At 45.1% G+C, this 72089-nt stretch overlaps 1 protein-coding gene across 1 annotated transcript; it reads right to left on the reverse strand.

Moving 5' to 3' along the window:
• Nucleotides 1-764: 764 nt before the first annotated feature.
• Nucleotides 765-58230, reverse strand: Serpine2 (serpin family E member 2). The gene is made up of 9 exons (XM_041650127.1): nucleotides 58090-58230; nucleotides 27914-28194; nucleotides 23655-23882; nucleotides 18028-18225; nucleotides 9860-10058; nucleotides 8086-8186; nucleotides 6565-6651; nucleotides 3493-3576; nucleotides 765-1521 (listed from the first exon to the last, which is right to left on the reverse strand). Exons 2-9 carry the CDS (start codon nucleotides 28170-28172, stop codon nucleotides 1484-1486), a joined length of 1194 nt encoding a protein of 397 aa, XP_041506061.1. The 5' UTR covers nucleotides 28173-28194; nucleotides 58090-58230; the 3' UTR covers nucleotides 765-1483.
• Nucleotides 58231-72089: the final 13859 nt, after the last annotated feature.

Here is a 72089-nt window from a genome sequence, read left to right on the forward strand (position 1 = left end):
AAATTCTTAAGTTTTGATAAGAAGTGTTTTTAAATGGTCTTAAATTTTTAAAATTTCACTTGTTATTTGGGATGTGCGTATGCAAGCTACAGTGTGCATGCAGCGATCAGAACAACCTATGGGAGTCAGTTCTTCCACCACGTGGGTACTGGGAATTGAACTTTGGTCCCTCAGGCTTGGCTGCAAACACCTTTACCTGCTGACCCATCTTGCTGTTTCAATGTTTTCAACTTTTCTGATGACAGGCAGGCTATATCTTTCTAGAAACTTACTTTAAAATGCCCAGTAAACTTTAACACAAGTGTGATGTTTAAATTCAGCAGGAAAAATTATTCCTCTACATGAAACAAAAACTGTCAATTTGAACAGCATCCCCTCCAGCCAGTCCCACCAAAACCAAAACATTTACGGTTGCTTAGATTTTTCAAAATAGAGAAATCTCCAGAAATTTCTTTTCTGTACTTGATGGGGCACTTGTCTTCAGAGAATCCTTAGCTACTGCTCAAGGGGACTGCAGCTGAGAACCAGAGCTGGGATTCCCATAACAGTCACTGCTGGAGGAGGTCTGTAAACTGATAGGAACTGAGTCAAGGGATACAATTGCTTGTCAGGCTGCAAGAAAAAGCATAGAAAAAGTCAGGGGCTTTGAAGCTCCCGCAAGCTGCGTCAGTACAGAGGCTTACCGTGAGAGGTCGAGGGAAGGTGTCTGAAAAGGCTGTTTCTTTTGATGTCATTTTTCACACAGAGAAATGGCTTCTTTTAAATTTATACTACTTTTAACACTTTATTTCTTACTTTGTACAAAATACAAAAATGCCAATCCAAAGAGTAAGGACCAGTAGTGACAGGTGCGTGGCTTGACAGCAAATTGTGTCTAGCAAGACGTTAGTTTTCAAACTTTATTTTAGTGGATACATGCGTTATATAAAACAACCATAGCAACAACAACAAAACAACACACGAAGAGGCTACAGCTTTTGCTAGTTCCACCCCTTACCACCTTCAAGCCTTTGGGTGGAAGTGAGGAGGGGGGAAATCAAAAAGGCAAATGAAATGATGTTTTTCCCATAAAAAGAACTATAAAATATCTTTTTTTTCTCCTGTCACACTGATTAAACTTCTCCTGGAAAGTCACACATATAAACAAAAACGAAACGAAAGTCCTGAACTGGATAGACAGCAAATACTCAAAGGGGTTGTTAATCTAGGTAACTGATCAGTAGTTTAAGGAACTCTGTTGGACGTCTTGAAGCCCCCCTGTTCATTCTTCACAGCCGCATCCCAGCCATCCTGCCCTTTCTTCCGACACAGCCCTGACCAGAAACACTTGCATCAATGAACCGTTGCTATGAACCAGTTTTTTTTTTTAAAAAAAAAAAGCGGTGTACAAAAATATTTAACAGAACTATGAAAGATGTGGAGAAGGGAGTCTTCTTCAGAACAAAGTCATCTTCGCTTTGTGTGGGTTTCTTCTGCCTATTCTTCAGGGCTTGTTTATCTGCCCCAGGAACAAGATGGCACCTAGAGGATTCAAAAGAGAGAATGCTGAACTCCTTAGAATGAATGCACGGGGCAAGATGGAAGGTGCTACATGCTGGGTGGGGGGTCTCTCGGCCATCTATGCCACTCCACAGAACTTTCTCCAAGGGCAGAAAGAGTCTCCACTTTCACTGTGTGATATGGAACCCAGTACTCCAATGTGGTGGCTGCAGTGAGGATGGTGTGGTAAGAAGTTGAGATTTTTTTAAAAAATATTTATTTATTATGTATACAATATTCTGTCTGTGTGCATGTCTGCAGGCCAGAAGAGGGCATCAGACCTCTCTACAGATGGTTGTGAGCCACCATGTGGTTGCCGGGAATTGAACTCAGGACCTTTGGAAGAGCAGGCAATGCTCTTAACCACTGAGCCATCTCTTCAGCCCCAGAAGTTGAGATTTTAATTGTCATTTTAAAGGAAGTTTAGGTTAAGTAGCCACGAGTTGTGAGAAGCTCCAGTGTTGGACTGATCGACTCTGACACACAAATGGGGACATGCAAGACAAAAAGGAACTACACCTTCTGATTAAAATAACAGCAAACAATAAAACCTATTAGCAACCATGTATATGAAATGTGAAGCCAACCTTTCCATAAAGGCAGGATTATACCTCATAGAGGGGGAGGGATTGTTACTATCCTTATTATACCTTTAAAAAAATCTATTATTTTCATTTACGTGGCTGTGTGTGCCTTCATGCGATTATGTGCAGCACATATATACAGGGGCTTACAGAGGTCAGAGGGCATTAGACCCCAATGAAGTGCCAGGCAGCTGCAAGCTGTCTGATGTGGGCACTAGGAACAGAACCCAGATCCTCTGCAAGAGCAGAAAGCACTCTGAACTGCTGAGCCATCTCTCCGGCCGTACTATGTTTTTTTTCTAGTTTCTTTTTTAAAACATTATCTTTTCAATTAAGAAAATGTTTCATATAATATATTTTGACCATTTCTTTTTAAAAGATGAACTCAGCGGGCTGGTGAGATGGCTAAATAGGTAAAGGCTTTGCCATGTAAACACGAGGACCAGAGTGCAATACTCAGCACCTACAGGAAAAGCCAATATGGCAGCGCATACTTATAGCTTATAATGTCGCAGGGAGAAGGACTAGCTGGCCAGCCAGCCTAGCCTAATCTTCAAGTCCCAGGTCCCTATCTGAAAACAAACAGACAAAAAACAAAAAAAAAAACCCAGGAGAGATAGCACCTAAGGAATGACAACCAACTTTGGAAATGCATATATGTGCACATGTATCCATATACAGCTGCCCACATACACTACACATACAGGCACACACACACACATAAACATACACACACACCACAAACATGCAGAAGCTAAAGATCAGAGCTCAGTTTAAGGAATAAACTGGGGCTAAGATCTATTGCATGGAAAATTTCCTCACAATGTATCTGAGCGGTCTTACAAAAGGTGAAAGACAGAGTGTGTTGCAAAAATTTAAGGTATTTTTTTCAACTATGAAGGGTATGCCGAACCTTCTTTTTTTTTTTAAAAAAAAAAGATTTATTTATTTATTATGTATACAACATTCCTTCTATGTATGCTTGCATGCCAGAAGAGAGCACCAGATCTCATTATAGATGGCTGTGAGCCACCATGTGGTTGCTGGGAATTGAACTCAGGACCTCTGGAAGAGCAGTCAGTGCTCTTAACCTCTGAGCCACTTCTCCAGCCCCCGAAACCTTCTTATGGTAAAAACCACCATCTTCCTCCAAAAGTATAATCTGGGCAATCTTTGAAAGGTCTCATCAAACTCTGTAACACAGATTTGATTTTCCTTCCTCTTTAAAGTCGGTGGTTACAGTATTCATAGTGCCGTCTACAGTGGACACGAAGAAACAGATTGAGGGCCACACTGATGGCCACTACCGTAGCCGGAGAGCACCTGTCTGGTGATGGAAAGCCAGAGATGAGACTGAAGAACCACTCACCTGTGGGATTATGTCGGATGAAAAACAGGAAAGGCCTGTCTACTATAAACCAGGGAGGTGATGACCTTGCAATTAGGATTGCAGCTATGGAAAGAAGCAGAGGCGTTAGCCAATCAGCAGTAGGCCAGTGACTACACTCCCAGATGCTGGTGTCTGAGGATACACTTGCTTTGGCTCCTGACTTGGCATGCTAGAATGATCTCAATGGTAGTCATTTGTTGAACACTGGGCTGGGCTTTTCACAGTTACTGTCTCCTTTATTCCGTAGAAGGCCCGTCTTCACAATAAATATACTTAGTCCTCATAGACCTATGACGACTGAATGGCATAAAACACATTATTGCTCTCAGGATGGAGACCGCCGCCAAATGGGCATCCAATGCCTATTTGCTGTTATTATAAGCTATTTTTACCCATGCCATCTGCCATGCTAATAAAACCTCTGGACTTCTTTAACCTTCCCACATCCTTTCTGAAGATTGAAGGCCAGCTCGAAATGCTTAACTGTTGGTTCCGTGCCTTCTCCTTTGGTACACTATTTCGGTGCCCTGTGTGATTGCAATGTAGACGGCTCATCCACACACGCTATGCTAGACCACTGCTCAACTCATTACTGCGGGTATCTGCTTTAGAAAGCACTCCTTGCTATTCCTGCAATTCTGGGGATAAACCAGGGACCATGTGATGGCTGAGTAAATCATCTGCCAGTGAACTACACTCTAGCCTGACAGAAAGCTTCATTAGATACATAGATATTAGATCTGTCTGCTCTGCTGACTAGTGGCTGGCCCCATTCAACGAGACCATGAAGGCTGGTATAACCACCAGTGTCTGGTACAATGGCTCAGTGCTTTCCTCAAATTTCTGAATGACAGGAATGACTTGGGCTTGCTCTTAGAAAGTGAACACTCAAAAGTTATGCTGGGAAAACTGCTTCACCCAGAATTACAAACAGACAGCAGGCAGTATAGACGGAACTGTGTCTCCCTAAAATTCCTATGTTGGGGCACTAAGTTCCTAATATGGTTACACTTGGAGATAGACCCTTCACAGAAGCTATAAGGGACCCTGAAGGACCTAGAGGTGAGGCTCTGACCCAACAGAACAGATGTCCTTATTAAGATGGGTAGGGGCACCAGGGATGTGGCAAGACCACATGAGCATACAAGCCAAGGAGAAAGACCTCAAGATAAGCCAAGCCTGCTGCCACTCTGACCCTGGACTTCTGGCCTCAAGAACTGTGGGAAAATAAATATCTGCTAAGTTCTCCAGCCTCCGGCATTGTCACGGAAGCCTGTGGTGACTAATTCAGCAGGGACGCGGTGGCGACTGGAACCCTGGGCTTGGTTTGGTACACTCTGCCGTAGTGGTCTTAGAATCCCTAGTACAATCTACAACAGTGAGTCTATATTTCTAGTCACAAAGGGCTCCTCTACAAATCACATAGCTGGCCCTAACTGGAATAATCGTCGGCAAAACTGAGAAATCACTTTGGTCAAATTTAAGATATAGCAATCATCTAGAAAAGACAAAGGGTATTTTAAAAATTTTAAGCCTTTTATTCTAGGACTTTTATGTTAAATGCCATTTTAAAGTGACAGGGAAAAAAATGTAAGCCTTTGTTTGGGATGTAATAAGAGTCTGACTATACAGACTAAATAACTATTTCATGGCTAGAAATAGCCAACCATCCAGCCACATGTGCAGTGAAGTTACTCTGTGAGCTTACAGGTTGCAGCTCAGTCTCCTCATCCCATTGCACACGGGTCTCTGATGGCAGTGATGGTCCTGGCAAGGGGTAGGTTTTCTCTCCTTTAAGCTACCAAGAGGACATATGCAGATGTTCCACTGATCAAGAACGGATACCCGGAAATCCTGTGCAGTCCTGTGAATGATACCGATTTTTCACATTGTCCTGGGAGAGCAACCTGATGAGCTATGCTCCTGCACTAGCTATTATGTTTCAAACTAAAGATGGGTCTTTCCAGTCTATAAAGCAGGCAGATGTGCTTTATCCACCTGAGAGCAAGGACCAACATGTAACTGTGCTCAGGCTAAGTCTATAGCACCAACCCTTGGTTTGAAAAATAAAGCTTTTTTGGAAGATGAAGTGAGACATACCCACTCAGTTGCAAACCTGCTTCTCGATATATCTGTGGACTTGAGGACTTGTGCTGGAGACAGGGAGGCCCACAAGGATGAACAACATACTATCTGGTTCTTTCCAGTGGAATGCCCACTCCCTTCCTAAATGAAATTCCTACACTAACATAATTTTTTTTTTCCCTCAGTGCTAGTGTTCAAACCCAAGGCCTTGTGTAACTTGGGCGAGTACTCTACCACTAAGCTATACTGCTGACATCAACATTGTCATTGTCTTCATCATTGTCGCCATCATCGTCATCATGAAATACTTCATCTACCCATACTCATCATCAACATCATGATGAAATACTTCATCTACCCATACTCATCATCATCATCATCATCATCATCATGATGAAATACTTCATCTACCCATATTCATCATCATCATCATCATCATCATCAACATCATGATGAAATACTTCATCTACCCATACTCATCATCATCATCATCAACATCATGATGAAATACTTCATCTACCCATACTCATCATCATCATCATGAAATACTTCATCTACCCATACTCATCATCATCATCATCAACATCATGATGAAATACTTCATCTACTCATACTCATCATCATCATCAACACCATGATGAAATACTTCATCTACCCATACTCATCATCACCATCATCATGAAATACTTCATCCTCCCATACTCATCATTATCATCATCATCATGAAATTCTTCATCTACCCATACTCACTGCTGTCTCCCAAGGGTCGTCGTCATCATCATCATCATCACGAAATACTTTGTCTATCCATACTCATTGCGTCTCCCAAGGGTCAGCTCCCCCCTCCTACCTCCCCAGGGCTCAGCTGGAAATGAGGCTTCCTAGAAGTTTGCTAAGCTGACGAGTGAACTGGAACGTGTCTGCTTTCCTACTAGAAGTGGCCTTGCCATGTGACCGAGCACTTACTTGTTGCTGCTGAAGCTTTGGTTCCATCTTCACTGACTTCAATTTTTGCTTTTTGCAAGATGTGGGAGACATGAAGGCTTTCTGACCCTGTTCCCAGAAAAACACAAAATAAGCACTTGTTCCATGAGCATGCCATCTACAGCGTCAGGAGTAACCTCAAAGTTATGGCAACTCTCAGTTTGCATAAAAAAAGGGTCCGAAGTAACCTCTGACCATCCTATAGATTAAGGGTATTAGGTGGCTGTCACTTGCGGTGGACTTCAATTTCTGCTAAATGATTTGTAATTGTACTTCTTGGAGGGATTCCCAGACCCCAAGTGTTTTAGCACCTTTAATCATTTCAACTCAGGCCATTACTAATTTTAAGAATGAAAAGAATAGAGATTTGTGAAATGCCATTTTTTTCTGAAGAAGAAAGACAAGGGCATTATGCAATTACAAATTATCCATTTTAGGAAGGATTGCAGAGGGGGAAACTGAGGCTCAAAGGTAAAGAAATCTGTCCCTAGTCACGTGGTTAGTTAGCCGCAGGAAGTGCTGGCTTTCCTATCCCATTACCATCCACCAGCACAGTAGTACGAGAAAGGGAGTCCCGGGAAGGGCCAGGCACAGAACTGCAGCTGTGTCTTGGGGACCCTCCAGTGAGGGTCCTCATTTCCTTCTCACCAGAGCCCAACAACAAATAATTTCCAGTAGGTGGCACTGTCCAGGAGTGCACGACCTGTCCAGTCAGCACGAACCTGATGGGATATTGGTTTGGATGAAGGGAGCAAAGGGATTTTTTTTTTTTTTGTGTGTGTGTGTGTGTGTAGGTCACCTGGGTTTGCATTGTCTAAACGACACTCAGCTCTAATATGGCTAGTTGTAACTAGATGCATGTTTATGTGACTACAAGGTTCAAAAGAACAGAATAAAGAGATCAGGGCCCCTGGTCCTCCTGCTTAGCATTTCGACTCTAACAGGTGATCCTGAACAAGAAGTGCTTCTCAAGCTTTATTAGGCCAAAGGACCCCATTGAAACAAAGGTTGTGATTCAGGAGGTCTGGATCAGACTGAAAAGATGCATTTTTAACACAGTTCCAGGTGGTGCTAATGTTCTGGGCATTATGAAAGGGAGTGGGAGAGAGAGAGAGAGAGAGAGAGAGAGAGAGAGAGAGAGAGACTGTGTGTGTGTGTGCACTTTCAAGCCCAAGGGAAAAGTTTGCATTAGAAAATAAAGAGCAACTAAGTCCTAATTAAGAGGCAAACTATGAGGTTTGGGATTACAGATATTGTTCAGCAGTCAGGCAATACATGTAGAAGTCCTTAATCTCGTGGTCCCTCGGGCCTCACATGAAACACAGGAGTAAATGATGAATGGTGATTGACAGGTTTACAGTCAACAGCATCCTTTGACAATGCATCAAATTAAAACTTGCACAGGTTTAGGGCAAGACACTCCTGACTTTGATTTTTCTTTTTAAGCAAATAAGGACCTGCAACATTTTCTTGAAGTTTAAGTAAGTTTTAAACTCGACATACTTGTGATTTTTGAGAAATTTGCCTTCAATGGCTCAAACATCTCAGTGATGCCAAGAGCTTTCAGTGGCTCCTTCAGATCTGTTTGTGCCACAGCTGTGAACCTACATGAAAACAGAAAATGTGGGGGAGAATCAAAATGTTCTAAATGATTCAAACATGACATAATCAGCGCCTATTTACAAACAGATGTTCCAAGGAAGACGTAGAACACCATTCCGAACAGCAGTCTGACTAATGTTTAAGTGCCAGGTAAGTACACAACACTTCCTCTACTCATTCACAGTGAGCTTGGCCATCTACTAGGGACAGGTAAGTAGACAACACTTCCTCTACTCATTCACAGTGAGCTTGGCCATCCACTAGGGACAGGTAAGTAGACAACACTTCCTCTACTCATTCACAATGAGCATGGCCGTCCACGTGGTACAGTTAAGTAGATAACACTTCCTCTACTCATTCACAGTGAGCATGGCTGTCCACGAGGGACAGGTAAGTAGACAACACTTCCTCTACTCATTCACAGTGAGCATGGCCGTCCACGAGGGACAGGTAAGTAGACAACACTTCCTCTACTCATTCACAGTGAGCATGGCCGTCCACGTGGGACAGGAAAGCAGACAACACTTCCTCTACTCATTCACAGTGAGCATGGCTGTCCACGAGGGACAGGTAAGTAGACAACACTTCCTCTACTCATTCACAGTGAGCTTGACCATCCACATGGGACAGGCACTCCACAGCAGATATTTGATTAAACGTTATTCAGTGACTTATAAGAGTGGCTAGGATGTATTTAACATTTAAGAAGCATTTATTTTTATCTTATAGATGTATAAGTATTTTGTCTGCATGTATATATGTGCACCACATGTATACACGGTACCAAAGAAGCTGGAAGAGGCCACCAGATCTTCTGGAATTAGAGTTGTGTGCAACCACATGGGTGCCAGAGACCAAATCCAGGTCCTCTGTAAGAGCAATAAGCACTCTTAATTGTGGAGAGCTACCACTCCAGCCCCCTTGGGGGTAAGAGGTCTAGTGCTTGTGTGTATAAGTACTACTCTTGATTACTTAACTCAGTGCCTGGAGAATTAAAGCCATTAGAGTTTTCTACTCCCACGGAGCTGTGGTTAGACCCCCTGGGCAGTGAGAAAGCTGGTAACAATGAAAAGTTCACAAAGGAGACAAATTACATCACTCCCTCCACATACTGGAAAATGGCCTTTGAACTCTCGGGAATTAGGATGCACCAAGAACTGGGGCTGCTTCTGCCCTAGCCTTGAGCCATAACATTAGAAATTCCACCTATAATTTACTTTGGGTGAATAAAAAAAAGCTGCCTTAAATACGGATGCAAAGAACATAACTGATCTCATGGGCCTTGGGCTTTAGTAGCATCTAGCATCTAGCTGATACCTGGACGATCAGTGACGATCTCTCCAAGCTCCTCAGACTATTGTGTGAGCATCCATGAAGGTACGTGTGTGCTTTTCAATTCTCCAAATGGAAAGAGTTATGTTAGAAATTGTGACAGATTCATGGATTTGCACTTATGGGGATGTTCTAAGGCCAAAACTGCTTACTTTCATTTAGTAACCTCTTTATCCCACCACAAACAGGCACAGCATAGGCTCAAAGGAAGCTTTCAGAAAACATAGCCTGGTTTCCCCCCACACTCTCTACAAACAAACCATCTTAGCTCCCTGTTTCTCTTATGTATTATGAGTTGTCCCTTGAACAGTACATCCTTTCTTTTAAGGGAAGGGACACTTACTTGGGCAGAACCAGCTGCATCCTCTTGGGTACCATGGTGTTCATCCAGCTATCTATGGTCTTGGTGCTGATGTGGGGGATGATGGCTGAGAGTGGGGTGGAGCTCTCAGTGGGCAGGGCGATCAGCATGCTGATGCTTTCACCATGGTAGGGCAGCTCAATGAAGTTGTACCATAAGCCATTCGGGGTGCTGGTAGACCCTAAAGAAATCAGAGGCAGATGGCTTGATGACTGCCAGACGGGACACAAGTGGCTGGCGGTCACCAGGGAAGCTGCACAGGAAAGACAGCAATTCAGTCCACAAAGCTCCCTTTGCTACAAATAGCTCCCTCAGAAGGACAAAGATAAGGACAATGACTTCTTTCTTCCCTGGTGCAGAATTCTCGGTCTTCAGTCTAGACAGAATGCCTCTGGGCATCGCTAAACTCACTTTAATTTTGCTGAATAGAATGTAAGTTGATCATTAGGTACTCGCCACACAGTGCTTTGGAAGGGGTTGACCTTTAATGGGTAAAAGAATAAATTAAAGTTACTTTTGATTTTTTTTTACATTTTATTTTGTTTTAGAAAACACCATGCATTATGTTTAAGGAGCACAATATGATGGTATAGGCAAGACCCAGCAAAACCATTTCTATATACAGTAAAGCCAATTACCATCCCCATTACTTTTCATAGTTACCCATTTTAAAGGAAAAAAGGAGCAAGCCAGCTGGGCACCAGGTTTCATTTCTATATCTCAAGAGTGGATACAGGATGACCAGCTGCCTCATACCACTTATGCCATTAATGTCCCCCCGTAATGGATGACACCGTGAGCCGAAATACGTCCTACGTTCCCTTAGCTGCCATCTTTAGGTACTTTCTCACAGCAACAAGCAAATTCACTAATACAGCCACAGACAACAGACGATAACAGCAACTGCATAGTACAGCCAAGCAGTCAGAAGGTCCCTGCTGGCATTTCTAGATCGATGGGGGGATTTCTAAGATCTTTATTAAACATTAAACCTTTAAACATGAACTCTGTGAGCCTGATGAGGTGACATGGCCTCCCTGTCCCAACTCTCTACACAGACAGAAACATCAGATAATTACAGTATGGACCTTACAAGGTGCTGGGATGGTAAAATGAGAAAAGATAACATAAGTACGAGTTAGCAGGGTGCCCATGGGGCCCTCCTTTACATGAAGTGCAACATAAAGAGAAAAGAGGAAGTGAGCTCATGTGACTTTTCACTGAACCTTTCTTGGTGGATGACATTTTGAGGTGAGGAACTTCAGACAGGGTGCACCTCCAGAGAAGGAGGAGAGAAGGGCAAAGAGAGAGGACAGCCAAGAGACGAGCAAGCTTTGTTCTGTCACAGCACTCTTCTGTAAAATATAAGCAGCCGAAGGTGCTAGAATAGCTGACACCATAGGACAACAGAAATGTCCAGGGCCTGGGGGAATCTCTCGTTCTCCCCAACCACAGGCGACACTAGGCTGTAGCAAGCCTTGGAATCCAGTGTGGCCTGATTTAGCCTGGAACTGCTGTAAGCACAAGCCAGCCTGGATTCTGGCTTGGGACTACCCACCAATCAAAGTTAGTATTCTTCCTCTTTACTTCTAGCCGGAGTGATAAAATGGTCTCAGTGGAAACTGAAAAATCAACGAGAAAGCGAGAAAAATACCCAGCTCCTAATGAGCCCTTTTAATCCCTGAGGAAAACATCAAGTCTCAGCTCTAGTGGAGCTAATTTTTAGAAACTGTGAAATGTGGGAAGTAGTTACTAAATTATTGCTCTGGGGTAGAAAACAAAGACCTGGGGAGATTAATTGCTACAGAAGTGTGTGTAATTCGGCTAAGGAGGATTAAAGCTATGAATGATGAGAAGTGTGAAGGAGGGTACATGTGGATGGGGGGAAGTAAGCGGCTCACAGGTTAACCCAACCTTGGTTGGGTACTGATGCCATTACTGACCAGTAAAACCAGCATACATTAACCATTCTATGTAGACACACGTCTGCTGGATGTTTGACCTTTTCTATTGATGCATCTGACCCCAGGACTGGGTGACCAGTGCCAACTGGGTGGGCTGCATCTGTCCATACCCATGCTCTACTCAGCTGGAGAGGTGGGCCGATGGACGGACACCTCTGTTCTCTCTCCCATCCCAGACCCATCGCCTTTTTACAGAGTCCAGATGTGAGACTGAGAACACAGAGAACCTGGATTCAGAGCCAATCTGGACAGCTCGCTCAGGCAATGACGTCTGCAGAATTCATCAAGACGACACACACACATGCGGCACAATCAGGCATGTAGCACAGACTTCCATACTGAAGGGAGTGGAGTCTGACTGGTTTTTGAAATGAGATCTTGGTATTGATTCCAGGCTGACCTCAAGTGAGAGATACTTCTCTGTCAGCCAGTTACAGGGATTACAAAGCGCAGCCATGAAGATGCCCAGCTGCCTTACTTCTGGAATGATCGGTTGCTCCTCAGATTAGACACAATGCTGACCTACCATGGGGACCACACAGTGCCAATGGGTGTGACACATATCCAGGAGGACAAACCATACAGGAAAGCTGGGGTCAGGGCACAGGGCCTCTAGCTGTCCCACAGATCTTCCCTTCAAAGATCTTCCCTAAACTGTATAAAACTCAACATCTGCCGAATACACCACGAGCTCTTCTGTGAGGACGATTTTCTACAGAGTAGAATACACGAAGAGGGTCCCTCACTCCGGAAAGAAACAAGGAAGCCCTTTCTCTGAGATGAATGATGTCATAGTCAAGAGTCAAGTATGAGGAATGTGAAGACTGGAGAGTTTGCTTAGAAGATGCATTTACAGCGAGGGCTTTCATGCTAGAAAGGCCCTTTAGGACTCTGATTCCCATGGCAAGTCCTACAAGGAAAGACACAACTCAACTCATTGAAATGCTACAAATGCTTTATGGTCTGTAAAATCAAGGAGAATACTTGAAATGCTATCAGGCAAGCATGAGAGATGGCTGTCCCTGTAATGACCCTTGGCTACCAGTCAAAGTGAATTTCCTGACCCACTTGAATAGAGACTGAAGAATGTATTTGGAAACAACAAATTGATCCTCTGAGGATGGCCGTCTACATTACAGACTAGAGTTCAGGGCAGGCCCGAGGACAGCTGATGGAGAAGAAACGAGGCATAAGCAACTGGGTGAGTCAGAAAAGGCGCTGTGGGGGGAGCTTGCCAGAGCAAGAATACACCTGGTCTTGGGAACCACAGCTTAGCAGACAGCAAAGGGGAAGTAGTATTGGTGGGTAAGTATGAGCTGCAGACAGAGAAGAAAGGAGACTAGAGATGGGGGACTGGAGGTATCTTAGTTGGTAAAGCACCTGCACACAAGCACGAGGACACAAGTTCAATTCCCAGTGTCCCTGTAAAAACACAGACAGGGTGGCAAACTTGTAATTCTAGCTCTGGGGAAGCAGGGACAGGTTCCATAGCCAGGCAGCCTAGCTGAATCGGTAAGCATCAGGTTCTGTGAGAGACACTGCCTCAAAAAATAAGGTGGAGAGTGATTGTGGAATATACCCAAATAGGGACCTCTGCCTTCAGTTCTATACAAACCTGCATACATATGAGCATTGCACACATGCATATACGAAGAAGTCTTGTTATTTGTTGTGTGTGTGTGTGTGTTTTTCCAGGATAGGGTCTTTACAGTATAAATTCAAGCATTTAAGCTGAGCATTTATAAGAACTTTGATAAACATTCCTACTTAAGCGAATTTCCTCTAGGAATAGCGCTAAAAGCTTTTACACATTTATGCTAAGGAACACTGACTGCCGTGTTATTAGAGGAAAAAAAGCAACCAACTAGCCACAAAATATTATGCAAGTTTATATTATGAAAAAATATGCAGCTAAAAAAACAGTCTTGTAAATCCTAACGAATTGATAAAAAACAGTTCTATGACTATAGTAGCTAAGAAACAAAACAGATTGTGGGATAAACATTGCACTGTGATCCTTTGCATGCAAAAATGCTTCAAATACATTCTTATATATTTATAGAATAGGTTGAAATTATATACCCGGAGCTTAAAAGGGGCTTTATCCTAGGAAGTGGGATTAGAGGACCGCATTTTTTTCCTGCTTTATATATGTGGCAGCTGGCTTCGCAGTGAGAGCCTGTATGTCCTTCCCCTAAACAGTTCTTACAGCTCTTCCTAAGCGGAACTCTATCCTTGAAGGTTTGTTCATTAGGAGGCACAAGTCAGAAGCATCGTCCGCCCCCCCTTCTAGTCTCCACCCTCTCACCCTGATGTTGCCAAGTGGGTCTCCCTAGAGATGCCGAGAAGTAAAGAAGGCAGATCCTCTGAATGGCAGTGTTTCAGCAAGGGGAACCAAGACTTGGCTGAGGCCCCACAGGAGATTCTGCAAGTCATGTGGGTTTGGGTACAGCAACCTCTTGAGTTCTGGCTGGGCGCGTTGGCAGAGGGTGAGGAGACGGACAAACATGGCCAACAGGCTAAGAGGTCTGTAGCCATGGAAACGAATGCTTGCTTGGAGCTACTGTGGCCTGCTGGACCCTCCTCACAGGCCCAGGCATATCAGCCTGTCACACCCGGACAAGCTGCTTTGGTCCCCAAGTGTGAAGCTAGGGAACTCTTACATCACACACTCCAGAAAGAAGCCAGACTCCAAGCTGGGATTCCAGGTAGATGCAATGTCAGGTACAGAAAGGAGGGAAAGAAGAGTTGAGCCCATGCTGCTCGCTGTCCTGACTTGCAGGGAAATGGGGTAGGGGCAAGAACACTTACATACTCGGTTCTGCGCTAGTACAGCATTACAGTGAACAGGAAGCAGACATGCCATCAGGCTGGGGCATCTACGCAGAGCTTAGTGAAGACATTCTATAACACATGGGGAGAACAGAGAAACTGCTATGGATGGTTACAGACACTGGTCACCATTCCCAGCCTTAGGGCACAGGGTGACCTAGAGAGAATGAGCTCCGGATCATGTTCCTCTGGAAGGAGCGGGGACTTTTGGGGGGAAAGAGGCTGAAGCCTTGGTGTCATTGTGGGGAGAGATTGGGAAGTTAATGCCCTCACTCTTCTCCCTTCCCTCACCAGTCACCAGTTAGGTCTACATTGACCACTCTCATAGGAAGCCAGGGAATAGGAGTTCAAAAAGTCAGTCTCACTGCAGACAGGGTGGAAGGAGGTGGAGAAGGAGTGAATCAGCCAAAGCAGGCAGATCTACATTCTCCTAGTCATTCTCCTTCCTCCAGCCCCCATCTCCTCTCTCTCCACTCTAAGTGAATTGATAAAAATGCATTTATATCGAGGATGCAGTGCAGAAATAGAGTGTTTGTCTAGCCTGCCCAAGGCCCTGGGATCCATCCTCAGCACCACAAAAAGATGTATTTGTATATACCCAAAGCAAAGTAAACATGTATGTTCTTGGACAAATCAGTCTGAACTCTGAAGAAGCCCTCAAGCATTTCTCTCTGGTAACAGACTATATACTCAAGAAGAGCAGGCTACATTCCTATAAAAAAATTGAATGTCAGCAGGGTAGTGGTGGTGCACGTCTTTAATCCCAGCACTTGGGAGGCAGAGGCAGGATGCTCTCTGTAAGTTTGAGGCCAACCTGGCCTACAAAGCGAATTCCAGAACATCCAGGGCTGTTACACAGAGGAAAAGAAAAAAGTTGTATGTCTGAATCTCCCAGAGGACTACCTAAAGAATCCTTGCATTTTAACCTTCTGTTTTGTTTTTAACAGAATGAGGACTGTATAAGGATCCATTTAAAATAAAGCATTTCTGTTTGGATATGCGCTGGCGGTGCCGCCAGCATCCCAATGATGAGCTCAAACAGCAAAGTCCAAGAGTTGGAGATCAGTGTGATTGAAACAACGTTCAGGCGAACGGAGCTATTCACTATGTTCGGGTTCTTGGGATGAACGTCCTGTGCTGTTGTAAGTATCTAATATTTTTCAGTGAACGTTTATTGACTAGCAAATCTGGAAAATTCATTCCTAGAAGCCTGACCAGCATCTGACAAGATGGAAAGTGTTCTGACGGTGACACGCAGGAGCCGTGACTTAACTTGTACAGCAGACAGCTGGCGACAGGGCCATCTGTGTGGATGTGATGGTGACTGTGAATGAATAGGGAACATCTGGAGGCTGGAGAGATGGCTCAGTGGTTCAGAGTGTGTCCTGCCTGCATAGAGGACCAGTGTTTACAGTTCCCAGCATGCACCCATGTTAGGTGGCTCATAACTGCCTCTAACTCCAGCTCCGGAGCATCGGATCCCCTTTTCTAGCTTCTCTGTGCACCCGTACACAGGCATACACAGAGAGAACAAAAACAAAAATAAATAAATTCTTTTTTAAAAGGGAGGATAGAAAAGGAATAGAGGAGGTATTTGGCACCCAGGGGGCCCAGTATAGACCGGACACTTGAAGCCTGTCATACAGACAGGGAGAGGAGATGTAAGGTGGATCAAGAATGCTCCAATGAACTGAAATGTAAAAAAAATAATCAGTCGTGGTTATCTGTGCTGCGGAAATGATGGCACACATAGGAGACTTTCCCCTCTACCTATAAGGTTGACAATACATGCTCCTTAAGAAAAAAGTTCAGGGGCTGGAGAGAGGAGGAAGAAAGCTTGGTAGGCAAACATGAGGACCTAAGTTCCAGTCCCCAGCAGCCACATAAACCTGGGAGACAGGAGGGTGGTTGGAGTTTTCCGGCTGTTACTCACAGGCGCAATGAGAGATTCTGTCTCAAAAGAATAAAGCAGAGAATGACGAGATAGGACCCCCCCACCACACACACACACCCTCCACGTCCTCCTCTGGCATCCACAGGTATGAACACACCTACACACCTACACACCCATACACCACACCGACACGCATACATCCATACACAGGAAGTTTCAACTTCAAGTGAGGAAATCGATGTTAAATCCCACCACTGTGAACATTTTCCTGAACATTCTCCAAGATACATCTGTATAGACGAATGTACAGAGAGTATTTATGTGAGCATGGTTCATTACGGCATCTGCTGTTTTTTTTTTTAACCTGCCTTCTGAAATCCGATACACACTGCGCAATCTGATACACACTGCATAATCTTTCTTTTTATGTAGGGCTAAGTCTAATTACCACCTGTGTTCCAGGGCACAGCCATGCTTCAGAATTCACGGGGTTTAGCATGCTGATCTCCCTCATCCTAAATGTGATCTTCTCAAGTACCTATATATATATCCCACTGAATATGCTAAATCGTCTGCGACCTACCAAACTTAAGGCAACATGAATAGTTACTTCATCATATTATTAGGGGCAGTGACAAGAAAACATATCTCTGTGTGTTTGATATGCAGTTAACTGTTCTTTTTAAATATTTTCCATCTGAGGTAGGTTAAATCCAGAGATACAGAACCGGGGTCTCTGAATGCAGCTTTGAACCAGGTTTCTATTTGCCAGTGTGGGATTATCTTCAGGTAGTAAGTTCTCTGGAGGGGAGCTGCTGGGCTAATGACATAGAGAAAGTCCTCTGGTTTATAGGTCCCCACTACCAGTAATGCTCAAGGGACCTACCCACCCCAAGCAGTAGCCATAAGTGGACTTTATAAGCCTTCCTAATTTTTGATAATGCGAGGAGCGAAAAAGAAACATAATTTTTATTTAGTAATATGTTTGCTAAGGGTGATTTGGTAGATTGCTTCATATGCTTAATGTTCATTTATATTGGTTTTGTTAGTTATCTTTCATCCTACATTTTCAATCCAGAAGCCCACACATGTGACATGTTGATACATAATTGTTTTGCATGGTACAAAGACTTAGGCGCTTAACAAAATCTTGCCTCGCCTGGAGGGGGGGGGGCGCACCTTTAATACTAGCACTCGGGAGGCAGTGGTAAGGCGAATTTCTATGAGATTATCCTGGTCTACAGAATGATTTCTAGGACAGGCAGGGCTACACAGAGAAACCCTGTCTCGAAAAACCAATGAGGGGGGCGGGAATCTGTGGAGTATTGGCATTTCAGCTGTGAGCCGCCCCCCAGCTTTTCCCCCTAATAAAGCTCTGCTCTTGAATAGAGAGCACTAGAGAGCCTTGCCGTTCTGCTTCCAGCACATTCTAGAATAGACCTCACCCAACACGCACTCACCAGAACGGAACACGGAGAGCTGGGCCAGCATGGGCACCTGGTAGGGTTTTCCATCACCTGCCACGAAGGTCCGTTTCTTTGTGCTCTCGGGTTGAAACCTGGATTTCCACAAACCCTTGAAATACACTGCATTGACAAGGACCAGTCTGGTGAGGGCGCCATCGATCAGATTTGGGGAAAGCAGGTTGTCAATCATGCCTGTAAAGTCCAAGAACAAGGGAAAATATCAGCACGGGAAACCACACTGAGGGCAAATGGCAGCTAGCGGCAGAGACAAGAGTGAAAAAAAAAATCTTTTTTTTTTTTTTTTAAAGACTTAAATCAGATATTCTGGTCTCCTGTGGCCTAAACTCTCTATGCAGCTGAGAATAACTGCACGTCTGACTCTCCTGCCTCCACCTCCCAAGTGGTGGTAGGATTTTTGTGTGGGGCATCATGCCCAGCATATGTGGCATGGGAAACAGAACTGAGCAATCATTCTACCAGCTGAACTACATCAATAGCTCCTTAACTGGTTTCTTTTTTGTTTGTTTGTTTGTTTTTTGTTTTCTAAGACAGGGTTTCTCCATGTAACAGCTCCGGCTGTCCTGAAACTCGCTTTGTAGCTCACGTTGGCCTTGAACTCAGAGATCTGCCTCACCCGCCTCTGCCTCCTTCAAAGTTCTGGGATTAAAGGCATACGCCACCACTGCCTCGCTCTCAATTGGATTTCAAAAGCACACTTTTTTTTTTTTTTACTAATTTTTCTCGTTCAAATTAAAAAATTTCAAGTAAAACTAAAAACATTAAAATGACTAGAAAAGGCTGTTACTAGTTAGTTAAGAGTTTACCAAGCCTCAGCGCAAGAAATCATAACTAGTTCTCTAAGCCCCTTGTTTTGGAACATTTTTATGCATCTAGAATAAGCTATGTTTAATTACGAATTGTTTTAGATGTTTCACTGACAGCTGTCATGCGGCCGCCGACAAGCATCCTTGGTGTTCGTGAGAGAACCAGTTTTGCTTGTCTTTGTTTGAAGCAAAGGTTCATGCAGTTCCCATCAAGGTAAACAACCCAGCCTGTGAAATGTCAAAGCTAAACTTCATTTCTTCTAAGACTTCAGAGACACCTGGAACCAATCCTTGCTCATCACAAGTCTCCTGATGACTCCAAGAACTGAAACTGAATACCATGTCCCCATTTAAGGGCTGGGCATTGAGCTACTCCAAGGGTACAGAGACGAGAAGAAATGGGGTTAGCCTGCAGGAAATGACTTCAAAGGCAAGTGTTCTTGTGCCAGGATGAGCGTATGCCAGGATCTCACGTTAGAAGTGGAGGAACAAACAAGTTCTTCTCAGTTCAGAGGGTTGGAGGAGTCCTTCAAATGCTGCCCAAACTTAAAGTCCGGGTTCCTTTTTGCTTGGTTTTAGAAGGTTTAAAAGTAGGGGTGTAGGCTGGGCTGCAGTGGTGCACACCTTTAATCCCAGCACTCGGGAAGCAGAGGCAGGCGGATCTCTGTGAGTTTGAGGCCAGTCTGGTCTACAGAGCAAGTTCCAGGATAGTCAGAGCTACACAGAGAAACCCTGTCTTAAAAAGCACCCCCCTAAAAAAAAGGAGAGGGGTATAAGGTGTATGTGTATATTAAATAGGAGTTCCTTATACCCAACACTATTAAAATTTAATTTGCTTGATTTTAATCCATACATATAGCAACACATAGTATGATATCTGAAATGGTGACAGTAAAACCAACAGCTTCCACGGAGGCCAGATGGCTAATTTAAGCAGAGACTTTCATGACTCTTAGAATGACACTCAAGAAAGAGGAGTCCTACTAGGCTAGGAAAGCCTTGGAAACTGGTAAATAGCACAGGGGACCTTTCTGGTACTCGACATGTGGTCTCTTCAGTCAGTACTCTTCCTTCCACAAGGGGGCACCAACACCACCCAAGCCTGGTCCTGGAAGAAAACTAGAGACTATAAAAGCCAATCATTCAGTTCAGGGCAAGCTGGCCTTGCAAACAGGCTCCTCCAACAGCACTGCTTGGAGCTAATGCCTGGTGCTCTGGATGCTGCTTCTGCCCCTTGTAGAGAACATTACTCAACTGAATCCATCCTTCTGTTGTATCCCATACCTCCTGTCCCTCCTCCCCACCTTGTCCCTCATTTTCCAGAGTCTGAGGGTTAGTGCCAGCAGCCACCATGATGGTTTTTATTCTAGCCAAGTTGAATGAGTCTGACACCCCCAAATTCACCATGCATTACATCACTGCAAGGATTTTACCATCCCTTTCTCAGAAACGTAGTCAGGGCTCAATAAGCACAAGAAACCTCAGATTATTTTGCAGTGATATATTATGACTGTTATCCTGAAACCCAGGAAATGGAAGCAGAAGAATCAAGAGTTCAAGGCAAGCCTCTGCTAGACAATGAGTTCAACGCCAACCTGGGATACATGATACTTCATCTTAACTGAGCTAGCTATTGTGAAAACAGCTCCCACTTCCTGAAGGGCCAGGCCCTGTACTCAGTGCTTCCTGGGTTATCACTCACATCCTTAAAAAGCTTTCATGGAACTGTAGTTCAGGCAGTTATCACTAATATACCAACATTCTGCAAATCAGGAGCTGGGCCTGGGGGAGGGGGAGGTCAAGACATTTTTTCAAAGTCGTCACACAGCTGATTCATAAGTAGCAGAACAGAACTTGTAAGTGGCAGACTGAGAAATAACGGAGCCTGCAGGTTCTGGGTCATGTATGTGGTGGCACCAAAGTGAGCAGGGGCTACATAGCTAGTAACAGGCTGGGAAGCATCCCAGGCTACTGCATGGGTGGGGTGTGTGTGATGGGAGGGTGAGAGAAGCCTTTGGGGCAGGGAGAATCTGCGGCTGCAGAGGCCTCCAAGTCAGACCTATCCCAGGGTGAGCAAAGCACCATGGCGATAGCTCTCTCTGCAGGAGATGCTTCTCCTCGGATGAGCTGAGCAGTCTGCAGACAGAGGCTGCTTGTCTGCAGAGCTGTGGGTGTGTTTTGGTTGAGCTGGCAGTAGCCAGGCATGCCACGTGTTCTGTGGTGCTCAAAATAGTCCCACACAATGCAGAATGGCTCTCTTAAAAAAGTAATAAAAGATTTACATGTACTATTTTTAACTATGTCTATATGTGAATGTCTCTGTTTGGGTATGCGCATGAGTGTAGGTAACCGTGGTAGCTGACGGTTGTTGAATTCCCCTGGACCTGAAGTCAGAGGCAGCTGTGAGCCATCCAACATGTTGCTGGGCACTGAACTCTGGTCCTCTGCAAGAGCAGCAAGTGCTCTTAAGTGCCAAGCCATCTTTTCAGCTCCTGCTTTTAAGTATTTCCATTTTGTTTGCTTTGAGACAAGTTTGGAAATTTACCAGGGATTTTGCACCATTATTTTGAAAAATTGCACCAGGTAATGATGACAGCAGTGACTAAGCTGGGAGGCTCTCTTCCCTAAGCCCCATGTGGTTCACTGAATTTCAATTACGTCATGATAATTGCTAATGACAAGAAGTGAAAGATATGCCTGTTTGCTGTTATGACACAAAAGCCTGGGAAACAGCCTGTTTGGGGTTACTATAACTATGAGACACATAAAACGTCTCCTGTCGGTTTGCCTTGTTTTTGTTTTTAAATTGCATCAGCAATGGTGACAGCTTGTGGTTACTTGTGTCATGGTTTAACGCACCTGACTTAGTTTACTATGCCAGTTCACACTTTTCCTGATAATCTGGCAGAAATATCAAAATAAAAAAATGTGCCACGTATTCACGTGCACTTGAATCCAAACCACGACTATAAATTCCTTTTGTTTTCCCTTATATTACTGCTTAATTTTTAATAAAAATTTGTTTATGTGAGCAATGGGAATATATATAGTATTGTCTATGATATATAATCTAGATATTATTATACATCTAATTATATGTATACTATCTATGAATTTCATTTCAAGCTGGAAGGAGGGAGTTGAAGGCTAAGGATATAGCCAATTGGTTGAGGGCTTGTTTCGCAAAACCCTGTGCTCCATTCGGAGCACTGTCAATAAGCAAATGAACAAACTTACAGAAGGAGCTGGGTCTCATAGAACTGAAAAACCCTGATTGAGGTTCCCAGCACAGGCGGTTAGGGACTCCATAAGATGATACACCAAGGTGCAACATTATCTTTTTACGGGTAAAGACGACCACGGAGTACAGTGACATGATGTCACATAGCCACCATCAGGACCAAGACCCATCCATTGCAAACTGCTTCCACCAGACGTACAAGATCTAGCACCCCCAGACCAGCCCTGGGCATACGCATAACTATTATTCTTCTAACAGCAGCATGGTTTTGGGAGAAGACTCCAGATTGCAGAGTAATTGAGAAAGTTACTGGTTCTCCTCCACTCCCTGCACATCTTTCTTTCCCCTCTTCATTAGCTCCTCTGAGATGACCACGTTTTTCACACGTGTAAGTAGGATGACGGGCTATGGTGCCTGACTGGGGGTACCTTGCCCCTCCCTCAGAAATTCTTCCCCATTAAGTCAGGGGAACACGTCCCTGGGTAATCCCAGTTCGGGTGCACCAGGGACTAGGTTCTGAGAAGCTTCTCCCCAAAGGCAAGGTTTACCTGCTTCTTTTATGACTAACTCCACAAGCACATTTCCAGTCTTAGCGTCTGTGAGTGTTAAACTGTTAAACCTAGAATCGCCTGGAAAGAACAAATCAAGAAAGGTCCGTCTTTAACTGATGCAGCAAGACCCAACGTGAAAACGACCAGTACTATTTCCTAATTTTGCACCCCAGGCTGTGTGGTAGGAATGATTGCTAGCTGAGTACTGAGCATGCGTGCACATGCGTTTATTTCTCTTTGCGCATGAGTGTGGACGTGATGTGACTATTTGCTTTAAACTCTGGCCGGACTTCCCTGCAATGATGGGCTGGAATCTGGTATTGTGAGCTAAAATAAACCCTTTCTTCTCTAAATTGTCTTTCGTCAGGTTATTTTTTATCAGAAATGGAATCAGAACAGCTTCACTACGTTGTGGTAGGCCTCAAGCTCCTCCTGGAGGTCTCCGGGACTTCCGGCTTACAAGTCAGCAGGTCTAAAACACTGTCCTTAGAAAACTCCTCCATTTAATGAGAAGAGACATCTAAACAAGGAGTCATTATGTGATGTTGAAAAATGCCATAATGGAGGGGTTCAAAGCGGTGTAATCACAAGCCAAACAAAGCCAGCGGGGGGCACTGGGCAATGGCGGATGAGGCTGGGGTCACAGGAGACACAAAGCCAAAGCTTAAGAAAGCAGTTCCAGGCCAAGGGAACAGTGGGTGCAAAAACAGACAAGACAAACAAAAAAAAACCCGGCAAACCCATGGGTATGGGTTCTGAAGTTTAGGTATGGCGGGAAAGGAGAGAGGGGGAGGGCTGTGTTCTTTTCTGCCGCCCACTCTGCAGGAGGAAAACCCTAGACAGTGAGCAGTGGCGGACTGAAGAGGGGGAGGCAGGCAGACTGAGAGCTGACCCGTGGAGAATAAAGAGGTAGGTCAGAGCCCTTGAAGACTAAAGCGAACATCTCTGAGCTCCACCCTTTCCTTCACAAAATGTGCATCTACATGGACCAGGAGAGCCACTCACCCCTGGTTTCGTTTTTCACCCAAAAATTGATGGAATCACTGGCAGAGACTGGGTCCTGGAAGTTCACGTTCTGCACCGCACACTGGAACACCTCTTTGTTCCTGGCGGCAAAGGGCACTTCCATTTTAAAGCCATTCTTGACAAACACAGCATTGGCCACGGTCACGATGTCTTTATTCTTCTTGGAGACTATAGCCTTGTTGATCTTCTTCAGTACTTTACCAACTCCTGAAGGAGAAATCAGAAAACATAGCGATATTTTCGTGATAATTTACATGTTTTAAAAAATTCTTGTTGGGCATAGTGGCTGATAACTGTAATCCCAGGAAATGAGAGGCTAAAGCAAAAGAATTATCAAGAGTTTAAACTAAAGACAGCCCAGGCTATAAAGCAAGATGCTGTTCAAAAACCAAGGCTCCATGAAGATGGCTCAGCAGGTCAAGTGAGTCACGGTCACTGCAATCCGTGAGTACCCACATAAATGCTGGGCAGATGTGGAAGTCCACGTACTGCAACCCGTGAGTACCCACATAAATGCTGGGCAGACGTGGAAGTCCACGTACTGCAACCCGTGAGTACCCACATAAATGCTGGGCAGACATGGAAGTCCTCGTACAATTCTAGCCCTCAGACAGAGATGGAGAGAGGAGAGTCCCTAAGGAGAACTGGCTGGCTAGATAAGCCAATTTGGAAAGCTTTGGGTTCAAGAGAGACCCTGCCTGACTGTTTCAGTTTGGAAGCGATCAAGGAAGAAACTTATAAGCTTCACATGGATGCACATGTGTGTTCTTAAACTCATATGTGCAAGCAGACATAACACACACACACACACACACACACACACACACACACTTCAAAAACCTGATCATCTGTACCACAGCATAGAAGAACAAGCACGACAGGAGTCACAAGAGATTAAATCTGCCATGTAAGGGGCCTCTGTCTCTGGACACATGGTTAGTGTTAAACCACAGAAGTTCTTGTGAGACAATTGCCCCTGTACCAAGTATACTATGATGTTCTCCTTGTAGACAGCATGAATGCTGGTCTGCTCTGGGAATGCCAGCCATGGAAGAAATGAACCGTAGGAAGCTTCCTCATCCACTTCCTTGCCTAACAGTCTTAGCACTATTTCCTTTCTTGCCAAGGATTCAACAATGTGATTTTTTTTCCTATTTGAAGAACAGAAGATGAATAAAATAAGCATTAGGATGACTATAACAAATTGCCATGCGCCGCCAACCAGAACACTGTGATTTTTACTTGATATTGAGCTCGGAAAGTAAAGAAATTAATTTTATGGCAACATAAGCTTTATTTTACACGAACCATTTGTTCACGCTCCATTTAGTTTGGGGGCATGAAAAAAGAGAAAAAATATGTCATGAGGATGTGAGGTGGTTTTCCGCAGGGAGCTGAATCACAGGACTGCCCTAATCACCTGAGGTCTTTTCAAAATCATATTGTCCTAAAGCATCCTTCCAGAGTCACCTTGGCAGCGCTTGAGGACTGATGTCATTCTGAACGAGCATCTTCTCAGATTCCATGAATGCCGGGGCCGGGGCATCTCCTCCATCCACAAGGAGAGCTTTACATCATGGGTGGAACATTGGAACCTTGGCCCACCTTACCATCATGCTATGGGGGAAACCATTGTATGGCGAACGGCAGGCTTTGGAGGCCAAAAGTCATCTCTCAGGTTAAGTGCCACCCCTGGCACTATGACTCTGCTTACCTCCAGATGTACAGTCCCTGGTTGTGATAAGCAATTGCCAACATGGCAGGATCTAACATCACACAAAAACCCTCTGGCATGTCTGTGAGGGAGTTTCCCGATAGGGTTAATTAAGATGGTGAGACTCAGTCTACGCCCAGGAAGCACCATTCCCTGAGTCAGGGTCCAGACATAATAAAACAGGAGAAAGGGACCCAGGCTCCAGGTTTCTCTTTCTTTACTGCCAGCTGCCTCTGGCTCCTGCTCTCAGTGCTTTCCTCCAAATGGTGAACTGAGAGAAATCCCGTCTTTGTTGACTTTTTTTTGAGGGGGGAGAGGCAGGATATTTTTCCTCAGCAACGAATAAAAGGAATCAATAATCTTCTCGAGGGAAAAGATTGGAGCTCATCTTCCCCTTCCTCAAGCAATCTTGTGTCTTCCTCTGGGAACATCACTGGGAAGAATCCTCAGAGTTTGAGCCCCAATGAAGGTCCCCTGCATGTATAAGTATATCATGAACCCTGACATCACACTCTCCACAGGACTGCTGGCAATTCTGGATGGAGAAATAGTAGGGGTAGATGGGTAGCCAAACAGGCCAACATCATGAAGATGCCGAGCTAAAACCGTAGTGGATCAGCATTCAAACCAAAACAAACTAAAACAACAAGACACAATCCCAGTTGTTATTTTGGAACTATGCTGGCTGACAGGGCCTGGATGGCAACAAGAAAGGCTGTAAATCTAAGCAGTGACTCACAAAGGTGCTAGAAATCACCAACAACCCTGAACTTCCCAGCAAGAGACAGGACAGTGTGATCCAGGAATTCACCTACCCTTTCCTCACATCTAACAGGTGGGCAAACTAAAAACCCAAGCCAAGTTTACCCCTCTGTCAACAGCGAACTGCATTGGGCATATGGGGCTCCCAACGCATGATCCTCCCATATGAGGGTCACACTGAAAACCCAAAGGAAGCAGGAGCAGCGAGAAAGGAAAAGCATCCTTCCTCCGCTAATCCAGCTCGCTTGCTAACAGGAACCAACGCAGTCTTAGAACTTCACAGCTAGAAGAGGCAGCGAAGAAGGCGGTGAGAAAGCTCCCCACCTTCCCATGAGGTAACTGTCGCCTTGATATAAAACATAACTTATTCACACTTAGTGTGCAGGGCAGCAAAGAAAAGCTCAGAGACAATCCTGTTTCCTCAGGTGTTACGGTTGTGGAAAGGGAGACCTACCACTACAGGGAAACACTGCCTGTAGACATGAGTTCCTGCGGCTAAGCAGGTGACTCAAAACCAACTTTTCTTCCAATAATACTAAGCCCTGCTCACCAACCCTTACCTGTATTTGTTGTTATTTTGTTTTGGTTTTGTTTGTCCTTTTGTGGAAATAATTATCAAACCCATTTGTACATGGCTTTGTACATGGTAAGCATGATCCCCACCCCCAGCACTGGGTTACATTTCCAGGTTCATTGCTTTGACATAGGCTTGGCATGTAGCCAGACTGATCTCCTGTCTCACTTCCCAATTACTACGATGACGAGCACATTAGTTCCCAGGTCCAGCAGCTGGACATGGCTGGACATTTTATTTTATTTTTTTTTTTAAAAGACAGCTGGCTTCTTACTTCAGATTTATAAGTGGCTTCAAATCAGCAGATGGGGTAGGCTGGGAAGACGGCTCAGTCAGTAAAATACTTGCCACATACACATGAGAATCTGAGTTCGGATCCTTAGCTATCTATGTAAAACCTGCCAGTGTGGTGGTATACATCTATGATCCTAGCATTGGGGGGTGGAGGGAGGCAGTTCCCCAAGGCTCACTGGTCAGCTCGTCTTCTTAAATCGCTAAACTTCAGGCTCAGTGAGAGACTATATCTTAAAGAATAAGAAGTAGGATGGAGGAGAACAGCAACATGCATTGCCAGTCTCCACACGCTTCTGCACCCACACGCAAATGAACTCATGCTTGCTACTCCTACAAAAAATTAGTTTTCAAAAGTTAAAACAAAAATAGAAAAGGGGCATGCCTTGTGGCCTTCGTGCAGTTTTCTCCAAGGGCATGATGACCATATTGGGAAACTGGCATCAGCATGGTCTTTAGAACTCATTCTGACAACCCAATCTTTCATGCATGCTTGGTGCATATGCCACGTGTATGTTAGCAGTTCTGTGTACTTTTAGCAGTCACGTAGACTCCCATCACCCTGTCACCATCATAAAGCCCCCCCCCCCCCAGTCTCTAGTGTGGACATGTTTTACAAGGATGCTTACTTAGATCACAAAAGATTTCCCTTAGTAGAAAACAGTAGTGTTGATAGACAGAGTAACACAAACCCAACAGCAACAGGAGTGCAGTTCCTAACTTTGGGGGTGTTAATTTTCCTTTAGAAGACCCTGGCCCTATGCTCCAGATGGCACTGCATGGCTTTCCTGGGCTCTTCCACTTCTCAGATTACGCAGAGACCAAGCCGTGACCCTCCACATGCAGGGCTGACTGACAGCGAGGCGTCATGAATGGAGGGAGGGAGCGCACACGAACCGTTTACGCTGTATCTCATCACTGTCGTGAGCTGCTTCTTCGTCCTGCCATCAGCCCCCAGCTGCAGCATGCCCAGGACGGATGCGATCCCATGTGGGGAGACGACAATGTTTTCCTGAGGCCGTGACTTGATGATCTGATTGAAAACCTGGATCCCCGTGTCAGAGCCTAGTTCCTCCAGAGACAGAGAGTTGAACTGGGAGTACACAGAAGACAAAGTCACTGTGGTCAAGACGAAGAAGGGAAAATGCCAATTCATGGTGCCTTCCAACAAGGACAGTCTAAAAGAAAAAAAAAAACCAGAAATATATCACTCTTTCAAGAACACAAAGGGTTGAAAACTCTGAACTCCATCCGATTTCCTGCACTCATGATAACGGAATCCTGTGCAGAGCCTCACACGCATGGGGCTTGGACAAACAGGGCTGGAAAGCAGTGAATTTCCATCAGCTGGGTCCTTAGTATGCACCAGGCACTAGGCGAAAGTCAATATTTAACTCTTGCAACTCTGTCAGTCATGTAAGCGTTATTTCCAAGGGTCTTCCATGTGCCAAGCCCTTTTGTTAAGTGTTAGACAGACAACTGTGAACCAGATGGGTGTGACCCTAGCCCTCTCAGAGTATCTTTCTAGAGAGACACGGAGAAAATAAACCAGCAAGCTATTAGATAACTTCAGAGAAGAATAAAAGCCAGAATCATAATGCGAAGCAATGTGGGTGAATGAAGGGCTATGGGGTTGGGGGTGGGGTCGTGTCGTAGGGAATGCGATCTCTGTGGCAGGAACACAGATGAGGACAACTGAAAATTGAGAAAAAACCCAGCTATGCAGGGATGCAGGAAGAGCATGCTAAGCAACGGAACAGCAGGACAAAGGGACTGGGGAAGAACAGGCAGGCTGTGTGATAGAGGCCAAGGGAGACAGAAAGCACAGGTCACAAGAGACTACTTGCAGGATTTTTAAACAGAGGAAATGATTCTGGTTATTGGGATTTTCTTATAACCACACAGACTTGACTCTTAATGTACCACATCCAACTTTTTTTTGAAGTACAGGGCTGTTAATTAAAACAAATTTCAGTGGTAGCTTTAAAGCGGCAACAGGGCAGAACAATTGGTAAATCCATAAACTGTGTGGATGCATTGCTGACGCTGAGCGTGTCAATTACAGCCATCAACTTTAAACACACTCCAGGACTTGATTGCCCCTGACTGCGCTTTCTTTGGCTATGACAAGAGGTGGGAGTTTACAAGTATTTACCAGAAAGCAAATACTTCCATTAAGTTAGAACTCAACAGCAGCAGTACGCAAAAACAAAGGCAGAATTTGTGGTTACTCATTTGATCCCTGCTTTAGAGGGCTGAGGTTTCATGAGGCATGGATCTCCCGTGGAGCCCTTTGAACCCCCTTGTCACCGATGGGAGGTTACAGAGGGAAGCATTTGGAGAGACAGGTGACCTGGAGTGAGAGGAAGTCAGTGGCCTCAAGGGAAAAGAGAGAGTGTGGGAAGGGCTGGGTAAAACATGTCTTCCTGCCTTTCCTTCCCTGTTTTGGGAACTTCCCACACTAAGTCAAGCATGGCTGGTACTCAGAAAACACTTCTGGGATTAAGCCCAAGGATTTACGAGGATTAATTTCTAATTTTATTATTTTTCATTCCATCAAACTAGAGCTTATTGAATGTGGTTGAGGAAATGCTTGTGTTTAGCCCTGAGCGTCACAGTGAACTCCAAAACTGGTCCAAGAAAATGCCAGCATCCCGGCTGGTCAAGGAGTGTCAGCACAAACAGAATTCCCCACCTGGCTGTCCATGTACAATGAGCCACTAAGGACACACGGTTCAAGCACATGTTGAATGTTCTTACCCACTGGGAGACAGGTAAAATTCTTCTAAAAATTCAGAACATCTGGGGTTTCTCCAAAGCTTAATTATACAATAATTGTCTAAATTCAGCCTGTCTAAATTCAAAAGGTGTAAGTGACCTACATACGCTCCCACGTGGGCCTCTGCTGCGGTCAGCAGTGGCCTATTTTGACTTTGGCACCTTGGACTGGCTCTAATACCACGACAATGGCCTGAGTTTCCTGGAGCCCACTGGACCCTGGAGGACTTCCAAGGCCTAACCATGGAGCTTAGCTCGCTCCTCTTCTGAGGGAGCTTTGATTTCCCATTTTCCCTTTCTCCCTCAGGGAATGCATTTCTTTTATAAAATTTAACATAACACACACATACACACACACACACACACACACACACACACACACACACACAAACGTGGAGAACCTTTGTAAGAACCAACCCCACCAATTTCAGTTAATGATTCCTAAGAAACTCTGCTGAGGGAGGGGATAGTTGAATAAATGGTTGCATTTGTACAATCAAAAGGAACAAAAAGATATCATGTTGGTTTTGCCACAGGTAGCTTTAAGGTCCTTGGGCGGGGGAGGAGAGAGAGAGAGAGAGAGAGAGAGAGAGAGACAGACACTGTGTTTTGAGGAAGGCAAATAAGTGTAAACTTTCTATCAGTCCTAATATCAAGACATCAGGATGGACAGTCTCACAAACCAAGTTACTTTAGTTACCAGAATTTGCTCAGTTATAATTTTTTTTTCCTCTGAAAGAACAGTTCCACTATAGTGGGAGTGTTTTTCTTGGTTTCTTTGCCCAGTTTTTGAGAGATGTCCATGTTCGGCTTCAGAAAAGCACACTGAGCAGTCTCAGGGCTGTGTGGAACTTGGAATCAGGGTAATTTTTGACGGATGTTCTGGGCATAACTTCTGCTTGGCTAAATGCTCTCAAATCAAAACTCACCAGGCTTGTACTCATGACTAAGAATAAGCTTATGAGCCTGGAGTAAGGGTGAACCCATAAATCACTTCAGTCTTGAGTAAGTCCTAATAATGAAATATACTCATACTTCTACAGAAAATATTTTAGAAGACATAGTGTGGTTGTTTTTAAAATGCTTCATTTTCAGGACAAGCAGAACCCTGCAATGGGAAGAATATAGCAACTTTCCGTTTATTTTCATTTTTAAAAGAAATCACTCTTCAAACTTGGGTATGAGAGGAAGAATAAGTATTTGGCCCAAAATGTATTGGGTAGCGTGGATACAGCGGTTCATAAATCTGTTTGAGTGTTTCAATTTCTTGAATAATGTTTCTGCAACAATAAAAAGCAATTCATGTGCTTTAGGCCATCATTGAGGGAGCTCATAAGCCAACCCATAAAGCTACTGCCATGGGCACAGCCTTCCAAATGCTGCTTTCTCCTATTCGGAGCCTTTTCACTTACCGGCAAGAGGAATGCTTCCGAAGTAACTGGGCCCTGCTCTGAGCGGTAAGCACGGTTTAGTGCAGTAAATAACGGGCTGCTGGTTCTGCAAATGCCAGATTCAAAATGCATACTTGAAAATGTGTCACTTGCCAATGGCGGACGTGAGAGAAACACGTGCCACAGACTCAGTGGCTTCCACATAGGCGAAGCTGAAATCTCTGCAAATTTCCCTGTCAGGCTTTCAATAGCAGCTTACAACCTATTTCCTCCTGATTGATCATGACACTCTCTTGACCTCAAAAATAAATAAATAGATAGATAAATAAATAAATAAAAGTTCTTCACTGGTGGGCTACGGAAGCCCTTAGCCTGCAAAGTTTGCCAGGTCTCCTCTCTCAGGACTGTTTTCTGTTGGTGGTCTTTCCTTTGCTTTTTTCCCTCTATTGTTCATTTAGTGACCACCAGAGCCCCCGACCCCCAAACTTCTCCTCTCTAAATATGTCATCCCTCTGTGCACTGTGCATTTGTCTTGTTTTCAAACTGTCCCACTCCCTTCCCACTAGACAGGAAGTTCAAAACCAGGGGCCTTTAGAGTTCTGGAGTGTACGGGGTCTATTTAGTGCCTCACCATGGGCATGCACTAAATCAGAGGCAGGAGTGAGGGCCTAATCCCACTGGTCCAGGGTTTGGTTTGGAACGCAGTGTTCTTAAAATACTTTAGCAAACTAAAGTTCAGGAGACGGCACATACGAGTCTGGATTTGGAGCTACTCCTCCCAGGAAATGTGAAAAAGGAGACGCACTGGCACTGTTGGGTGGCCACTCTCACCAGAAACGTCCCACTCCAGTGTGGCCCCGTAGGGGCTGGTCACGTGCCGTGATTTCTGCAGCTCTCTGCCCACTGCCTGAGAAGCTGCTGTCCTTCACCCGCCTGGGCTGCATACGGACTTGTAAACAGACCCCTGGACGGACTCGTGGCTGATTTACTAAATAGCAGAAAGTGAGATATTTCCAATTTTCTATTTAACTATTTTTATATAAAATATACCTTTATCCTCAGCACAAGCAGACAATAATTTCAATGTCCACACACTCTACTTAGCATAGCAAGCTCTATGGAAACAATTTCATGTGAAAAGAACCCAAGAGAAATCTATAGGCTTTGCGACTTTGCCAAGGGTTTCTCATCAGCTCTGGGAGAACCCAAGAATATCTAAAGAAAGGATCTATCCTCCATCACTCACTAAAATATGTTGGAATGTGTATATGAGTACACACATATATGTATATGTAGACACATTGTCTCATATATTCAAATATACATAAAATATATGGGAAAATGTATGTCCATAGTATTCTACATTTAGAAATGATCATTTCGTGGCTTATCTCTTGCAAGCTAAAGATTATTCTGAAGCAAACTACAGACATCATAGAGAAGCATTCAGGACCATTCTAATATGTCCCCCCCCCCCCCCAGTTAGGAAATAGACCCACAATATCATTATCACTTAGCAAAATCAGTAACTCCTTCAAATGCTAATCATCCAGTGTTCACACTGTCCTGACTTTCTTGTGTTACATGGATAATTTTAGTTGATTCAAGATATCCAGACATCACAAGTTGATAACCCTCTTGCTTTTTTAGAAAAAAAAATCTTAAGTTGCTTTATTTTTAACTGTGATCCTAATACCCACTGGAATTTGAAAACTGTGTTCCGCTGTCTTGTGTGAACTTGATAGAACCGGAATAAGATAGTTGACAACAAACAGTCTAACCTGAAGAAAAGAAAACTTACTACCTGGAAGGTTACTAACAACCGTGATCTAGAAGCTAAGCAACACAATGGATTGCCGTGGCCTTAAAATGCTTTTCTGGATTACTGCCAAGAAGTTTAAGTTCTCTCAAGTTCTTCATATTTTTTTTTACCTGAATCCAAAAGGTTTGCATATATGTTTGATATATATGACACTAATTTATTGGGTCAAGAAACAACCAAAAAATGCTTAGGAAAGGCATTTTCAACCATAGAAACTTACAGCAGCAATGGCTAAAAGGAAAAAGAATATGTTTTATTTGTAAGTGTACTCTGGCACCCCACTGCCTTTTACCCATATATTTTTCATACTGAAATTTTTCTTGGGGCAGGTAGTAGGCTAAAGAAGAAGACAGTGGGGATTTGTTAGCTGTCTACTACTTCCAAAAATACAAGATTAGGAACATTTTTCCTCCTACTTTCTTCAAGGTTTCAGACACAATTTTCTTAAGGTTCAAATCTAACTCCTACCATCCACTCACCAGGAGACGCAGAGTGAGTGACCCTCTTCACCGAGCTTGCTCTCCCCTCTACTGCTTCCATGTCTGCCTTTACAGTTTCCTTAGGCGACTAAACAAGAAGCAGATTGGTAAGGGGCAACGCCTTCCGGTGTGCAACGCTTCAGATGAGGAACTTCCTAACCCAGCAACCAAGAGGTCTCCAGCACTGCAATGGTATTCACCTGTGGCCCGCCCCCCCCTTTTATTTTTCAAGACAAGGTTTCTTAAAAACAGAGAAATAATATCATTGCATTAAAAAAAGATGCAACAAATATTGTACTTTGGGGAATACAAAACAGCCATAGATTCACAAACGCTTTAATAAAAAAGGAAATTGTTTTTAATTGTATCATAATTAAGATACATTTTTAAAACTAGTTTTACATTTTAATTATCTGGGCAAGGAGGGTGTGCCATGTACACACGTGGAGACCAGAGGGCCATTTACGGGAATCAGTTTGTTTCTTCTGGCATGTGCTCAGGTCATGAGACTTGGTGGCAAGTGCCTTTACTCTCTGAGCCTAAAATACATTTGTGATTTTTTTTATCTCCCATTGAGATATTGTTCATACAATCTAAACTCAAAGCCAGACCATAACTTCAAGCATCCTGTGCAATAACACTGAGGCTGTCTCTGGGTCCTCTACTTATTGATGAGAACTCAGTGCTCTTAAAATTGATGCTGATTGAGGCAAACTATGAAGGCCAAAAGTTATAACAACAAATGGATTTAAAAAATATTTCTGAAAACCAATCTGGAAGAAAGATATACTTTTATTTTTTTTTTAAGAAAAAAGCATATACGTGACAAACAACACACTCCCTTTATCAATTAACTGTAAGAGAATAAAAGATCTGTGCCCAAAAGTGATTATTTATTTCCAGAAACCAAATCATTGCAGTAAGTAGCTAAACTGGCGATTTTAATTGCAATCTAAATCTCCAACGAAGCGGCACCGCGGGCAGCCTTTTAGCAGCTCAGCACACTTGCCCTCCAGCTTCTGTGCGCGCCCTCGCTAACTGTTTGCACCTGCTACCTCTGGACCAGTGCCAGTGGGAAGCAAAGCCCACTTTTCTTCCTGGGCCTTAAGTGTTTACAGACACTGTTTCCTCCCAGAAGGCTAATGGCCATTGACTCCTGGTCTCGCTGTAAATGACTCTCCAGCAAGCCCATGAGCTCTGGAGTGGGACTTGGCCCCGATAGCATCTCTCGATTAGCTTCTTCCTTTAATAAGACCCTCTCTTCCCATTCCCCTGCTAGGTTTGCCTAGAAGGGCTTCCTTACCCAATCTCTTTGCTGCTTCTGGGAGAACACACACAACCTATGTCACCCAACACTGAATAATAGTTAATGGCATCCACCCAATAGTGTCACTTGCTGTTATGAGAACCAAGCAGTAATGGATCAGTCATTGATTCTGGATAATCAGGATAATTAATTATGGATAATTTCTTTTTGTTGCCGAAACACTTTCGCTATATAACCTGAGCTGGACTCAAACATGCTCAATCCTGTGCCTCAGCTTCCCTAGGTTGGAAAAGATATACTTTAATTGACAACAAGACCATTGATGTTATAATCAACTATGCAAAAATTATAACTCATGGGCAAAAAGACTGAAGGACACCACCGAGCTACTGTTAGACAACCGTTTCTGGTGACGAGTTCATGCTCCGCAGCATATGTAATTTGCAGAGCTTCGGAAATGAAATGCCACACTTAGAACACAATCTTTTTTTCTGCTTATAAAAACACACAATGACAGGAGCATGGAGTTGACATCAGCTGAAAGGCGAAAGCTGGGTGGAAAGGGAGCAGAGACAGCTGCAGAGTGCAGGCACCAGAAGACCATGAAAAACTGTAATTAAGTGGGATCCACTGGAAAGAGAGAAATGTGGACACATAACACAGTAAGCTCCTTTCTTATACACACGGTCTTCTGTCAATCAATAGAGATGGCTCTACTCTGATGGGCAACTTGATCTACGTCTCTACACATCCATAAACAGACACTGAAAGAGAGAGGTAATTATTAATTAATATTTTTATGCCAGGCACTTAGCACAGTGCCTGGGTTATGGAAGGAATTCAATACATGTTTATGAAACAAATTGTTAATTCAATGGCAGTTAATTGTTGCATTTCTGGTCTGTGTGCCAGCAGCAATTAAATCCTTCTCCCTCAATTCTAACTTGCTTAATATCTATGGACTGCACCCTTAAGTAGTTGGGAATAATAGCCGTCATTAACTGGAAACACACTGCTGCAGTCTGAGTACATGTATCCTCCAGGAATTCACTTACTGAAGTTCTAGCCTGCAAGGTGATGCTATCAGAAGTTGGCTCTTGCTAGACACGGTGATGCACACGTGCCTTTAGTACCAGCACTCCTGAGGCAGACACATTGCTAAGAGCCCAAGGCCAGCTTCGTCTACATAGTGAATTCCAAGCCAACAGTGGGACTCTGTCTCAATAATAATGATAATAATAACAAAAATCATATCTTTGAGAGATGACTAGTTCTTGAGGGAGGGGCTTCACGATGGTATGAGTGTCATTCTCAAGGGGACCTCAGAGATGGCTAATCCCGCGTAATGCATGAAGAAACAACTAGAAACAACCGTTTGTACCACGTGCAAACAGAAAGCAAGCCTTTGACAGCCACCGCATACGCCAGTGTCTTAATCACAGACTTCCCTGACTCTAGAACGGTGAGAAATGAATTCCGGTCATTAATAGGCTCATCAGTCAATGATATTTCGCTACAGCAGATTAAACAAACATGGCATCTACTCAATGCCAGACACCACATTTTACATTGAAAATGCAATTTAATCCTCCACATAAGAAGGAGGCATTAGTTGTTTCTATATTACACAGCTCATACATGGCAGAGAGCTGAGACTGAGATCCTGTGCGCTTGGCTAACATGCCACAGCGCTCCCCTTGGTGGAGTTGAAAGGCCCATGAAGGAGAAGGTAAAGAAACACTGTGTTCCCCTACCTGGGTTTAACTCGACAAACACTCGGAGCAAACAAGTGACCACAGCCTTCAAGAGTGCCAAACACTGCACACAGTGTTTGTTACTCTAGGGAGGTGGCTTTCGTCCAGAGTGAGGGCAACTCTGTCCCCAGGGGACATTTCTGCTTGTCACACTACTTGGGTAAGTGGTGCTATGCCACCTAGTGGGTGGAGCCTAGGGATACAACACCTTATGGGTGCCTCTCAGGGTATGCTCCCGTACCTCATACTTCAGGGTGTGGGTTGGCTCCATGCCTCAGGCCTCAGGGTGTGGGTCAGCTCCTGTACCTCATGCCTCAGGTCTCCATGAAAACCTATGCTCTGATGCACAGAAGAACACACACTCCTCCTCTGCCCAGGTCACACCACAATGTCACTGACTTTCCTTTCTTTAGAGTGATAGCCAAAGCTACAGCAATGTTGACACCAATTTGCATGATTCTCCCTGGTTTTTTTTTTTTTAACCTGAAACTTGCCTGTGTGGAAGAGGAAGGAATCCAGCCAATAATTTCTGTGCAGCCTAGAAGGGAAGGCGTATGACCAACAATTATACCTTCAGCCTGCTGGCTAGTTCAATGTGTCAACCCCAGTCTGTCACAGCCTGTGGAAGACACTCTGAGGCCAGAAGCAGGGATGGAGACATTCTAATGAGCTGCTGCTTCCTGCAGGAAGCATGGGGCGATGGTAATACCAGGCTGAGTCACTGGGCAGCTATTTCCCTAAACCCTCCGAAGAGCAGCAGCGGGAAGCCGAATGGCATCCCATCCTCTGCCCTTGGTCTGTCCTCCTTCCCATCGGCAGTCAGCTCTCTCCCCATGGCTGCTTGTTTTCGTTAAGCCAAAGCTGCTCTATCATTCATGTTCGGGGAAATGGAACTGCCAAGCGCAGAGAGAAGATCCTTCCCCTTCGCATGCACCCCGAGTAATGTTTCGCACCTCCATACTTACTCCCTGGCACTCTCGGAACCATTTCTTTCCAGGACGCGCTGAGCAAAGCAACTCTGGGCCCCACCCCAACTCTAGTCCCTCTTCCACCTGAGGGGACCTGTCTGTCTAGCCAGGAAAGCCAGACTACTCAGCAAATAAGTTCTGAATTAGGTCTCAAGATGACCCCATGTCAAATTACTCTAAAAAGTGAAAGTCTTCTCCCCCCCCCTTTTTTGTGTGTATGTATCTATGGGGGGGCTCTAACTTCATGGGGAGGGAAGCCTTCTTTAGCAAACCAGTAAACTGGTAGGGGACATCCGAGCCCCACAAAGATGTCACAGAGAGGCTTACTCTGAGCCATGAGGCCCAGCTTTGACAGCGCCAACAGAGGATGTGGGCTTTAATCAGGCAGGAACCTGAAGGCCCCTGTGCTCCTATTTCAGACAGTGGGGGTGGTGGGCAGGGAAACCCACATTCGATCACACAGAGAGGGATTCTTCAGACTGCTAGCACTCAATTTCACAAGCTGAAGCCTCTTGGCTCCCCTAAAGCCAGGTAGTATCCAGAATTTTTAGATATTAAGCACAGCCATCCACTCCTCTATTCCACGAATACTAAGGCAGTGCCCTGGGCTTGCTGCTGTGCAGCCACAGGAGAACCCTGCCTGCGTGTGAGCACTTTTTATGAGCATGTGCTAATGGCACTGAGGAGGTGTGTCCGCTGTTTCAACAGGTAACAGGGTTATCAAATCGCTGATCAAATCGGGATCATTAGCATCCCCCCTTGGGACCCTTTGACATCATCTCTAAAGACATTTGTGTTCTTTAGAAACATGTAAAGGTGAGGAGGAAAGAGCTGTGGCATCCCAAGAAGAAACCAGGGACACAGGGTGTCACAAAAAGCTCCCAATGATGAGGAACTACACAGTCTAATGTGTCAACAGAACAGAGAGGTTGGCAGGTCCTGCTTTAGAGAAGAAGACTTTAATCAAACCATCATGCCACTGAGGCAATACTTTAATTCATTTTTTACTTATCTTTAGTACAAACGCTCTGAAAGTAAGTAGGCTATACACCAGAGGAAGCCAGGCACAGGCACACAGAGAGGGTCTATAGCAGCCTGAGGGAAGCCCCGCCCTCCCCAGTGGAGACTGGAGAATTAGCTGTACATAGAGTCCAAGGAGCAGGGAAAGAGGTCAGAAAGTCATTCGTTAAGACAGCCTAGAGGGTAAAATGCCTTTTGTTTCTTCTCTTTTCAGTCTCTGCAAGGCATGGGTGACTCTGGAGTGGGAAACCCTTCTGAACACCCAACTCACGGGCAACACCCACCAGAGCCCAAACTAGAGAGCAGCTGAAGACTCTCTCACACCTGTGTCCATCTTCCTCCATTACCCCTTGCACTTGGGTACCAGGTACCCTCAGAGGCCAAAAGAAGGCACTGGATCCTCTCTCACTGGAGTTACAGCTGGTTGTGAGCCGCTGTGCGGGTGCTGGGAATCGAATCGGGTTCTCTGGAAGAGCAGCCTGTCCACTTCACTGCTGATCCATCTCTCCAGCTTAGGCCAGTTCTGAAGGCCTCTATCAATGCTGGCTTACGCCATCACTACTGTGTATAACCATAACCATCGTAGACAGAGAGGATAATGATCTCATTCTCTGAGGGTCTCCACTACAGACCACCTTAATCTTGAGATTAACCTTAATCTCAAGTACAAAAGACTCACACTGACTCCTGAAAACAAAACGAAGTTGCCTTATTTAGTTGCTTGTCTTTCTCTTCCATTGCTGACCCATTTCCTATATTTCTTCAGTGTAAGTGCTGCAAAGGCCTAGGATGTGACAGAAAGGGACCTCTGTGTCTGGGTACAGATCTCCAGCGAAGATAACATACAGGCCTTTGTCTTTCCCAGGGCAGCAGCAGCAGGCTGTACTGCTCCATCAACAGTCCCCAGGACAGGGTTAGAAACAACCATGGAGCACCACATCAGCTTGGGAAAAGGGCGTCAGGCTGCCAAGCTCATGAATACAGAGTGTTTTCCTATCAGGCCGAAATTGAAACAGGGTGCCTGTTTCAGTTGAAACGTGACTCAAGCCACGTTGGTGTGTGGCAACCAGACAAACCTGTCTCAGTGGTCATGAGGTCATTAGATTTAACGGGAGCCGTCTGGATTTTAAGCTGTCTCTCAGAACTGTTTGTTTATTTAGATGGATAGAATAACATGGAACAGGAAATGCTGGACAACTACCCAAAGAGACCACTTACAAATAATGTGACACCATATTATAGAGCCTATTAGGGTGACCCCAGAAAACGGGCAATCTGGAAGAGAAGGCTTAAGTGTTTGTAAGTGGACCCCAAAACACAGTGTTTCTGATACAGACATTCCCTCAGCAACTTTCATGGAGATACTAGGAAGGGAGGTGGCAGGTCCTAATCACTAAACTTGCTAGTTTTAACTACTCAACTTGCTAGTCCTAACCACTAAACTTGCTAGTATTTACCAGATCCTAATAATTGGCACCACCCACCACCTACTTCCTATCCAAGAATTCAAGCCAAAAGCCTGGGAACTATCATTTCCTTTATCCCATTAGAATCATCAACAGATTCATTCGGCCTCTTGAACGCATCTCAGATGGTATCTCCATCTCTTGTCCCCAGTCTACGTCACCAACTTCTCCGGAAGGGAACACTGAGTTCCTTACCTGAGATACCACCTACGCTCCTCTGCCTGCGGAGAGAAGGAAAGCTGACCATGACCTTTTGCAAAAGACCTGCGCCAACCTATCCAGTGGCTCTTTAACATTCTAGTTAGCAACTGTAAGTCCATCCTGCAGCCTATAAGTCCCTATCTGGCCAGGACCAAACTTTCCTCCTCCAGATATACCGAACCTGCTGGTTTCTTTTCAGCATTTGGTTTTCACGTGAAAGTTCTTCTCAAATGAAAGATACATCATGTTGTTTCCCCTTGGTTCCTCATCTGCCCTGTCCATCACTGTACCCTAGCATCAGGATGGCACATGGATACCCAGGGGTTCACTATATAAACAAGGCATTAAAGAAGTAGCCAGGCCTCTGAAGACCAACTTAATTCAAAGGCGCACCATGGGCCATTTCACACAGTCTAACAGAGCTGAAAAGTGCTTGGCACTTTCACGGGCTGGACTGGATGAGTCTTGGTTGGAAGGGGCTGTTAAGCAGCATCTGTAGGCGTTACCCAGGGGATGTTTGCTGCATCTTCCACCCAGCTGTGATAACCACATGCCTGGAGATATGATCAGACATCCCTGGAAGACAGAGGGAAGAATGACCCTGATTGGCAACCACTATTAAAAAATTTGGAATAAATGGCCAGCATTCCCATTCTGGGCACAAAATGCCTAATTAACCCATATTCGTCGTTTGAAGAAGAATAATGATGGGTTTCAATACAGTGTGGCTGAACAATCATTTACAACATCATTTATTTCAGTAGGAGTATTCGTTATGCCCCACCCCACTCCCAGCCAAGCCTATGGAACAACCATATAGGTGTGGGTTAGACCACGCTGACAGATTCAACTTACTTTCTGCATCAATATTCTAGGTGGTGTCTGAAGTAAGATGATGAACAATGGGAAGGGATGGGGCAGGACTCCATTCCTTTTATCCCATCTGACTTTTGTGTTTGGCACATAAAAAAAGTAAAAGGAAGGAAAAAAAGGAAGGAGGGAGGGAGAGAGGGAGAGGGAGAGGCAGAGGAAGAGAGAGAGAGAGAGAGAAAATGGACAACACTGTAGAGCTGGAAGTTTCTGGTAAAAGCACCACCTCACAGCCAATCATTCTTCTCTCTGTGGTGGGGTGACAGCTAGGTTTGAAGTGTGAAGGACCAAGTCTCGCTGCCATGAATCCCCATGGAGCCCACCCTAACTAAGGCACTACTGAGCTCACGGCACCTCCTCTGGAATGCAGAATGACTTCCTAGTTCTACCTGCCACTCTGCAACAATAGTTTCAATTATTGGTTCAATTGCAAATGCCCTCCAAGTCATTTAAGCAAATCTTACCTATATAAAATAGTCAATTGTGCTCTCTGGGCAATTCCCAGCTGTAAAAAGAGAGCTGTAGTGAGGAATTCTTTTCCGTAGCTAATTGAAAATACTGCACATATAATGCATGATTTAAAGTACCCAGGAGGAGTTTCAATTTGCATTCCCTATTTTAAATGTACAATCAAATGCTGTCTTAAAGTGCCCTACACATTTAATTCAATATAGCTTGCCTGAAGCCCCAGACACTCCTAAATTTTAGCACTGTGAATTAATGGTGGGAGGTTTTTAAGGCTCCAAGCGACTTTTAAAAACAATGGCTTAAGGGGAGGGGGGGGCTCTTTTCTTGAGAAAACAAACATTCCATAGATTTGACTGGTTCAAACCTGTGACAAGAAAAGAGAAGAAAGCTCAAGATGGCAGCAGGGTGCCAGGATGCCTGACAGGAGGAAGGTTCCAGTCATAAGAACATACTCACTACAGAGGCACAACCGAGTTCTCGAGAGTGCCCAGAACTAGGAGTCAAGATGCGAAAGCCCTTTGGACATCCAGACCAGGGTGGTTGACAATCACACCCACGGGGATGAAGACAGAGGCTGAAGATTTAATGTATGCTATGTGGGAGAAGGGTGTAAAAGTGACCACCTTCCATTTCTGAGAGCCTTGCGGGTTTCAAAGTAGCTTGTGTACTTCCCCAGTTAACAAAGCAGTTATCGAGGTCCTACACCAAGGACCTTCATTCGGATGAATGACAGACGTCCTTAAAGGAAAAGAAACAAAGACAAAAAGTGGCATGTAGTAAGAAGAGCTTCAGGCCAACGAGGGAGGCAGCTACTTGCCTTTATAAATGGTTACACTGTTTGAGTATTCATGTTCCACAAAGTAGTAAGTAAGTAGGAGACCATGAGAGCAAGGGTGGGGGTGGGCACTGCTCTCCATAACAGATAAGAGGGACCAACAGTGGTAGCAACTGGTATCTCATAACTACCAGCACAGAACAAAAATCATTACTCTAAAGTCAGGAAACACAAGGGACATCAAATATACATCTACCGAGGGTATGAAAGTTCCAGGCACACTTTGAACCCTCATCTTTGGTCTATAAAATGAGAGATGAAATTAAGATGAAAGAACTCAACCCAGAAATTTCAATAACCTGTCCTCTTACATTATCTATAGTTATGCAGAAGAACGGAAGCGATGTGGTTGTGTATAACTTTCGATGAGCTCTGCCTATTGGCTAGGGAACAGTCTACATGGAACTACGCCAGGTTTTCAGTCCTATGAACTGGGCCACTAACTCACACATTTTTAAAAATGTATCCTTGCCTGTCCTAGAGTTTGCTATGTATATCCGGATGATCTTACAGATTCACCTGTCTCTGTGATGAGACTAAAGGCATGGACCACCACTACCGGCAACCTGCACCTTACCCACCCCTCAAGATTTGTTGTTCCCGAGCTCTGGTTTGGTTCTGAATTTTGAGATAGGTCTTGCTAAGTGGCCCTGATGTGTCTGCGGTTCTATAATAGGTCAGGCTGACCTTAAAATCATGGCAGTCCTTCTGCCTCTGCCTTTGAGACACCACACATGGGGTCCGCTATTCAGCTGACAAACCCTGTTTATCTGTCGTCTGTCTGGGATGCTGGAACTGTTAGTCTAACTCTAACTAACAATGAGCATCCTGACAAACTCTGAGCTTTTATTCCACACTTCACACTGTGAACACCAGCAGGAAATGCCATCTAAGCAACCACTTTTTTTCTGATGTGCAAGGAAAATGTGGCACCATTTGGTCACTTGCTTTTCTTAACCCCTGGCACCGGAGAGTATTGATTATCTTTTCCTCAGGGCAAGCCCAAGGAACATAACCAAAAGCTGAGCCTGTTCTACAGAAGCCGAGAGAGAAAGAGATGGAGAAGAAAAGATCCATGTAGAAACTAAACATTCAGGTGTTAAAAAAAAAAAGTCCTCAATTCATTGGAGATATCACACTGAAAATGGATTCCTCCAGGAAACAGGGAGCCAGTGTTTTGCATTTGTTATTACAATTGCTATGGCTGCTGTGAGGTCAGCTATGGCACCCACAGATGTGACCCTGTGATATTTAGTCTCCTCTTTTGGGGGGCGGGTCTCTTAACCAAGTCTCCGGCTTGCTAGGTTTGGTACAGACAAACTTCCTAAGCAGAGCTTTCTGGTGAGCTATAGCAAGCAAAACTAGTTGCCAAGAAAGTATTACAAACATGAAAGTGGTGGGAACAAACCCTATGAGCCACCTTCCAAAATAAAATAAACACATAAATAAATATATATGTGTCCAAAGGCAGGAATCTGGAAATACTTCCCAATAAAGAAAGGGGGTGAGCAAAGAGGAGTGGCCCTTGGTTGTAGGGTTTTATCACAGTAATAGAAATAACAATTCTATATTTACAAGTCATCTCTACCATGAAACCAAAATGATTCTTCAAAGCTTAGAAACCATCCATGGTGGTAGGAAGCATGGCTCCAAACTCAGTTTCCTCCCCTGGTTTGCCTCAACTTCCTTTGCTATGGTAGACACTGACACCTTCTGAAGGCGTCTAGGAGGGAGTCAAAAGAGGGGGGCATTTAGCTATTTCCTACAAGAAGTCTATGTTCACTCAACACAAACGTGGGGGACAGACCAGCTGCCTCATCTCTGCCTGCTTTCCTAGATCACACACCTGCTCAGGGACTCAGTGCCCTGCTCTATAGTGAGGGCCAACTCTTCATCCATCCTCTACAACAGAGGTAGATGAGATGACATAAACTCTAGAGCTCTTCCTTACCACTTCTCTCTGCCACATCCAAGCTACGGCAGAAGAGCAAGGGCTTCTAAATAAAATAATCAAACAAGAAAAGAAAAAAAACAAGAACTTAATGTTCACTTTCTCCCTTTATCTAGCCTCTGGAATGGACAGTGTACCAGGGAATGGGTAGGGTGGGCAGACTGGCTGATCTTGTCATAGCTGCAAGTTCTAAAGGAAGATGATGTTCTGCAACAATGCAGAAAATGAGTGGGTTCACTGGAGATTTGCAGAGTCCTTAAAGGGGACACAGCATTGTTGGCATGTCACATCACACATGAGACGTGCACATTATATATAACCCACCCATGTCACCTAGCCAGAGAGACAGGCATAAGGGAACATGTACGGTGTGTCTCCCCCAAGGCTGGCATTGACAGTGCTTCCTCAGGAAAACGCCACTCCTAACTGTGGTCTTGACTTTATCTCCCAGAAATCCCAGATGCAGAGCTGAATTTCCAGCACACCCAGCACCCTTCTCCACAATGGTCAAGAAAGGACCTTTCTTCCAGAAGGTGTACTTTCCATTAATGCCCTTTTAAGTGTGAATGCCTATCATGCAAACTCAGTTTCCTCTCTTCTCAGAGAAGATCCTCGCTACCCTCAAAAGTTTGGGTTAACCAGACTAAACAAACTTTATGACTAAGACATGAAATCACATGTACTGTGAGCTAGAAATAGCACTCGTCTTTCTACCCCCACCTTCCACGAAGCAATTTATTTTGGCCTCTCCTTGGTCATCCTCCAGTACCTACTATCGTTTCTGTTCTCAGCTGTGTTCCCAGATACCACATCTTACTAAGCGACATGTCACAAGCATGAAATGTTGACTCGGCTCCTATGAAAAGTTCTGAGGGAACATCGGTGCAATTGCCCTTAGAGGCAAACATGTAATTATCCGTGACCCCTAGGGCCAATGACTGACTGTGGAGATGCTAAAAAGTGACCTTTAATAGTCTCTTCCTCTGACAGTAGACGGGGCCTCAGCTTTGCTGGCTAATTTTTATGGCAACTTGACACAGGCTAGAGCCATCAGAGAGCCATCAACTGGGGAGGGGACCCCAACTGAGATGACACCTTCATAAGCTTAGCCTGTAGACAAGCCTGTAGGGCATTTTCTTAATTAGTGATTGATGGAGGAGAGCCCAGCACATGATGGGTGGGACCACTTCTGGGGAGGTGGTGCTGGGTTCTATAAGAAAAGCAGACTGAGCAAGCCATGGGGAGCAAGCCAGTGAGCAATACTCCTCCATGTCCTCTGCATCATCCTGCCTCTAGATTCCTGTTTCAGTTCCTGCCCTGATCTCCCTCAGCGATGGACTGTGGTCTGGAAGAGTAAGCTGAAACAAACCCTTCCTTCCTAAGCTGTTTTGGCCATGGTGATTTTTGTTTTGTTTTGTTTAAAGCAGGGTTTTTCTGTAGTTTTTGGATCCTGTCCAGGCTGGCCTTGAACAGGCAAGAGATTCTTCTACCTCTGCCTCCCGAGTGCTGGGATTAAAGACATGCGCCACCATGGCCCGGCTGGTCATGGTGTTTTATCACAGCAAGAGTAACCCTATCTAGGATATCGGCTAATCCATTTCCTCATCATTCTGGCCCCAGAACTGGATGACATTTTTTGGGCTATGCTGAAGACGCAATTGAATTTAAGATTGGATACTTAGCAAAATAGGGGAGATGATACATGCTGTTTCTAGGCCTGGCCCATCGTGCAATCCCCCTGAGCGTGCACACAGTACTGCATGTGCATGTTCTTGTAACCATACATACTGGAAGTACATGCTTCCTATGAACAGTGGGCCACACTTTCCAAAGTCATCCACCAAAACTTTCATCTTTGGTGTACAAACTAATTTCTCCTCTGAGCCAAATAAACCATTTTTGGCTGAAACAAATCAACAAAAACCGAAGTTTATGGCAAATGGAATTTTGTGGCCACACAAGTAAAAGAAACAAAGACTATTACTCACAGGGCATCTAAACACCCACATTTATGACTCCGTTCCCACCCTTCACCTGTGCACAGACTTACTTCACAGACATCCTTGCGACACTGAAGTCACTTCTCTGCCCGAAGGGTTTCACGTGAGGCCTCCCTGACAGCAGCTGCCTAAGAGCTGGCTATCACTGTCCTCACGTCACAGACGAAATCTTGTCACTTACCTGTAATTTTTCGGTGGGGACTCTGGGTTTTTCATCTACAGAGCCACAAGCTTCTACAGACTGTCTGGAGGATTCAGCACAATCTTCCAACGCCACGGCTTATCGGGACATCAGTGGCTTCTCTACCTCTCGAGATCACGGACTACTTTTTTTGATTCTTTTTATAAGAGACATAGGCGGGAGAGACTCCGGTGTAGCCGTCTCAACAATTCAAGCCCCCCTGACGGCTCTGACATGCTAAGCACCTCATAAGCGTCATTAACGCTGGCAGCCTATGACCGACCCGGTGAAGCACCAGGGGCAGGACGGAGGTCACAGGATCACGTCTCTCTGGTGAGGGAACACTGATCACATCAGTGAAAGAAGACAAAGAACAGAACAACTCCATGGAAACCCGACTTTCTACTGAGCACGTGCATTTGTGTGTGTGCCTGTGTGAAGTTGTGCAATGTCAGGTGTCTTCCTCTCCTGCTTGCGATCTTAGTTTTTGGCACAGAATCTCAATCATTTCAGCTAGAACAGGTGGCGAGCTAGCCCCAAGGACCTGCCTATTTGACTCCCCAATTCTGGGATGATAGACCCATACTGCCGGTTCTACACAAACTCTGGGGGGATCTGAACTCAGGTCCTTGAACTTGTGCAGCAAACACTTTACTGAGCCATCTCTCCAGTCCCTTCACTGTTGCTCTTGTACCTTCTAGAGAAGCTGTTCTCAAACTGTGGGTCACGGCCCCTTTGGGGGTTAAATGACCCTTTCACAAGGGTCACATAGCAGATTTCCTGCATAATATATTTACCTTATGATTTAGAACAGTAGCAACATTACAGTTATGAAGCAGCAAGGAACATAATTTTATGGTTGGAGGGGGTCACCGCAACACGAGGAACAGTATTAAGGAGTCACAGCATTAGGAAGGTTGAGAACCACGGCACTAGAGCCCTCTCTGGCCGCTTCCCATCTGCCACTGTGACATGCCACTGCTCTTGGGTACCCAGAACACAGACATGTTTTCAACATGAGTGGATGAGAACCACAATGGTCAATGCCTGTCCTGTCCATACATCTGAGTGTCTCCAGGTAACTATTACTGAGTAAGTACTCAAAACCCAGCTCGTAAGTTGAATTTCACCACAGTGACAGACAGGACCACCATTCAGTTTCTGAACATCATGGGATGGGCAGGCACATCAAAGAGTCAATTTGAAGAATCTCTTCTACTTTTAAGACAGGTTCCTCTTCGGGATGATGGGAGTGGATACAGACAGGAGGAGACATGAGTTGGCCAGATGTTTCTACAGAATGGATGGGATCGTCTACAAGTCAAGGGTTTAAGCAGGCAAGCCAGTCTGCTGCAAAACCGTACCCTGCTGCAAAACCATACCCAGACTTGACATCCCAAGAGCAACTGGGGGCAGTGATCAGAAAGGGGGAATTGTGTCACAGCCCTGACCTTGACGTGGATTAAAGTCCCTTCATTCCCTAGCTCCTTCGGTGTGAAATGGGATAGCACACTCCCTCTCTAACAAAGAGGGGACACCCTCACCATGTGTACTCCCCCGCCTCTCATGGAAATTGAGCACAGACAGGCGGATGTTTGACAATGGCTACCCACGCAAATGCACGTGGAGCTGGGATTTAAACCCAAGTTCTTCCGACTTCCAACGTGATTCCCTTCCCAGCAATGTCTGACCTTTTTATCCCAGGCGTCTTGCCTTGTTGCTCGGCCAGTGAAAACAGTGATTCAGAATAAAAAAGTTTCCTCCGTGGGAACACATGGTTCCAGACTCTCTTCCATCTACGTGCGTCTGTGCAAGCTACTCTGCACATCTGCATCCCATAATTTCTCATGACAAACTCCGGCCCACTCCCATCCTACTATCAGTGTTGCTAGGACTCTTCACAACCAAGTATAATATGTGCCTAACAGCACTTGATAGGGGGCTATCTGTGAATTTTTCATTTCTTTCTTCTCCTTGGAGTTTCTTTTCAGTTCCTCTATGCCAGGCACAGTAAAAGGAACTCAGAAGCCTAAGACAGGCTTGTGGGTCATCACAGGACAGGTAAGACACATACAACTAGAACGAGAAGAGAGGGGCAGGAAAGCGTAACTTAACCACCATACACACAAAAGGTGGACTTTCCTTGCACAAAGAAATCTTAGTCAAATAACTGACACATACCTGTAGGAACAACTCCTTTCAGTCCTTCGACTATGCTGGATTAATTCACATTTATACGATCAACACTTTGATATTCATAATTTACCACCTTGTTGCACAAGAATAAGTTTATTATGAATACCTGAGCATCATAGGCCAATCTTCTAAATTGCCATTTTAAGAAGCTAACAGACTTGGCAGAAAGTGATGTGAATCTCTTAGTGAATTAATTTCATAAAGAAAGGAAACCCTTTAATAATTATGTGATCCACCATACCAAAACTCCACGGTATCTCCCACGCCATCGTCAGATCTACACTTGCCAGGTAGAGGCACACACTCTGAGCACTGCATTAAGTCTCAAATGGCTAAGCTTCAGGAACACGCCAAGACGACTCTATCAACTACAGCAGAAAACGCAGGTCTGATGTGGGAAGACTTACAAGTTAAACATTCTAAGAATTCTTGTATAATTAGGGAATCCAATCACACTTAAATGAACTCGTGTTCTAAATACATTCAGCAAATCTTTAAACGAGTTTAATTTCTGAGTTGGGGAGATGATCCTGGGTAAGGTGTTTGACACAGAAGCGTGAGGACCGGAGTTCAGATCCCCAGAGCCTTGGGCAGAGGTGGTCTACGTGCAATCTCAGCACTTGCTCGGGGTGCATGCATAGAATGCCCATGGGGCTAGCAAGAGGAGCCACTCAGGATACATGCACCAGGTCTGAGACACACAGAATAGGAATCTTGGGGAAGACAAACACTCACCTCTACCACTATGGCAAATACAATCCAGAACTATGACCATGGCCATCCCCTGTCCTAGTAGAGTCCATTCCTACCATATGTACAGCACCTACCTAAGATAGATTCTCCAGTCTCTCTTCACATATGCAAGAGGTGATCATTTTCATGCTCAACTCGCAGACAAAGTTGGGGCTTAGGAAACCTGAGAAACCTGGCTATGTTCTCCTCCTTGCAACTGATAGAATCTAGATTCAAACCAAAGCCTACCAGGCTCCAAATCTGGAGGAGAAGGAAAATGAGGAACAAGATGAGAAAGAGCAGAGGAAGGGAAGGAGGGGAAATCTCTGTTATGCACAAGTGACAAGTTTTGAATAAAGTATAAGCTTTGCAAGAAGAAAAACTTAAATCCCCAGTAGACTTGAATTAAAATAATCAGGTTACACTCATTCTTGGTTCTGTGGAATTTTATCCAGCTCAGACTAAGTTGGTCCTTAGGACTGTGTGCAAATGCATTCTCCATCCAAAGGTCAGAACTAATTTTAGACTTCAGTCTGGGGTGGGGGAAGGAAGGCATGTCGAAGGAACAAATTGGGAGGCCAAATGATATAAACATAGTACTTCAAACCACATAAAAATGTCGGCCTATTCCTCCCTCACACACTTGGGCTACCATGCCCTACAGAAAAGGCAGTGCTCGAAAGGGCAGGAGACTTTCATTTTGAGAAGACATAAACACAGCTGAGAAGTAACAGAAGTCTTTGTGATCCGTGCTACCAGCTCATGGCTCACAATCTTAGACCTGACTCTGCCATGACATACAGGCAGTCTGACCACAGACACATCGGCTTTTCCACTCGTCTTTCACCACTGTGTGAGTGGAAGAAATATTAGCTCCTATTCTAGAGGTAGGCAGCAAGTACAAGGAGCCCACTAGAGCCTCCATCACCCGAGGACAACTTACATGCTAAGCACACCTTACCCTAGCCTGACTCACATCGCTGAACACCTGACTCAGATCTGACCACTCAGAAGAGCCCCATTCTCATAACTACTGCAGCCATTGGTGTAGAGAAAGGCAAATGACCAGAACTGAGCCTATCAGATTTCCTCCCAGATCCCCCCCCCCCCCCCCTAACTAGAATTGGCAAGAAAGCTTCTTCCTTCTTCATGGTGTAGCTCTGGGGAGATAAGCCTGGAGCAAGCTGTTGTCATGGTATTCCAGGAAAAGAAGAGTCAAGAGACCAAAGGAAAGAGGTGCGCCCGAGGCTCTCAGCCTCTGGTTCCAATTTCAGAGTCAGATCTCAGGGGCAGTAAGTAAAAGGAAAGAGTCCTTTAGGGAACACGTTCCTGCTGGAGTTGTTTTGATTAGGGCTCTGCACTGTAGGGACAAGGTAATGCAGGTATTAATAGCTTTTTATATGATCGGAATAGAGACTGAATCCTCAATGAAGGAATTTCTCAGGTAGAGCCGTATTCAGAATATGAAGGAAAACAAACACATGAATAAAAAAAACCAAACTGATAAAATGAAATTTACCAGTAAGCGTCTGTATTATTCCTGCAGGGCCCTCTGGGAAGGAAGGTGACACTTATCTTTGTACTCACCTTCCATGCTTTTAAACCTCTCCTTTGGTAGTTTCTAGGGCTCAAACTCAGGATGGACAGGAATTTTGCCATACACAGAGACACAGCCCAGCTGCACCTTACTCGTTGAGAGTGTCTTGTGTTTGCTATAGACTCTCTTGCTAAAAACCAGTGGTTGTTTTTCTTATAGTGAGATGTGTTGGCCTTCTACAGAGGATGGGCAGAAAGGTGGCAGGGTCCTAATGCTATTTTTGGTATGGTTTCAAGGGAAATCCCTTTGGTAAACAAAATCCTCATTTGGTGTTGCTGGGGAGCATGAAGGCAAAGGTATAACAACCAATGTATCTACCAAGGTTTGCAGCTATAATAAGAAATGCCTGCAGCTTTTGAGAGAGAGAGAGAGAGAACGAGAGAGAGAGAGAGAGAGAGAATATGAATGTTAAAATTTTGTGCACATTTTCTTTCTTTTAAGGACCAGTTGCTAAGATGAGAATGGCACAGTCAATTCCCATTCTCTGATTATCTTCTGAGGTAGAGGTAGAGGCCAGGGTGAAATAGCAGCAAGGGTCTGGGTGTTCCTGATATGATCGTGAACTAGAATGTCCATCCAACCTTGAGAGATTCAGACATGAAATGGAGGACATGGTTGTCAAAATACACCAACAGGATTACGAAACAGGAGATTGCTCAGGCTTGGTGGCCATTCCTGGCCAAAAAAAAAGAAAAAAAAAAAAGCTTTCACGAGGGTTGCCGACTTCTCCAGCCTGGGCTTAAATCCAGACCTAGAAATCAAACAGTAAAATAAAGCAGGGCCTTGTGGGCTATGGAGAAGACCCAGGCTACTCAGTAGAAGACTGGGTCTCTAAAGAATAATAACATTGTGTGAGTTTTCAGCATCCTTAGACAAACTGTGAACATACAGATAAGCAATAACCTCAAGACGTGGTTTACTATACTTGACTCCATTTAGTCCCCAAGGGTAATTTTTTTTTTTAACCAACATTAATTTCCACCTCAGGCATGCAATCTATTCATGAAAAAAGATGGTTCGGAAGTAAGGACTAGGAACATTTATATATGGAGAATGGGCTCACAAAGAAGATCCAAGCACAGGGTCCTAATTCATTTCACAATTTCATAACTGCCTCCGAGGAGAAGCATCAACTAAATCTTCCCCTTGGCCCACGATGCTATTTCTGAGTTCTAATGCTAAATGACTTCACGGGATTATGAAAGCAAGAGATGGACGGGAACTTCATGGTGTGTAAGCACAGAATAAAGCACTCAAGAATAAAGGCACTCAGACTTGATATTTATGAGAGAGCTAGATTAGAAAGGAAAGCCAAGAAGCTATAATTTTTTAAAAAAATCTATAAGACATTAAATAAGACACATGGATGTCATTTATTTCTGTGATATCCACTGTATACAGAAGGAAACCGAGTTCTACATGGTTTGACTGTCAACAGCACAACCCAGATCCTCTCCAGTCTAGGGTCCTTTTCAACCAAATTTGGTTGAAGGGAGCCAGCTCCACGACAAAACAAAACAAACAAACAAGCAAACACGAGAAACAATGTCACTGAGAAGGTACATACCATCGTCACCAAGGCCAGCAGAAGCACACTACAGTCCACAATGCATCATCCCCTCCTTGCACGAGCCATGAGAGGCAAAGGGAAAGCCCAGACAGTGGCTCTCGAGGAAGACAGTAGTAGGTTGAGAAAGGTTAGGAGGAAATCCATGCAGTCACGGGCAGAGTTCCCTAATGTTTCACCTCAAAACATGTGGTTTCAGAACATTAAAAAAAAAAATGTGAAAATAAAAATCCTTGCCCTGCAAACATAAGAACCCAGAGCGCATGCTCAAAAAAAAAAAAAAAAAAGGCATGGTGTCTTATACATATAAACCCAGTTAGGGAGGTAGAGACAATAGGATCCCCGGGGGTTCTCTGGTCAGGCAGCTTTGCCTAACTGGTGAGCTCCAAGTCAATGAGAAACTCCCCAAAAGCAAGGTGGCTACCACCTAAGGAACATCTGAGGTTGGCCTCTGACCATCACACATAAAAGCACACAGACACACATGTCCACATAGAAAGGAATGAAAACGTATGTTCAAAATAGAAGTGCCATAGCTAGAAGTTGAGGTATCTGTTAAGGAGTTCCCCTTTAAGCCTGAAATACAGGGCCTGTTCTATACAGAATCAATATGGAGCAGGCTTATTAAAAAGTGGCGATGGTTTAGTTCACACATCTATTAAATACCATGAGGTCGCAAATAAAATTAAAACAAGGGCAGGTAAAGCATTTGACTACACGGCAGTAGCTGCCACGACAGAATTGTGTATGGTGTGTGTGCGTGTGTGTGTGTGTGTACCACATGTGGGCAACCAAGGGTTGGAAGCAGTGGTTATCAGGAATGGCTTTTGAAACAGAAGATAACTAGACCTGGGCTTGGACAAAGATGAAACTGTCCAGACAGTGGGCATGGAAGAACGGAACCACAGACAAAGGTGTAGCAAGACGACCAAGACAGGAGAGAGTGCAACACCCTCATATGTGGGCCCCATGGACAGCAAGACGACCACGACAGGAGAGAGTGCAACACCCTCATATGTGGGCCCCATGGAGCCCGGTGTGGAAGAAACAAAGGTCCAGAAGACAGGAAGGGTAGAAGAGGACACAGATGTGGTCAGGCCACCAGATAGCTACTAGCCTCGTGAGTTCCCGGTGCACTATGGGAAGTTCCCTAAGCTCCACAGACACAGGGCTGAGACAGTGAAAGGTCTGCCTGACTTTGGGAGCTGCCTGCCTCTGGTACTGTGTCTTCATACTTACAGATGCCTATCTACTGCCTGGGGTGGCAGTGAGCTGACCAAACCCTATCTCCTCTTGGAGTGTGTGTGTGTGTGTGTGTGTGTGTGTGTGTGTATGTGCGTGTGTGGTAACTGCCATTCCAGAGAGGCTGTTACCTCCACATCCAGACGGAGGCACTGGATTACGTCAGGATGGATGCAGGCAGATGTAGGGAAATTGCAATGATCTGAGACAGCAACAACACGGAAGACAGACAGAATGCAAAGTTCTTGCTGCGGGGAACTTGCAGTAAACCCCTGAGACTCCCAGGCTACCAACAGCTGCCTCAGTCCATAGTCACTAACTCTAAAGCCACAAAGCTGATGTCAGTGAGGGGTCACAGGTCCACACGGACCAGGAAGCAGCTAACCTCCATCACAGACAACTGCTAGGACCTTAGCACATGCCGAGGGTTTCCACATCGAACGTAAACCTCACGATGTGCCATGTCCTCTGCCTTTTAAGAGACGCAATAAACCCAAGGTTATCTCCAGATACGAATCTCCAGAACTAATCCTAGTATCAGTTAACTTTCTGTATGTTTTATTCAGGCCAAAATATGTCTGCCAGCTGAAAGTGGTGTACTGGTCACCATTTTGTTATTTCTACACACTAAAGCAAAAGAGAGGCAAGCAAATAGATTGGAGACTCATGGGATCTCACAGCACAGAGAAGCAACAGGATTGTGACTTGGTCAGAGCAGGATATGCAGAAATTAGGAATTGCCGGAGGCTCCCACTTGGATGCTTTGGGGAATTATGTAGCCATTAAGAAAGAAAGATAAACTTTGACTAATGAAGGACGTACGGGGTGGGCATAAAAGCTAAAGTCAGGGGCTGATAAGATAGCTTAGATCGGGGGTTCGCAACCTGGGGGTTGCATGTCTGATACCCTGAACAGCAGATATTTGTATTACGATTCGGACCAGTAGCAAAATTACAGTTATGAAGTAGCAACACAATGGGGTCACCACAGCATGCAGAACTATATTAAAAGGTCGCAGCATTAGGAAGGTTGAGAATCACTGGCTTAGATGATACCGTGCTTGTCACCCAAGCCTAGGTACAGGTATGTGAGTTCAATCCCCGAACTAAGATTCAAAAATAAAGAGCAGGGTGGTGTGTACTCGGAATCCTAGGGCTGAGGAAGTGGAGATTGGAGGATCCCTCAGGTTCATGGGCCAGCCTAGTCTGCTGTGGAGCTCCAAGTCAGTGAGAGACCTTATCTCAAACCCAAACAATAAAACCAAGACGGACAGTGCATGCATGTGAGCGCATACATGTATAGCTGCACACAACAAGCAAACACATAACCTCGGTCTCAGAGCTCCAGGCTGGCAGCTAGTGTAAGAGAATGCTCTTAGCTCAGGTGGCAACCTAAAACTCACTTCATAAAGGTGGTAAGTGAAACTGGGAAATTGGTCCAGCCGAAGGCTCAACAGATAGCATTAATTCGGGAGAGGCAGAGTATTGGGAAACCACAATGAGTAGAAAAGATGACAGCCAGAAAACCAGAAGGGAGGAAGCTGTAGAAAGCCATGGGAGACAGCGCCTGGTGTCTAATGCCAGAGGCCAGCTGGGCACCCAAGAGATGGCAGAGGCCAGCTGGGCATCCAGGAGATGGCAGAGGCCCGCTGGGCACCCAGGAGATGGCAGAGGCCCGCTGGGCACCCAGGAGATGGCAGAGGTCAGCTGGGCACCCAGGAGATGGCAGAGGCCCGCTGGGCACCCAGGAGATGGCAGAGGTCAGCTGGGCATCCAGAAGATGGCAGAGGCCAGCTGGGCACACAGAAGACGGCTCATACAGGAAATTCTAGGTTCTTCTCTTCTGGGGAGACTTGCAGGGTCTGAAGGGAGACTTGGGACATGGCAACTAATTTAAGAATCATGGAGTGATCTGGTGATCACCAGAAATGCCAAAAATAAGGTAAGTTAGAGCACTGCGAAGTTCCTGCTGAAACAGAACGGGCTTCGCAGTGAGAGAATGAACAGAAGGTGAGAGAGGAGTACGATTCCTGAGCGGAGGAATGCTTGGGATGCATGGCACAGCTGGGGACATTAGTCACTGACACAAGGAGCCTTTTCTCTTATCTTCTGCAAATTCCCAATTCAACTTGATTATTTTCTCTGCCATTCTACCCCCACAGTATTTACCACAGATATGCTTTCCTGTCTTTTCTTCCCCCAGCATAAGAATGATAATCCCAGGAATGCAAGGACCTGCTATATTTAGCAAAGGTGAAAAGCGTCGAAAGGAAATGTAAGGCACACGTGGGCCTGGAGAGACCGCACAGAGGTGTGGGTAAATACGGAAACGCTTAGAGGGGGTACAGAAGTAACGCATAGAGCAAGTCTGGTGGCCTTTACTTTTCCAGGGGTATAGGTCATTGTGCCACCTGTAGAACCTGATGTATGGAAGGCACCAGAAAACCCTCTATTTTGAAGACTACAATGGAAGAGCCAGTTTGTAGCCTGGGGCAGTAGGAGGAGCTTAAGGTTTCAAGACACTGGAATGTGTGAGTGTAGGCACGTTTGTGTGCGAGCAAGTGCGTGTGTGTGTGTGTGTGTGTGTGTGTGTGTGTGTGTGTGTCTATGTATTTGCACAGGCGTGTGAGCACTCACGTTGTTTTTGGGACAGGTCTGTCTATGTACCCCTGGCTGACCTGGAGCACACTATGTATATCAGGTTCACGGCATCCCTGCTTCAGCCTCCTCAGGGTTCCTGACAGAGCAGGAGCGCCTCCAGGTGAGGGCAAGTCTTGAACATGTTTAAAGCACTGTGTAAAGGGAGCGGGTGGAAACCGCTGGACCTGAGACAGCCATGGGAGTGAGCCTGCAGCACCACAAACACAGGAAGAAGAAAAGGCCGACGTCCCCAACCTTGTGAGAGAAGGACTCCAGGAAGAGGGCAGCAACAAGGAGGGGGGCCAGGAGCCTGGCCAGGTCCCCATCTCACTTCCAACTCTTCCATCTTGGGCTGTTTCTAACTACTGTCAAACCCTCTATGTGTGAAGCTGAAAACTGACATCCTTTGGTGATTCAGTAATTCCTGTCCTTTCAAAAATTGTGCTAATATGTCAAGTTCATGGGGGCGGGGTGGAAAAATTTTCTGCTTGGATTCTTTTAAAGAAAGAAAGATGACATCGTCTCATGACCTTCAGGAGTCACCCTTCCCTGAAAAAAAAAATTCAAACGCTATTTTGAAAAACAGTCAAAACTCCGGGGGTTGATGGAAGCCTTATTGGTTGAATGTCTCCTGAGATTTTTTTTCTTAAATGTTGCAAACGGCATATAATTACTGTTTCAGAGCCACAGAAAATGTTGAAAGCGCCTTCAGTTTCTAAGTGTGCTTTAGATACACAAAATCAGTAATGCTGACATCTCTCCCAGTTATCTGTATTCCCATTCTAATATAAAATCTCCAAAAGCACAAAATTATCAGATCAATTGTTCTAGAACAGTTCAGAGAAGTAAACTGCTTCCCAGCTTGAAAGAGAAAGTCAAACCTTCAAACACCTTTTTATGTTGATGCTAAATATAAGAACGTTCTTTGCAAAGTAGTCAAAGCAAGATCCAGCCGCGTTTGGAGATTTCTCAAGAGAGACACGCGGAGATTCTGTTTTGTTCATTAAAACACTAAAAATCCTCAACAGTACCTTCTCTAATACCTGAAGGTGGAGTGCTGTCTTATGTAATAGCAGCTTTCCCGCGGCTCATCTTGGGGGCAAATTAAATACCTAATTCCGCCCAGGATTTCTGAGTACTTTCACCTTACCTGGACTCACTCAGCGGCCTCGCAATACCCTGGTCTACAGATGATGGAAATAAATAATAAATCGCAAAGAGCTGCTACTGTATAGTAGGGATAAGCCTGTTGCAAAGGCCAGTGTCCCCCAAGTCGCTGCCCACCTCCAAGCTGCGGAGGCAAAGGTAACAAGTGAGAACGGGTCTCCCGGTCCCTGTCCCGGGCATGCACAAGCAAAGTGCGGGGTCGGTGACACCCCTGAGTGCCCAGATGCCTCAGGTTCAGGGTCACGGTTTGCAGCCCTGCAGGACCCACCGCAGTCTCGCCGAGCTCGGCGAGCGTTCCCTCAGTCTCGGGCACACCTGAACGTCCCAACCCTCGGGGGATAGGGACGCGAGATCCGGGCGCGCTCGCAGTCGTGGCTCCGGCGGCCCGAGAAAGTTCCCGCCCCGGCGCTCGGTCGCGGCGAAGCCCGGAGGACAGTCCCGGCTCTCCTCCCAGTGGCGGGGACCGCGCAGGCAGTACTCACCCGCCCTCGCTTGGATCCCCAGGTGGCGGTCGGAGCCCGGAGGGAGGACAGCGCAGCGGCGGGGACGCGTGCAGCCCGCGCTCCCCTGCAACCACAGCACTAGCCGACCGGGCGGCGTGGGGGCTTTATCTCCGCCGCCGCCGCCGCCGCCGCCGCCCCCGCCCCTTCCTGCCTCCCCCGCCCCCGGCCCGCCCCGCCCCGCCCCGCCTTCCCGCCGCCGCCTTTGTGTGGCAGCCGGCCGCAGCGCCCCTCCACCGCAGGGGACTCCAGGACGCCCCCCTGCCGGACCGCGGCGGCCGGATGCCGTCCCCTCGAGGGTGGGGGCCGTGTCCAGGTCCCCAGAAAGCGCCGGCCAGACGCGCCCGGCCCGAGGTGCGGCGCCAACCCGGGGTCGAGCTGCACGTGGGTCGACCAGATGGGCGTATGGGGGAGTGGAGTGGGCGACACCGTAACCGTTGGTGTGTCCCTGGGACGCAGGACGAGTCGTCTTGGCTGCCCTCCCCCTCCCCGGGCCCCATCGGAGAGAGAAGGGGTGCCCTGCGACAGCGTACAATCCTGCCGGTGATGGGGATTTCCGTGCCAGGACGCGGAGGTCTAGAACTGGTCCTCCGTCCAGGTGCCCCAGAGCCAACTTATCTCTGCTTAGGGGATGAGCTGACTGAGGGGCTCCTAGGCACAAGACAAGCAAGGACATCCAGGGAGCCGGATTATGGTGAGAGCATGAGGTACTCTCAAACCTCTGGGAATCCAGGTCTTCTGAACCTATACCTTGTGCTCCTGAGACCTATGGGCAGGAAACTGCTGCAGACCCGAGGCCAGCAACAGATGGCTGTCCTGCCCCATGGTTTCGCCTGGGTCTCCCGTTTCTGCCTTTTCAGCCCTCTTTTGCTCAAGTTAGGTTTGTGGGGACCCAACTTTTGTGGTAATTTCTGTTGTCTTTGGTGCAACACCCTCCTCAGCAGGCCCCGCGTTTGGCCCCTGGTGGTAAATCTCCCTAGGCCCTGAAATAAACTGCAGCCACTGTTAGAGTAACTCAAACCACTCCGGAGCCACATTGGTGCGGCTGTGTCCATGCCGGACCCCCACCCCCACCCCGTGTGTGTGTGTGTTTCACAGTTACTCTTGTAGGGACAAATGCTATGCGAGGTTTGTACTCCCTGCCCCATAAGAAAATGCAATCACACGCAAAAAAAGAAAACCCCTCTTGTTGCCCTACAGTTACAACAGTTTACAAATCCCATTTTTCTTTTTCCCTCTGTCACAAGTGCTCCTGAGAAAAGGCCCTCTCATTCTTGGGGTTACAAGTCAAATCTTATTTCCTCTGGGAAGCCTTTTTTGACTTCTGGGTTAAAGTCATTTCCCTCTGTTTCTTCATAAACCTCATGTGATTTGATCCCCCCCCGCATTACTTCTTTATACTGTCCCTCATCAGGATACACCAGTCACCAGAGAGCAGCAGAGAGAGACTAGCCTCACATGGTTCCCAGTCCAGGGCATCCCCTGGGCCCAGGGCGGTGTTCCACACTCAGCAATCGCTCAGAAATGTTTGTAGATGGGACACACAGATACAGGGAGCCATTCAGCTGCGGTAATGACAGGCTTGTTGCTTGGTTTGCCTGGGAGGGTGGGCTGTGCATAGGCAGAATTTAGATGGGGTCTAGTGGGGAGGTGAGAGAAGACAGGCCTGAGAGAAGACCCTCTCTGTTCGAAAATCCAAGAGCTGCCTTGCAGATGAGGGCATCAGGACTCTGGAGCGTAGGTAGCTAGGTGGTAGCACAAGGCCCTGGATTAGCCCAAGTGCTGTGGGTGGAAGGGGGTAAGAAACTGCTAGAGACACAGACCTACTAGAACTGCGGGTGAAGAGAAACAAGCGGGGCTCGCTGGGCTCCCTGTGTCCGCTTTGCTAACTGAGGTAGTTTTAGGTGTGTGGTGGAGACCCTGTACACTTTGCCCAGCCTTTCTCGGGGGTGACATTTGCAAAGCTATTTTGTAATACCGCTCTCAGGATGTTAACAGGGGTACGGTGGTTCTCACACACTGTTTGCAGTTCTAAAGTTTCCCTGAAGGTTTTGTTTTGCGAGAAATGCACAGACATGGAAGGATCTGAGTGTCTTGAAATGAAGCTAATGTCTCCACAGTTTCCTCTCTTCCCAGTTAGAGCATAAATAAGATCCAGACCAGCAGTTCTCAACCTGTGGGTCATGACCCCTTTGGAGGTCAATGGCCCTTTCACAGGGGTCGCATATCAGATATCCTGCATATCAGACATTTACATTACTATTCATAATAGTCATAAAATTATAGTTACGAAGTAGCAATGAAAATAATTTTCTGGTTGGGGTCACCACGACACGAGGAACTGTATTAAAGGGTGGTAGTGTTAGGAAGGTTGAGAACTACTGGTCTAGATTCTCCGTCTATCAGATGTATTACTCAGGAGTCTTTAGGATGTGCCTCTTTTGTTTACATTTTCATGACTGACATTCACTTCCCATTCGCCCCACTGTAGTGCCGAAGGAAGGTGGTTTTTTTTGTTTTTTTCCGAAGGAAGGTTTTGAGCAATACTGTGCTTGTCTTCTCAGTTCTGAAATGGGACAGGATGCAGAGTTAACTAACACACTAAAGTAAGCCCAGCCATGGGTGCTTCTTTCTCCTTGGCCACTGGATGGGATGGACTGTGAACTTCCCCCAGAGGAAAGGCTTCTAAACAAAGCCTCATTCTGCCGGTGTGATCTGCCAGGAATACCAACGACCAACAGCGTTTGTTACTGAGGGTGTGTGGCTGTCGCTGGCCTGACTTCCTCATGCCCACAAGGCAGGACAGTGTCAAGAACCCAGGGTACACTTTCCATGCAATTCATACTGTCAGGCACTTTGCCAAGGGCCAGAGAAGGTGTGTGCCTACATCTGCTGGAGGGCTCAAGCTGCAGATCTTCCTCCCAGCCTCTGACCACCCTTGTTGCAAGTATATTTCTCACAGACATGTGCTTCCGTGTGGTATGCCCTTGCCTTCTCTGTCTCCACTTCATCTGAGAAATGCAAATCACTTAACTCCGACCTGGCCCTTTCTTCCCAACTTCACATTCACCGTAGGGTTTCGTTTCATTCTTTGATTGTGTGGCTTGCCTTAATCTGCAGCTACAGCTTCAAGCTATTTGTTCCTTTAAAATAAATAAATAAAAATAAAAAGTGACCTGGCATTTAGCCAGCTCTAGCCAGGGCTCTGAGTTTGGCTTTGTGTCCACAAGCTGCAGTCGGGAGAGACGCAAGAAATTCCCAAACAGAATAAAACAAATGATCTATTTAGTCTCGTTTCCTCTCTTGGATGGGGTCCAGTGCTGAGTGCCGTGGAATAAATGTGAATCCCCCGGCCCCACCTCCACTGGTCCCCCATGGACCCACATAAAGTGACCTTGTGTTTGAGTAAAAACTGTTATTAGCTTCCAACTGGGTGATGGTGTTTTGTCTGGAAGACTGAGAGATTATGATGCTAAGAGAGTGACAGTTGCCTCTCTCCTGTCTACCCTCTATTTAAAAGATATTATATCCCAAAGCTGCTTGCTCCACACCATTACGGATGCAAATCCTGTTTTGTAAGCCTGTTCCAGCCCAGAGAAAGGAGGCCAGCTAGAACAGCTTACTTATACAATTACCTTTGGAGACTGTTGCACTGCTGCCTGGTCCCTGTTGAGCTTATAAAAGACATTTGTTGTTTTATTTCCCTCTAAAGTTGGCTTTCAAGTAAATCCAATTTCCTTTCTGTAGCTTCTGAAACTGATTAAGCCCGAGAGTCGATTTGTTCTTTCTCGTTGTCCGCTTCTCACCCACAACTTCAGAGCGCAGGCATTGCCAGGTGCTAGGCTAGCTATCACCCTGGGCTTAACATCTCACCAAACACAATAGAAGGTGGACATTTTGAGTATCATCGTGGTTCCTGTCACTTCAAGGAACCTACAGCTTCTTTAATCTCTGCTCAATGGATGCTGCCTGCCTACTTCCATGCGTTTCTTCAATCTAGGCACTCAGGCCCATCTTCAGTCTCCCCTCCCTCTTTATCAGCTCTGACTCCATCCTTCTCTTCCCAAAGTTGCCAGTAACATTGCTAAACCCGGTAGGTTTTCATCATTCTGCACGATCTTCTGGCAGTATTAAATTCTTGTGCTTTGCCTGTCTTTTGCAACTCTTCTAGTTCCTTTGCTTGCCTGTGTCTTTCCCTCATCAAATCTTCCTCTTTGCTTAGGTGAAACTGACTGCCCTTGGCTTTGTCTTTTCTTTTTTTCTTTCTTTTTTTCCCATTTATTTATTTATTAAAGATTTCTGTCTCTTCCCTGCCACCGCCTCCCATTTCCCTCCCCCTCCCCCAGTCAAGTCCCCCTCCCTTGTCAGCCCAAAGAGCAATCAGGGTTCCCTGCCCTGTGGGAAGTCCAGAGACCACCCACCTCCATCCAGGTCTAGTAAGGTGAGCATCCAGACTGCCTAGGCTGGCTTTGTCTTTTCTACTCTCCCAGAGTGGGATGTACACTGATGAATTTGTCACCAGCCGTTATCCATTCTTCCCATCTCTCTGCCCAGTGAAGTACTTCTCCTGTTTCATGTACCATCTTTTTGGGAATAGGAGTCAGATTGCCCTTGCTTCCCCCTGGCTTAGGAGTGGTCATGCAACCAAGTTAACTGGATTCCCTCCCAGTACTTTTGAGTCTTCCAAGGATTGGGAAGAGGAGCTAGGAGCCTGCTCATCCCTGCTTAATGAGATTGTGAGTTCTCATCTGGATCTCAGCATTGTCTTCGTCTCTGCTCTTCTGAATAAAAGCTGGGAAACATGTCCCTGTGACCCCTTCTTACTTTATAGGAACATTTATTCCTGTTGTATAATCAGGGATACCTCATTGGATACCTGTGAGTTGGTGAGTTCTGGATAAATTCCAAAACAGTATTTATAAGTAGACTATATCACTGTCCTGAGGTTATTCTACATATATACACACACATACACATACGTATATATGTGTTTGTACATATATAGATATATATGCACATATACATACACATGCATGTATACATGAGTATATGCAACAGGCATATATACATGTGTATGTGTATATACACGTGTGTATATATATGTACACATATCTGTGTATGTATATATATACACATATGTGTATGTATATATGTCATCAAATGCCTAGTAGGCACCTTCACGTACTATTTCACCATCACACTCCATCTAACAAGTCTAAAAGCAAACGAGACAGCTCTATCTGTGCATTATTATTTATCTTGTGACTGCGATAAACTTCTGGCAAAGGCAAGCAAATGAAGGGTTTATTTTAGCTCAATCAAAGCTACTGCCATCATAGCCAGGAAGTCATGGCAATGGGAGCTTGAGGCAGCTGATCACACTGCATCCACAGTCAGGAAGCGGAGAGCAATGAATGCTGGAGCTCAGACAGTTTTCTCTGTATTCTTCAGCCTGGGGCCCTAAACCCATGGAAGGATGGGCCCTTGCACCTCAATTAACCTAATCTAGACCATCTCTTATAGGCTTGCTTAGAAGCCTGTTGTCATGGTGACTCTAAATCCCCCCCCCCCCCCCACACACACGCTGGCCATCAAGATGAGTCATTGCCTTCCACAAACCAGTTTGCCTTCACATACTTGCTAACAGGAATGCCTGAAGCCATCAAGAAAAGAAAGAATTTGCACTCCTCCTTGGCCCCTAGTCCTTGGTGTTGTTTCGTTCCCAAATCCCACTGTTCATCCCCCTTTCCATATTCTTTTCCCAAACAAGTTCACACCCCTACTACTTAACACGCAGATCACACCAAGTCACTTTTCCTACTCTTACAGCTCTCAGAATCTTCTGAAAGTGTTGTATCTGTTATCAGCTCGGCTAGTTCCCTTCTTGTCCCTGCAGTCCAACCCTTAGCATAGGTAATCTTCTGCAGAGGTGATGGGTACACACTCTGGAGTTAGAAAGCCTGTGTTGGGCAGGAGAGATGGCTCAGCCGTTCAAGGCTAGGCTCACAACCCAAAGTAGAATGCTTGCTCTCAGATCTTAGTCTCATCACTAAGCAAGGGTAACTTAATTTTTGAGCCTGTTTCCTTTTCTTGCAGGAAGTGGAATAACTATAGGATTTTATAGGTTCTGGTAATGGCCAACTGATCCACGAAAGGGTTTAGTAGAGTACCTGGCACATCTGTACCAGGCATTTTCTTTAGGGCCACCAGCCAGCTCCCAAATCATGACGTGGAGACTTACTAGTTATGAGTGTTTGGCCTAGCTAAGGCTCGTTTCTGGCTAGATCTTTTCTTCTTTAACTTAAAATTAACCTGTTTCTCTTTATCTTCCTTTAGCCTCATGGCTTTTTAATTCTCTTTCCTTCTGTTTGTCTTACTTACACTACTTCTTGTGTCTGTCTGTCTGGCAGCTGCCTAGCTTCTTGTCCCGAGTGTGTCCCTCTCTCCCTCATTCTCCTTCTTCTTCTATTTTGCCTAGATTTCTCCTCCTACTTATTATTGCTGCCTACCAGTCCCACATATCCCTCTCCTGCCTAACTATTGGCCGTTCAACTTTTTATTAGGTTAATCAGGTGCCTTAGGCAGGCAAGATGAAACAAATACAACACACCTTTACATAACTAACATACATCCTTACACCATTAAACAAATGCAGCATAAACAAATGCAACACATCTTTGCCTAGTTAAGATAATATTCTACAACACATATCCTAATTGCTCAGAATAAAAAGTGCAGGGAAAGTCCCCACGGTCTATCCTAGCCTACCTTCCTAGTATCACCTTCTCATTTTCCTGCTATATTTTTTAAAGCCTTATCAATCAGCATTATTTATCTCTAGTTATATTACATTGTTTTTTTTTTATCAGTGTGACATTGTTCAAACCATTTTCTCCATTCCGAATGACCCCTTTCTCACCTGTGAAGCCTAGCATTGCATTACCAATTAGCCCAAACCTCTACAGTTTACATAAGAACTGTCATCTGCCTGTTTATAGGTCTGTGTATTGGCCCCAGCAGAATTCAGTTGGGATGGCTGGTAGCTAATTTACTTCATGCTATCTGACCATACTGCTGCAGGTGCAAGTTGAAGGTGGCTTCATTCACCTGTGTGACCCCTTGGTGGGGATGCCTGGAGCTCTGTCTTCTATCGTCAGTGTTTCTCATCTTCCTGTTCCTTCTTCCATCCCGTCACACTTCAGACTCGAAAGCCTCTCTTTTCTGTGTTTTTTACAGTAGCAGTTAGACTTTGTGTTATCGCTCAAACCTCCAGATGGTGAAAACCAAAGCTGAAAGTTCTCTTAGAGACTTGGATGTGATACAGTGTCACTTCTGTTGCCACAATTCGAAGCAGGTCATGGGCTGTCTAAGATGCAAAGGGGGAATAGCTGACTCTACCTACCTCTTGCTGAGAGGCATAACCATCTGTCAGTTCATGCCATAGTCTGAGTGGCATGATGATGAACATTTATTTATGGGAGCTGGAAGTCTAAGAACAAGGTGTTAGCAGTTCTGATTTTACTGGACTATGTACTCTGCAGATGGCTGCTTTCTCATTGTGTCTTCACTTGACAGAGGAAGACAGGTGGAGAAAGGGAGAGGGAAAGGGAGGGAGATGAAGAGAAGGAGGAGGAGGAGGAGGAGGAGGAGGAGGAGAAGAGAAAGGTTGGGGAGAGATGGAGAGAAAGAGAGAGAGACCAGAAATGAGGTAAGTTAGGAAATGTTTCTTTTGGCCCACGGTCAGCCATGGCAGGGAAGGCATAGCCCTGTCCATGGCAATGGAAATACCCATCAGAATCTTCTCACATCTCAGAGAGGAAGAAAGCATAGCTCTCAAGCTAGAAGTGGGGCTGGTTCTAACCCTCACAGGTCCATATTCAGTGACCCAGCTCCACCAGTCATGCCCCCTTCCCCGGAAGTTCCACCATAGACTCCCAAACGTGTACCAACAGGAAGTAGTGTGCAAGCCCATGATCCTGGGGAAGGTCCATGTCACATGCAAGCCACAGTCCCAGTGTTTCGGCGGTAAGGCCTCATGATTAAGGCCTCATTGATCCTCAGTTACCTTCTTAAATCTTCTGTCTCCAAATACAGTCCCATTAGTTAGTGTAGGGCTTCAACATATCAAATTTGGGGGACCAGGAATTCTGCTCATAATAAGGTAAATCATGAAATCACATTTTAAGAAGATGTATGGCCTGGAATGGGCTACTTTGATCATATGGGGGCACAATCTGCCACCTTCTCTCATAAAAGCCATTTCAGCTTTTCTTTCTCAGCCAGTATTAATCGCTTCTTAGTCAGCAGTCCCATAGCTCTGAGCGTCAGCTACTTAGAGCTTTCAATCATATCCTGTCTTCAATGCAAGGGTTGGCTTCCAGATATCTCCATTTGTTCATGCAGTTTCTTCAGCTGAGAAGACAATAATACTTTATTATAGAGTAATGCTATTACAGAAGGCTATCATGTAATTACTGAATGAATGGACAATCCAATTAATTTCACTGTTCCAAAGGGGGATATCCACACCAAGACCAAGTAAGTCTTGCTACCTGTATTATCTGTGTATTTTTGTTCCTTCTTTTATATTTGAAGTCTTTCCACCTTTGTAGCATTGAATGACGGATAGAACTCAAAAGATTGGACACTGGGATCCAATAGACCTAGATTTCTGTCCATTTCTGTCATTTTCTCATGGTCACCTGGAAACTATTTAATGTCTCTGGGCTGCAGTTTCCTTAAGTTTAAAAGAAGAATAATAGAACGTCTTTCTAGGATTGGATGAAGTGTACCGTAAACTCCAAAGTGTTTAGTGTATATTGTTATTATTGGTCATCCTGAAATATGCAGCCATCTTTCCTGGCCCAGCTCGAGTTGTTGTTAGGTCTGTTCAACACCACCTGCTATGGTCTGAATGTTTGTGTCCCTTTAAAGATCACAGGCTGAAACTTGGTGACCAATGTATGGTATTAAGAGGTAAGGTCTTTGGGACATGAGAAGTCTTTGTGAATTGGTGTAGAAGGTTCTTCCGTATTTGTGCTGCTTTCATTGGTTATTAAAGAAATTGCCTTGTCCTTTTGATAGGGCAGAACTTAGATAGGCAGGGAAGACAGAACTGGATGCTGGGAAGAAGAACACCATGGTTCTCCTGCCCGAGACGGACGCTGGTTAGACTCATGCCAGTAAGCCACAGTCAAGTGGTGATACACATTAATGGAGATGGGTTACACTAATATGTGAGAGTTAGCCAGTAAGAGGCTAGAGATAATGGACCAGTCAGTGTTTAAATGAATACAGTTTCTGTGTGATTATTTTGGGTGTAAGCTAGCCAGGTGGCCAGGACGAAAAGCAGGCCCTCCCTCCTTCAGTAATAGTTGAAGAATGTCTATCTAACTGAAATATATCTCTATATATCTAGAAAATCTAACTAACATGACTGCAAGCTTGACTATTATTGATGATTATCCATTAACAACCTATATTTCCTAATTATACATTTTATTTTTAAATGAGCTACACAATCACAATACCTTAATCAAAATCAGAAATACCTATACATATAACAAAATTGACCTTAAACTTGTATCAGTAAATCAAGATTTATACCAATGCAAATTATTCATATCTATCTCAGTGAATGGAATTATGTACCCTTATACAAGAGACCCACAGAAGACCCTTATCCTTCTGCTCTGTGAAGCTATAGACTCTCTATAGAGAGAAACTGAAGAGGGCTGTGTATGAGCCAGGAAATGGGGCCTCACCAGACACAGACTCATCTGGGTCCTTGTTCTTAGACTTCTCAGTCTCAAGAACTGTGAGAGATAAATTTCTGTTCCTCATAAGTCACCGAGTCTAGGGGATTTTATTCTAACCTCTCACACCAGCCCTCCTGGCACACCTCCTACCATGTTTGGAACTTTGCAGAACAACAAATGATAGCATTTATTATGGGTTTCCCAGACTCCATTGGCAGGTGTCAGTGATGGGAAGGGGTGATGAAGACAAGCGCCATGAGATGTTCAGTTCCTTGCAGAAACAAAGAATTTATCCTCTTAGGTTCTTGACTTCATGCCGGACCAAAAAAGCTTTCTATGAACTATGTTGGTTTGTATATAGATGTTTGGGCAGACCTCGTGGACCATCAAAGTTCACTCGGGTCACATGGAGAAGACAGCCTAATTCCCAAGGTAGCTGTTGAGTTCAGAACACTCGTCGTCATCATAATGAGTCAGTCTCTCACGGTCAGACTCTTAGTTAGCTCTAGCTGGCCACAGAGCACGGGTGATCTGTGCTGTCTTGTGGCACTGCTGACACCAGTTCTTACTTTTCCAGACCACGAGGGTCTCAGTGGTGAGGAGGGACCCTGTTCCCACTTAGAAGCACTACTTGAACAGCATTCTGGCCTTAATGAGGGTAACACTGACCCCGTATTTATGAAGCTCGGAGGAAAGACTGGTTCTTATTAAAGAATAGAAACCAATTATTGCTATACCAGCCATAGAAAGCCATGGTGACTTTTGAAGCAAATGCACTAGGTGTTTGTGAAGCTGATTCAGCTGACAATGACAGTGAACCATTATGAAATAAACATCTTGGTACCTCTTTAGCTCCATGTCTCTAGCGTCCAGAATGTACAATTGGATTTGCTAATGGGAAAGGTCTTCCTATATCCCAGCACCCACACCTTGATGAAGTTTCATGCCTCCTGCTTCCTGCTCATGGAAAAATATGCCCTGTACCACAGCACAAGAGTATTATCTGTTCAAAAATATTCTAGCTAATACCTACCTAACATATCAAGATGGGTATATTCATATACCAAATTATGCACACAGATAAAATTTGACAATATCCCCATGAGAACTTATGACAGCCTGCAGCGCACTGGCTGTCAAGTAGGCAGAGCAGGTGTGTTTATCTGTGCTTCCCACCCCCTTTCTGCTAGTAGAATCTGGATTCTGTTCAGGAATCTGTCCCTCCACCTCTCAGCTGTCTCTTTCAACACACAATCCTGCTGAGTCTTGAGCAGGCATGACAATTCTGTCACTAATTTCCCGAATTCAGTTACTCGTGGGTTTTAGTAAATATTCGCTGAGATGTGGTAGCAAAAGTAAGGTTGGTCCACGAGTTGCACACACGTGTGTAGTAGAGAAGGGAAATGGAAGGCGCTGCATGAGAGCGAGTGAGGACTGAAACTCAGACTTGATGGTCAAGGTGAGTTTTCCCTTAGTGATGTGTGAGCCAGGCTTTACGTCAAGGTAGGGGGTATGGAATTCAGAGTGGCAGGTCTGGAGTCCCAGGCGGGAGGCATCAGGGGGAGCTGAAGTTGCTCTGTTGGGCAGAGGAGAGTGATCAGATCTAGAAGAGAGGGAATCGAGCATCCGACACTGAGAGGTTGTCAGAGTTCCGGTGATGTCAGATAGATCCTGGAGGCTGTGTTAAGAATTGTTCTCTCTATCCTTACTAAAAGAACAAATGTAACAAAGGTCTTTGATGTGGTAATGGTAGGCTAGGATAGCATACTTTCTCCTCTTCAGATGCTTTAGGGCGTAGCTTAGCCTTAGCAGAGTGCATAAGTGCAAATCAGTATCAAGGAAATACAATCTTATCATTGTGTGTGACTTTTAAAAGGATCACTCCCAAAGACTATTACAACTCCTGCGATCTCCGGTGCTTCTCTGCATTCCTTGCAATTGACTCACACAATGGGAGTAGGTTCAGGCAGGGAAGATGTAAGCCATTTTCAAGTCTTCTTCTTCTTTATATTTATTCGTCTTCTGTGTGTTTTAGGTATTCATCTTATGAGTATCTTGGTGTATGTATGTATGTGCACCATGTGTGTTTTTGGTTCCCATGGAGGTCAGAAGATGGCTCTGGATCTCCTGCTGCTTGTGAGCCGCCATGTGAGTTGGTAATTGAACCCAAATCCTCTGCAAGAGCAGAAAGTGCTCTTAACTCTGCTGCATCTCTCCACCCTCTTTTGTCTGGTTCTTAAAGCACTCAGTATAACCTTGCTACCCAAGATGACCTTAGAGGTTATCTTTCTGAAAGGTACAGCTACAAGATGTTGGCTTTGCATGAGAAATAAAATTCTCTACTCCTTTTAAACTATATTTTAATTCCAATTAAGAACCCCAATCCCAATGTTTTATTCTGGTAATAATGATTTGTAATATAATTTTTCCAGTCATAAGATTGATATTAAATGAATTTTTATCAGAGTAAGAAATACACACTAAAAAATAAGAGGCTAGAGAGATGGCTCCCGTGCTTAAGGGCACTTGCTGCTCTTGCAGAGGACCCATGTTCAGTTCCCAGCACTTACAACTCCTTGTAATTCCAGTTCCAGAGTGTCCGATGCTTTCTTCTGGCCTCTATGGGCATCAGGCACACACATGATACACATGCATACGTGCACCAAGATACTCATACACATGAAATCAAATAAGTCTTCAAAATAAAATCCACCATTCAATAAAGGGGATGTGGTTTTCCTTTTTATTATTTTATTACTACCAGAAACATGAAGAACTGTAAGAAAACAAAACCCAGATAGCAGATTCTGTTTTAAATGCTTTGCATACACTTTGCAGGTTTATAACGTGTAATTGAACTATATGGTAAACTTACCTGCAATTAAATTATACGGTAAACTTACCTAGCCCTTCTTCACCCATGACATAATGGCAAAACAATGAAGGAAATCCAGAATTCCTAAAGAACCATCAATGAAGACAACCACAGTGGGTGACTCTCAAACCTCTGTAGCTCCGTGCTGTTGTGGCTACCTACACACAAACACATATACACATGGTTGAAAAAATAATAAAAGCAAACACTTAAGGAACTGGAAAGAAGATTCAGAACTAAAAGAATTTATTGAGATTTTGATTCCTTCCCAGCACCTACCCGGCATCTCTTAACTATCTAGCCCCAGGGGATCTGATGCCCTCTGCTGGTCTCCGAGGGAGACAGGCACACATGTGGTACACATGCACACGTGAATGCTAACACAAGAGCACATAAGATAAAATTAGGAAAAAGTATCTTTCCTGTCATGACTTTGCTCTGCTACATTATGGTTCTTGTTGTCAGTATCACCAATAGGAAAGCTTTCCATGACAATACAGCATAATGGCAAAGTACTGACAGGAAGGATGAGAGAAAGGGCCTATTAAACTGCAGCTTCTCTTCAGGAAAATGCACATTCAGGCATGTATCAACACATTGACTCCTGATTGTAGATATGATGCCCCCAAATTCATTCTCAGTCCTGAGGTTCATAGCCTTGTTTATGGAAGAATCATCCAGGCCTATGAAGACACTGAGTCTCTCATCCAAGCTTTTAAAGGCTCCTGGCCAGACTGAGGTTAATTCTTAACAAGTAGTGGTTCAACATTCTTGCAAGTGAGCGAAGCTCTCAGCTTAACCAGCTCAGTGTCTGAGGGGAGTGGAGCCCATATTACATGAAGTCTATGCTGTGAAAAGGGTGGCCATCCCTGTACTTTTCTAAAACAATGGACAGAGGGCATGCAATTTCAAAATGAGAAGATGAGCCAGAGGCAGAAACAGGGGCAGGCAGAGCCTCAGAAACAAATTATTTGCTGCAGACACTGAGAAGTGGAAGGGCACAGAGTGGGGAGGGGCGTATATCAGCCCTCTTGCTCCTCAGCCCTGCGTGTGTGAAGTCCTGTGAACCTTGTCAGTCAGTGTGAATATTTACTGCAGCCTGCCCCACATTGCCTAAGGCCAGTTGCCAATCAATAAAACAAGCAGCTTTGCCATCAGCTACCTACTTTTTGAGAATTTCAAGACCCACAGAACAAGGAAAGGCAAGGAAAACACCAAATCTGACAGCACTGGAGCTACAGAGGGTGATGCAACCACTGGGAGCCACCATCTAAGGGAGCTTGCCTAAGGATGCGGGCCATCCAGTACTAGGCAAGATAGGGTTTAATCTGACCTGGCATCAGAATTCA

Source organism: Microtus oregoni, unplaced genomic scaffold (genome assembly GCF_018167655.1).
Source record: "Microtus oregoni isolate MIOR12 unplaced genomic scaffold, Mior012 000004F_ref0000308, whole genome shotgun sequence".
NCBI classification, from domain to species: Eukaryota; Metazoa; Chordata; class Mammalia; order Rodentia; family Cricetidae; genus Microtus; species Microtus oregoni.

Excerpts from the sequence above, each read along its gene's own strand:
- Serpine2 (XM_041650127.1), bottom strand. The coding sequence starts at position 28,172 with ATGAATTGGCATTTTCCCTTCTTCGTCTTGACCACAGTGACTTTGTCT. Across the intron at positions 18,226-23,654 it reads GGTGAAAAACGAAACCAGGG|GCATGATTGACAACCTGCTT; the intron begins GTGAGTGGCTCT and ends TGGACTTTACAG. Across the intron at positions 10,059-18,027 it reads GCTCTCCGTGTTCCGTTCTG|GGTCTACCAGCACCCCGAAT; the intron begins GTGAGTGCGTGT and ends TGATTTCTTTAG.